Source organism: Pan troglodytes, chromosome X (assembly GCF_028858775.2).
Source record: "Pan troglodytes isolate AG18354 chromosome X, NHGRI_mPanTro3-v2.0_pri, whole genome shotgun sequence".
NCBI lineage: Eukaryota > Metazoa > Chordata > Mammalia > Primates > Hominidae > Pan > Pan troglodytes.
The window spans coordinates 91,292,156-91,364,244 of record NC_072421.2 but is presented as its reverse complement, the minus strand read 5'-3'; the positions used below and the strand labels follow the sequence as shown (position 1 = coordinate 91,364,244).

The 72,089-nt window shown below is 36.0% G+C and overlaps 2 protein-coding genes across 7 annotated transcripts; one reads left to right on the top strand and one right to left on the bottom strand.

The window, feature by feature from the left end:
• Positions 1 to 27,707: 27,707 nt before the first annotated feature.
• FAM133A (family with sequence similarity 133 member A) lies at positions 27,708 to 67,136 on the bottom strand. Of its 6 annotated transcripts, none has more exons than XM_016943931.3 (4): positions 67,062 to 67,136; positions 66,093 to 66,164; positions 42,416 to 42,504; positions 27,708 to 30,656 (listed from the first exon to the last, which is right to left on the bottom strand). In XM_016943931.3, the coding sequence occupies exon 4, from the start codon at positions 30,551 to 30,553 to the stop codon at positions 29,807 to 29,809; it is 747 nt and encodes a 248-aa protein (XP_016799420.1). In that variant the 5' UTR covers positions 30,554 to 30,656; positions 42,416 to 42,504; positions 66,093 to 66,164; positions 67,062 to 67,136; the 3' UTR covers positions 27,708 to 29,806. The 6 variants fall into 6 exon arrangements, with proteins under 6 accessions (XP_016799420.1, XP_016799418.1, XP_016799419.1 ...); XM_016943929.3 differs by lacking the exon at positions 67,062 to 67,136 and adding an exon at positions 66,572 to 66,886; XM_016943930.3 differs by lacking the exon at positions 67,062 to 67,136 and adding an exon at positions 66,592 to 66,676.
• Positions 67,137 to 67,541: 405 nt separating this feature from the next.
• Positions 67,542 to 69,916, top strand: NAP1L3 (nucleosome assembly protein 1 like 3). The gene has a single exon (XM_001136245.5). The coding sequence runs from the start codon at positions 67,542 to 67,544 to the stop codon at positions 69,060 to 69,062; it is 1,521 nt and encodes a 506-aa protein (XP_001136245.1). The 3' UTR covers positions 69,063 to 69,916.
• Positions 69,917 to 72,089: the final 2,173 nt, after the last annotated feature.

The window sequence follows — 72,089 nt, the reverse complement described above, 5'->3', positions numbered from 1 at the left end:
AGTGTCAGTTCCATGCATGAGGGAACTTATGTAATCAGTGGCCAGGAAGAATAATTATGAATACTAAGCCTCAGACAATTGCAACTAGCAACTAGTTTTAACAAATACCTTTCATAACTTGTTTTTAACACACTTTTTTGATTAGGCCTTGCCACTCATGCTTGTAATCCCAGCACTTTGGGAAGTCAAGGCAGGAGGATTGCTTGAGATCAGGAGTTTGAGACCAGCCTGGGCAACATGATGAGAACCCTGTCTCTAAAAACCAAAAACCAAAACAAAGAAACCCACAATTTTTTTTTTTATTGTTAACATAGCTATGTAAGAAACAGAACTGACAACCTCCACAGACATCTGAGCTGGCAGTGAGAACTGCCTGGAGAGCTGGATGAAACAGAACTCCTACAGAAAGACCAGAGTGTTTGGTACCAGAAAGGCTGTAGTTGAGCACGGTCATGGGTTCCCATCCCCTAGGAAGATTGAGCCTTTGTTAGCTGCTGGAACTGGACAGAACAGGGCCATCTTGCCCATGGGATGAGGCCAGTCTGATCTGAACACTCCCTCATTTGCCAGCCTTTCCCAGGGTTTCTCCCTGGACATACCTGCTTGCAGCATGGCCTCAGATCCCTAGCCAAAACATTCACCAGTGCCCACTATTATAGCTCTTTCACAGGCAGACTCTGCCTACCCACCTTTGCAGACAGATCCCCCACTACTGCATGCATGGGGGCCCACCACTGCCCCACCATAGCACTTTTGATGGCCACCCAAATCAGAGGATTATTGCCCATGAACTGAGAACACTTCCATCGCTCCAGTGCAGCAGGTGCTTAAACTCAAGAGGTCAGGGAACAAAGCTGCAGGCCTGGTCCTAGCCCCCAGGGTGAGAGTATGCAGCACAAGAGTGCTGAGCTGAGCCTTGGCCTGCTGAAAGCATACAGAAACAAAGCCAATCCACTAAACCCAACTTATACCACAGTTAAACCCTCAAGGGCATCAAAGGATATGAAAGAAAAAAGCACCATCCTAAAGAGAGCAACTCCAAAGATTAAAGAAACATGAGCCCACACAGATGAGATACAACCAGCACAAGAACTCTGGCAACTGTAAAAGCCAAACTGTCTTCTTACTTCTAAATGACCCCACTAGCTCTTGAGCAATGATTTCTAGCCAAACTGAAATGGCTGAAATTACAAATGTAGAATTCAGAAACTGAATGACAAGGAAGCTCACAGAGATATAGGAGAAGGTTGAAACCCAATCCAGGGAAAAAAGTAAAATGGTCAAAGAGTTGAAGGATGACATAACCATTTTGAGAAAGAACAAAACTGAACTTCTGGAAATGAAAAATTCACTACAGGCATTTCAGAATGCAACTGGAAGCATTAATAACAAAATAGACCAAGCTGAGTGAAAAATTTCAGAGCTTGAAGACTGCTCCTTCAAATCAATGCAGACAGATAAAAATAAAAAGAATAATTTAAAAAATGAAAAAATCTCTACAAAATATGGGATTATATAAAGGGTACAAACTTACAATTCATTGGCATTTCTGAAAAAGATGGAGAGACAGCAGGCAACTTGGAAAACATATCTGATGATATTGTCCATGAAGATTTCCTGAACCTTGCTAGAGAGGTATATATGCAAATTCAGAAAATTCAGAGCACTTCTGTGACATACTATAAGGGATGGCTATCCCCAAGGCACATAGTCATCAGATTCTCCAAAGTCAGTGCAAAAGAAAACAGCAACAACAAAATTAAAGCCAGCTAGAGAAGAGGGGTAGGTCAAGTACAAAGGGAACCTCATCAGGCTAACAGTGGACCTTTCAGCAGAAACCTTACAACCCTGAAGAGATTGAGGACCTATATTAAACATCCTTAAAGAAATTCCAAGCAAGAATTTCATGTCGAGCCAAACTAAGTTTCATAAATAAAGGAGAAATATGATCCCTTTCAGACAAGCAAATGCTAAGGGAATTTTTTACCATTAGACCTGCCTTACAAGAGGTCCTTAAGGGAGTGCTAAACAGGGAAATGAAAGACTGCTACCTGCCACCACAAAAACACACTTAAGTACATAGCCCACTGGCACTATAAAGCAACTATGCAATCAAGTCCAAGTCTACAAAACAACCAGCTAACAATATAATGACGGGATCAAATTCCCACATATTAAACTTGAATGTAAATGGACTAAATAACCACTTAAAAGACACAAAATGACAAGTTGGATAAAGAAGCAAGACCCAACTGTATTCTGTTTTCAAGAGGCCAATCTCACATGCAATGACACCCATAGACTTAAGGTAAAGAGAAGGAGAAAGATCTATGAAGCAAAGAAAAAAAAAAAACAAAAAGATCAGGGGTTGCTACTCTTATTTCAGACAAAACAGACTTTACACCAACAATAATTATGAACAAAGAAGGGCATTACATAATGATAAAGAGTTAAACAAGAAGACTTAACTATGCTAAATATATATGCACCCAACAAAAGAGCACCCAGATTTACAAAACAAGTTCTTAGAGATCTCCAAAGAGACTTAGATAACCACACAGTAATACTGGGAGACTTCAACACCCTACTGACAGTGTTAGATCATTGAGAGAGAAAACTAACAAAGATATTCATGACAGACCTAACAAGCATCTACAGAATACCCCACCCATCAACAGAATCTATATTCTTCTAATCTGTGCACAGCACATACTCTAAGATTGACCACAGGCTCAGCCATAAAGCAATTCTTAACAAATTCCAAAAATAACAAAATCATGCCAACCACACTCTCAGACAACAGTGCAATAAAAATAAAAATAAAAATCAATACCAAGATCTCTCAAAACCATACAATCACATGGAAATTAAACAACCTCCTTCTGAAGGGTTTTTGGATAAAGTATAAAATTAAGGCAGAAATGTTAAAAAATCTTTGTAACTAATAAAAACAAAGATACTACACACCAGAATCTCTGGAACACAGCTAAAGCAATTTTAAGAGGAAATTTAACAGTGCTAAATGCCTATATAGAGAAGTTAGAAAAAGTTCAAATTATAATAACGACATAACAGCTCATTTAGAAAAATAGAAATAAAAGAACAAAGCAACCCAAAAGCTAGTACAAGAAAAGAAATAACCAAAATCGGAGCTAAATTGAATAAAATTGAGATGTGAAAAACTATACAGAAGATGAGTGAAACCAAATCTTATTTTTTGAAAGAATAAATAATATTGATAGACTACTAGCTGGACTAATAAAGATCAAAAGAGAAGATCCAATAAACAGAATCAAAAATGACAAATGTGGCATTACCACTGATCTCACAGAAATACAAAAACAAAAACAAAACAAAACTCTCAGACTATTATGAACAACTCTATGCACAGAAACTAAGAAACTTGCAAGAAATAGGCAAATTCCTGGAAAAACACAACCTCCCAAAATTGAATCAGGAAGAAATTGAAATCCTGAACAGACCAATAACAACTTCTAAAATTGAATCAGTGATAAAAAACCTTACCAACCAGAAAAGGCTCTGGAACAGATGAATTCACAGCCAAATTATAGCAGACATATAATGAAGAGCTGATACCAATCCTACAGAAATTATTTCAAAAACTTAGAAGGAAGGATTCCTCTGTAATTCCTTCTATGAGTCCAGCATCATTTTGACACCAAAACCTAGCAGAGATACAATGAAAACAGCAAATGTCAGACCCATATCCCTAATGAACATAGACACTTAACTTTTTAACAAAATACTAGCAAATCAATCCAGCAGCACACCAAATAGTGCACCATGATCAAGTAGTCTTATTCCTGGGTTGCAAGGTTGATTCAATATATGCAAATCAATAAACATGAGTCATCACTTAAGCAGAACCAAAAACAAAAACCATATCGTTATCTCAATAGATTCAGAAAAGGCTTTCAATAAAATTTAACATCCCTTCATTTAAAAAGCCCACAACAAATTAGGCATTGAAGGAATATAACTCACAATATTCAGAGCCATCTGTGACAAACCCACAGCCAAAATCATGCTGAATGAGCAAAAACTGAAAGCATTCCTATTGAGAACTGAAACAAGACAAGGATGACCTCTCTCAGCACTTCTATTCAACATAGTACTGGAAGTCCCAGCCAAAGCAATCAGTCAAGAGAAAGAAATAAAAGCCATCCAAATAGGAAGAGAGAAATTCAAACTATATTTCTTTGCAGATGATATTATTCTATACCTAGAAAACCTGATAGTTTCTTCCCAAAGACCCCTAGAACTGATAAACAACTTCAGCAAAATTTCAAGATACAAAATCAATGCACAAAAACAGCAGCATTTCTAGAAACCAATAATATCTAAGCTAAGAGCCAAGTCAAGAATGCAATTACATTCACAATAGCCACAAAAAGAATAAAATGCCTAGGAATACAGCTAACCAGGTAGGTGAAATATCTCTATAATGAGAATAACAAAACACTGCTGAACGAAATCAGAGATGACACAAACAAGTAGAAAAATATTTCATGCTCATTGGTAGGAAGAATCAATATTGTTTAAATGGCCATTCTGTCCAAGAAATTTACACATTCAATGCTATTCCTATCAAATTACCAATGCCATTTTTCTCCAAATTACAAAAAAAAACCTATTTTAAAATTCATATGAAACCTAAAGATAGCCCAAATGGCCAAAGTAATCCTAAGCAAAAAGAATAAAGCCAGAAGCATCATACTGACTTCAAACTGTACTACAAGGCTGCAATAACAAAAACAGCATGGCACTGGTATGAAAACAGACATATAGATCAATTATACAGGTTAGAGAACTCATAAATAAAGCCATACACCTACAACCATGTAATCTTTGACAAAGTCGATAATAACAAGCATTGGGAAAGGACTTACTATTCAATAAAAGGTGCTGAGATAACTGGATAACTGGCTAGTCATATGCAGAAAATTGAAACTTGATCCCTTCCTTTCACCATACACAAAAATCAACTAAAGGTAGATTAAAGACCTAAATGTAATACCTAAAACTATAAAATCCCTAGAAGAAAACTTAGGAAATACTATTCTGGACATAGGGTTTGTCAAAGATTTAATGATGAAATCTCCAAAAGCAATTGTAATAAAACAAAAAATAGATAAGTGGTTCCTACTTAAACTAAAGAGCTTCCGCATAGCAAAAGAAACTATCAACAGAGTAAACAGACAACCCACAGAATGGGAGAAAATATAAACTATGCATTAGGCAAAATCCTAATATCCAGAATCTGTAAGAAACTTAAATCAACAACCAAAAAACAAATGACTGCATTAAAAATGGACGAAGGACATTAACAGACACCTCTCAAAAGAAGGCATATACACCTGGCGAACAAGCATATGAAAAAATGCTCAACATAGCTAATCATTAGAGAAATGCAAATCAAAACCACAATTAGTTGGCTGGGTGTTGTGGCTTGCACCTACAATCCCAGCACTCTGGCAGGCCAAGTCAGAAGTATCGCTTGAGACCAGGAGTTCAAGACCAGCCTGTGCAACATAGTGAGACGCCTATCTCTACAAATTAAAAAAAAAGCCAGGGTGGTACACGCTTGTAGTCCCAGCTACTCCAGAGGCTGAGGTGGGAGGGTCGCTTGAGCCTGGGCAGTTAAGGCTGCAGTGAACTGAGATTGCACCACTGTACTGCAGCCTGGGCAACAGAACAAGACCCCATTTCAACAAAAAACTACAATGAGATACCATCTCATACCAGTCAGAAAGGCTATTAGTCAAGTCAAAAAATGACAGATGTTGGTGAGGTTAGAGAAAAAAGGGAACACTTATACACTGCCAGTGGGAATGTAAATCATTTCAGCCACTGTGGAAAGCAATTTGGACATTTCTCAAAGAACTTGAAGCAGAACTACCGTTCAACTCGGCAATTCCATTGGTGTGTTGTGTATATACTCAAAAGAATATAAATTGCTCTACCAAAAAGACGCATGCCTTAGTATATTCATCACAGTATTATTCACAATAGCAAAGACATGAAATTAACCTAGATGCCCATCAACGGTGGACTGGTTAAAGAAAATATGGTTTTTGTACACCATTGACTACTATACAGCAGTTAAACAGAAGAAAAATCATGTTCTTTCCAACAACATGGATGGAGCTAGAGGCAAATATTTTAAATAAATTAACACAGGAACAGAAAATCAAATACTGCATGGTCTCATATAACTGGGTGCTAAACATTGATTACACAAAGAAGAGAACACTAGACACTGGGGCCTACTTGAGGGTGGAGGGTAGGAGGGTCAAAAACCTACCTATTGGGTACTATGCTTACTACCTTGGTGACAAAAAAATCTGTATACCAAACCCCAACCACATGTAATTTATCCATTTAACAAACCTGCACATGTACCCCCAATCCTACAATAAAAGCTGAGAAAAGACCAAAAAAATAAAAAAAAAACTGATTACCTCTTTCACATGATTTCATTCTAAAGCAGAATTTACTTTTGATATGAACATTGTTAAGAAAGCTTGCTTATGTGTATCTCAGCACTCCAGGTGGTTACCTTTTAAAGAATAAGATATAATATGGATTTCAACATTCCAAATACTTGCATTTCCAATTATCAGTCATAAAAAATAAGGGAACAGTTGGTACGCTAAGCAGAACATTTATTTCTGCTTAGGGCAATGATTTGTTACACGTGTATGGCATAATGAGCAAATGAATAAATATTTCAGTGACAGGTTATATAAAACAAACATAACAAACAGATCAAAAGGCACAAGTGTGTGCAGGTATGTGTGTGTGTTGGGGGTATATGAATATTGACAAGGGTAAGAAAATATGAAAATCTAAAGAAAGATCCAGAGGTTCATGATAAGAGGAATTGTTCTAAAGAGAATCCTATCAGATGAGGAGACTCAAGAAACAGATATTGGGTTGGATACTCTTTTGTAGTTCCCTATTATTATCAAGATAAAAGGTGACATTTCAACAACTGGCTGTGGGAGAAAAAAAAATGTTCAGAATGCCCCCTCTTACCTTGCCCAGGTGCAGACGTGGGTTATTCCTACATATGGAATGTTAAATCCAGAAACTATTCACAATAAATTGGGAAGGTAAGTAAACACATGGAATCAATTATCCAAAGAACGTATGATTTTAGAGAACATCTTGTAGCTGTTTACTACTTTCACAAATTGAGAAACTGAGGCTTAGGTAGATTAAATAATTTTGAAATAACAAGAGATGCATAACTGTGATGCCACCAATTATGACTCAAGGATTGATACTCAGCCCACTTTACATTATGGCTTCTTGGAAAATACAGAAATGTTTCTCAGTGGTGTACTTAATAAATTGCACTTGTTTATCCATGTTTATTTGTAATAAAAAAGCACTGAAGCAGTGGACTGTACACCACGCAATGGAGAAACTATAATTGAGAGGTGACTCAAAGAAAGAATGAAACTAAGGCACAAAACAGAAAAACTGAGGCATAGAGATCCACACCGAGGCTAGAGAAAGACGGCATCTCAACATAGCATACCGGACTAGCCCCCATTCTCCCCTTAGCAGGGCTCCAGGAGTCTATCTTTGTTGATGATGCTGAGGAACCATTTTAGGAAGGCTCCTGTTTTTGTCTTTTCAACATATTAAAGATCTGCCCAAAATATCCTAGTTTTTACAGTGAAAATCATGTCATCATGTCATTAGAGCCTATTCCTTTGTACACAATGAAGACCATTATTACCACCTCATAGGGGAGCAGAAAAAAAACTAATTGACTTAACTTCCATCTATTTTTTATTTTTTTGAGATAGGGTCTCGCTCTGTTGCCAGGCTGTAGTGCAGTGGCACAATCACGGCTCACTGCAGCCTCGACCTCCTGGGCTCAAGTGATCCTCCTACCTCAGCCTCCTGAGGAGCTGGGACCACAGGCACATGCCACAACGCCCAGCCAACTTTTGTATTTTTTTTTTTTTTTTATAGAGACGGGATTTTGCTATGTTGCCCAGACTGGTCTCAGACTCCTGGGCTCAAGTGATCTGCCTGCCTCAGCTTCCCAAAGTGCTAGAATTATAGGCATGAGCCACTTCTCCCAGCCTAACTTCCATCTTAAAGATAGAGAGGAAATGTGCTTTCCCTTCGTTTTGAATATGTAAAATGTGAAGTATTTTATCCAGCTGCTAATTATCTCAGAATACTTTAAAAGGTTGTCACAAACCCCTATTTTTTAAATGACAATCAATTCATAAAATAGTATATTAAAATTATAAAAAAACTGATCAAGTCTCAAATAGTTTAAGAAATTTTATTCCTTTCCCATTGGCTTATATTGGTTAATATATCTATATAGATATCACTCAACACAGAGATCTTCCCTGACTACCCTGTCTATAAAAGCACCCCATGATTTTCTGTTTTATTATCCTACTTTTTTTCTTCATGGCACTTTCCATACCTGATATTATATTTTTGTTTGTCTATTTCCCTCGATATAGTATAAACCCCATGAGGGCTTGTACCTTACTTTTGTTTATCATGTATCCCCAACACCCAGAAGAGTATCTGGTATATCTCTATATCAGCAGCAGCAGCAGCACCCTGGAAATTTCTAAAAATGCAAATTAGCAGGCCCCATCCCAGACCAACTGACTCAGAATGCAGTGAGTGAAGACCAACAATCTATATTTTAACATGCCTTCCAGGACATTCTGATCCATGCCTTTGAAAAACACTAATAGAAAAATGAAAGAATTAATGTATTTAGGTCTGATTGCTTTCAAAGGGCAGACATTTGCATAATGACTTTCCTTTTTTTCTTTAATTCATAGTTAATTAAATTGGAATACCACTCACATTCACCTACAAAAAAAGGCTACATATTAATATTTGGAGGTGTGGTCATGGCCTATCTGGACTATCTGGATAAGATAAGATTTGACATATCTTAGAATAATGGGGGAAGTTACCAATTTATTATCTTCACTCATATAAATCCCCCCTATCGCCTCCCTGCCCCAATATAATGTGAATAATTTAGTATTATGTTGGAGGAGGACTGGAGTTGGGGGGTTACTCACAACTGCTGATAACATTTATTCTTTAAACAAATATTTAGTGGGTATCTACTGTGTACTGTTCTAGGACTGTTCTAGGAGCCTGTGATATATCGATGAGCAAAACAAAACAAAACAAAATTCCTACTATCTATAAAGTATACTTTCTAGCGAATCCTGATGAAAACTTACATCTTTCTCTCCCTGTCTCTTTCTTTCTCTCTCTTTCAGACTTGAACTAGACTTTGACTCATAACCTATAGCATTGAAGGTGCTATGAAATTAAAAAAAATATTTTAGCATTATGTTTCACAGAGTCTATATCTTTTTAAAAATTACCTCCAAAGCCCCCCAAAATCATGACTAAAATGGAGAATAGGCCCTGCTACCTTTACATTGTCTCCTAATACTAGACTTATAGGCTTCTTCAAGAGCCTGTGCCCTAAAGACACACAATTACACTTCACATCCCACTTGTTATTGTTGATGGCTGCAGTAATAATAACTAGCATAGTGCTTCCTATGTGGCAAATACTATTCTGAGTTTTTCACACATAAAAACTCATTTAATTCTTACAATAACCCAATGAGGCAGGTACTACTATTTTAATCTTCATATTCTACAAATCAGGAAAGTGAGGCACAGAGAGGTTACATAACTTGCCCAAGTGTTTACAGATGGTTCAGAATCAGGCTTCAAATTGATACCATTCATCTCTAGAAACTGTGCTGTTAACCAATGCACTAGTGATTCTTTGTTATGTAAAGGAACATAATTACCTAAGAACTCAATATGAGAGAAATCTTCCTAAAGCACTTGTAACAAACAGTGGCAATTTATGCTTGCAATATTGATTAGACTGACTAATTACTTCTGTGAACTGCTAACCAAATAACTAATACTGTCTCCTTTAAACCATTGACTCTGTTATTAACGACAATAACAGCCTTGGAAGAGTTCCTCACATGTTCATTCAGTTTATCATTGTTTTGTTTCCATCTTTTTCTTTATTTCATATTTCTTTTCTCATACACACACACACACACGTGTGTAAATTTCTTTTGGTATGTGTGCTCTCTTCCTTTTTAGATCTCATTCTCTCCCCAACATTCATTGTCAAACTCATACAAATAACCTTTTGAAAATGCTGAAATAAGGCTGTTTCTATAGCAGCAGTTTTCAAATATCTTGAATTTTTCTCTAATTGGTACAGGCTTTTAAGGTCATTCAGAAAACTAAATTAGCTATTCCTGAATATGCTGGTATTTCAAGAGCTGCATTGTTCTCTCTTTCTGATGAAATTCTGTTAACAAATATCAGTTACAGGAGGACAGAGTCAATGAACTTTTAGAAAATCCATTCTTTAAGAAAGGACTATAGCCCAGGTTTACACAATCTCAGAATTTAATGAGCTTTGATTTTTTACTTAAAAGGTTATAAGTTCTTGAATGATGTTGAAGTAACAACATTCTATATTTTTGCCTTGTATATCACATTGCCAAGCACATAAAAGCACTCAATAAACACTTTTAAAAATTAATATAAGGACTTCAAGTCCCAAGCAAGATAGAGTAAGTCAACTATAGCCTATTTCTTCCACTGATTACAACTAAAACCTCTGGACAAAGTATAAAAATAAACTATCAGAAGGTATGTTAACAGGAGAAAAAATGCCTATTTTTCTCTGTTTAAACATATTTAAAATATTGTAAAAGAATGGCCCCCCAAATGTTTATGAACTAATCCTGGGAACCTGTGAATATTCTTTATTATATTACAAAAGAGACGGTAGAGATGTAATTAAGGTTATTGCTGGAGTCAGATAGAGTCAGAAGAATAAGAAGTCAGAGAGATTCAAAGAATGAGAGGAACCTGACATGCCATTGCTAGAGGAGGCCACATGGAAAGCATGGGTAGGAATGTGAGCAACCTCTAAAAGCAAAGACTGGCCCCAGCTGATGATATTCAGCAAGGAAAGAGGAACCTCAGTGCTCCAGATGAAAAAAATATATATGGCCAATAACCTGAATAAGCTTGGAAGTCGATTTTTTCCACAGATCTTCCAGTAATAAACAAATACAGCTCTGCTGATACCTTAATTTAGGCTTTGTGAGGCCCTGAGCAAAAGACCCCAGTGAGTCATGTTGTGATTGGCTTCTGATTCATAGAATCGAGCTAATAAATGGCTGTTGTTTTATGCTGTTAAACTTCTAGCAACTTGTTATGGCAGCAATAGAAAAACAATGAATATTTTGGTACCAGAAGTGGGGCATTTATATGACAAATATCAAAAAACGTGGAAGTGAGTTTGGAATGGGTTAGTGAATAAAGGTTGGAAGACTTTGAGGAGCATGACATAAAAAGACTAAATTGACTTTAACACTCTGTCAGTAGAAATACTGATGCTGCTTGTCAGGGTTCAGAAGGAAGAGAAGATAACTTGAGAGAAATTGTAAATCACTAGCGAAAGCCTAAATCACTTGAACAGACTATTAATAGAGATCTAGACTTGGATGATAGTACTGGTTAAGGCTCAGAGAGAAGTGAGGAACATATTTCTGTAAACTGAAGGAAAGGAGACCCATGTTATGCACTGTCAGACAGTTTGGTGAAATTGCATCCTGCAGTTATATGAAAAGCAGAACTTGTAAATGAAAGTCCTGATCATTTACCTCACATCTCCAAGCAAAATTTTAAAGTGCATTCTGTTTTCTTCTCACTGCTTATAGTAAAAATAAAGAGAAGAAAGAGAACTTAAGGAAAGAACTGTGAAATTTAAAAAAAAAATACCCAGGAATTAATGATTTGGAAATTTTCCAACCTATTCAGATGCCAAAAAGTCAGAGTATTCAGTCACACAAAATGCATTAAAGGTGTGGCCCACAGATCCCCTTAAACAAATCAGGGACCCTCTAGGTATCTTAAGGGAATCATGCCTTAGACATCCCAGCAGAAGCCAAGCGTAGAGAATCATCCAAAAAGATCTGTAGACCTAACTTCTGTCTAATGAATACTTGTGACATCAAGATGAGATCCACAAACTTCTTGAGTATCGTATATAATCAGAACACTGTCAGCTTAGATTGAAAAGGACAGAGAAAGTAAGTAATTAAAGAAGGCTGGAGAACCTGTGAAATGCTGCTGACAGTAAGCAGGCTGATAAAGTTATTTTGCTGCAAATACATGCTTCCTCCCATGAAAAAGGGAGAATGACTTAGAGGACAGAGCCAAGAGCATACAGGACAGAGCTTAGAGCACCGAGGGCAAGGCTGAGAACCACAGAAAATTATTTCCATTTCCAGGTATTGAACTATAAGGGAGTTTGAATGACTAATTTCAAAACTGTTTTAGATTATTGATTATTGTTTACTATCCATCTTCCCTTTTTGGAAATAAAATGTCTACACTGTAACTGCTATCCTATATCTGTGCCACAAGTGTATTTTGGGAGCAGTTCACTTGTTTCTTTAGCTTCACAGGCCCGCAGATGGAGAGGAATTATGCCCTAAAATTTGTATCTAATGAATTATAGCCACAGTCTCATCCACAACTGATTTAGATTAATAGATTTAGGTTTTTTGAGCTGATGAGATTTACATGCTATTTTTGGACTTTGTTTTGACATTGTAATGGAATGAGATCTTTGAGGAACTTAGAATGAAGTGAGTATTTTCTTTTTTATTTGGAACGGACATGAATCTTTTGTGGCCAGAGGGTGGATTGTGGTAGATAGAATACTCACCAAGATGTTCAAAATCCAAATCTTAGGAACCTGTTAATGTGTCACATGGCATGGCAAAAAGGAATTGGCAGATGTAATTAAGGTGACCAACATTAAAATAATAAAGAGATTATTCTTGCTTCTCCATGTGGACCTAATGTAATTCCATCAACCCTTAAAAGCAGAGAACTTGTTCCAGCTGAGGTCACAGAGATGTAGTATCAGGGACTGTGAGAAAGATTCAAAGCATAACCAGGACTCTATCCACTGTAGTGGGAGGGGAACACATGGAAAGCATGAGAAGTAATGCATGTGCACTTGCACTCCAGGAGCAAAGACCTGCCTTAGCTAACAGGCAACGAGGAAACAAGGACCACGGGCCTACAGCTACAATTGGATGTCCATATGCAAATATATAAATAAATGAACAAGCTATAATCTATATAGTTTGGCAGCAAAATACAATAAGTATCACAAGAAATGTAAGTGGCCTAGCTTCATCCATCAAATCATATAACACCTCAGACTGAATTAGAAATAAAATTCAATTATATGTTGCTTATAAGACACATGTTTTTAGTAAAAAATTTAAAAAGAAAGGCTGAAATCTGTAAATCAAAAGTCCTTAGAAACTACTAGAAACAAAGAAAAAATGAGGAAAACAATAGTGGCATGATATGTTTAACTAATGTCAATCTACCACAGATAACACTAAACAAAAATTAAATAGCAAAGGAATAAAAATTTAATTATTAACATAGAATTAGATGTGCTTTAAATTCTATAACTCACTAATTGAAATTATACTCATTTTCAAATGTCTTTTTATAAAATAACAGACAATATATCAAGCTGCCCAAAAAGGTGAGAATATCCAATTAAGTTAGTAATATAAAAAAGAGTAAATGTTTAGAAACAAAAATGGTGCACCCTAAGTAATAACTCGAAGACAAATTGAAAATATCTGATTACCTAAAAATAATATTTAGAAAATAATAATAGCGATATAGCATTTACTATACACAAAGCATTGTTTAAAAAAGATCTTTACATAAACACTTTTCTTCCTCTCAATGAGCCTATGGGATTTATGTGTGTATAACTATTATAATAATTATTATTTTACAGTGGAGATACACAGTCAAGGAAGTATTCAGAGGTAAATTAATTAACTTTAAAGCCTTTTTTAAATAGCCAAGTTAAGGCAACTAGTAACTATCCAGATAGAACCAACAAGTTGAGACCTACAAAAAATTTTATAGGATCATAATAGGCTCAGTTGGAGCATCTTGAGTTAAAAACCCCAGAGAACATGAAAATGGAGTTATCCAGCAAGAGTTTGAATATATAGTCTGAAGCTCAGGAGAAATAGATCATGGCTTGAGTTGTAAAGCTGGGGAACATCACCCACAAGTTAATAGCTGAAACAATTTACCTCTCTTTGTGTTATCAATTTGTTTTTACAAATTTCTATTACAATGACAGTCCGAGCTCATTCAGGTTAAAAATGGCATCATATTCATAAATAGATACGATTTCTCAGGTAGAGAACAAAGAATGAGAAGGGACAAAGGCAAGACTCTTTGAAGATACATTTGAAGGTGAATAAAAATGGAAATTGAAGGGCTTCATGCCTGAAGGTGTAGTTGACAAGATATCTAGAAGAGAATGGGAAGGTAATGAAGGCTGGAGGGGCCTGCCAGCCTGGGAGAATTGGGAGGGATCACAGGTTAAAGATATAGAAAGTAGAAGAGTGGGAAAGTAGAGAGTGGAAGTGGAAAGATACAAGAAAGAGTCATTTCTGAATTCAAGAATTCAATGCTTGCATTTTCCCAGATGTTTACAATGTCTAGGGTGGGCCCATGAGAGGGAATTACAGAAGTGTTGAGGGTAATTTTTGGTGGAGTATAAGATAGATATCAGAACTGAAAAACCACATTGTTAGATGAGTCATCACCATGATCTTGAATTTGCTAAGAACAAATTTTCTCAGGATTACAGGAGAATAAATGAATGGGAAAACTGTGAATGAAGTTCCAAATCCCTTTCTGGAGATGGGGAGAACCCACGATTTAGTTAGAAACCTGAATCTAGGAAGAAGGTTGGGAAAATGTGGCATCTTCAAATGAGACATTAGAAAACAGAAATGGTAGAAAAAATTTCAGCTTCTCTTATCCATAAGTCATATGCCCCCATGTCTTTGCTTGGAATGCATATACCCCACACATCTCTCTCTTCACTAAGTCAGCTGATATCTATTATTTAAGAGTCCACGAAGGTATCACCACCTCCAGAAAGACACTGTTGACTTCCTCAGTTTGGGTTATGTGTCCCTCCCCTGTGCCTATCACTATAAATTCACTAATAATAATTTTTATAATGATGCATTTGCATGTCTATTAGGATTATATCATAATAACCACTCTAACCCTAATTCCTAGCAGTGTCACACACATAGTAGGCCCCCTATATATATGTGTTGAATGAGTGTTCTCTCTAGTTAAGTTCAATTTTATCAAGATTTTACTTCCCTTACTCTCATGTAAAAACCCCAATATGTAACATACAATACCATTAATTTCCATTTTGTTTCACAAACCACTTCTTATATAGAAGTCAGTCTTCAAGTTTTGTCCTAAAACTTCGTTCAAAATGAAGAATCACAGACCTATACTTAGAAAGTTTGATTCAGAAAGTCTAGCATGCAGCTCAGAGCTCAGAAATCTATTTTTAACAATCACTCCATGTGATTGTGATACATGTAGTCTGAGCATCATATTTTGAAAAACATTTCCTTAAGTTAAATGCTTGAAATAAAGTTAGGTTAGTGATTTATAAAGAATGTAATGAAAGACATATTTGGTATGACTGTTTTAGCATTTTTCATCTCTGCCATGGATTTTTGTCACAATTAACTGTGATTAAGTCATGTCAAAGTTAGTTTTATAAGAATGATTTGTAAGTATCTCTAAATAAAATTGGAGATGCTGATAGCAGTGTCTTGCGCAAAAGGAAAATATAGCTATATCCATAATTCAAAACAAAAGTCCAATATGACAGGATTTTGATTTCTTCCACAGCTTTATCCAAGAATCAAGAGTGGAAGCAGTTAATTTTCTAATCAGCAAAATATCAGAAATTTTTTTCAGTCGCTCATAAACACTTATAACTATTTGATTAAATAAAATAAAGAAAGAAGTTTTCATGATTGCAGTTCCATCTTGTTATTATGTGATATGTTAAATATATAAGAAGGTAGAGAGAATGATACCACATACCTACTCTTGTACCTACCACTTAGTTTAAGAAATAAAACATTACAAATACAGTTATACTCTGGTATACCACTGTCCAATCAACTTTCCCTCCTCATGCCCAAAAGTAACCAATATCCTGAATTTGGTAGTTATCATTCCTAAGGATAACTTTCTACTTTTATCAGACATGCATTTATCAATGAGCAAAATATGAAATTGTTTATATTATTTTTTGCATGCCTGTACTACAATTTATTTTTCCTTTCTCATGTTAATGTTGCCATTCTTACCTCAATGTAGAATTTTTATGCTTTTCAGTTTTAACCTCTTAGCTCCAAGATATTAAAATGTTATCTAATATCTAATTTGTATGGTTTCCTTTGACAAACTTTAGTGGCTCAAGTTTGTCCCATTCTCTACCGCTACCATCAAATTTTCTTAGCTCGTTCTAAATACTAATTTATATAATCATTTTTACAATTAAAATGAGCATTCAAAATAGGCATGCAAATAATTTTTCTATACTTAAAAGTTGAGATTATTCTAAATCTTTGTTTATGAATACTTTTAAATATACATGGGATAGAGAGAGCATCTGTTTTGGCATATAGACATGGTGACCTCAAACTAGAAGGAGGTACACAGGTGTAATCTTACCATGTGCTCAGAAGGGGAACCATTACTATCTATTGAATAATATTAATGATTACCACGCCAAGGGAAATATATTAGGTAACTAGTAGGTTGAACACTTTATATAGTTGACAGTCAAGTTGTGAACTGATAATGTGTCAAGTCAGATTCAGGACATAGGCAACAAGATGAATAAGATTTGAGAGCAGACTGAAGAGAAGACCTATTAGGGCTCAAGTTTCCACAGGAATAGACTGATCACCAATGGATGGGTTCCTCCTGTTCTCAATATCTATGTGCCCCACCAGCTCTACTCTACCCTTTGATTTCTGCCCTGGGATACTAACAGTTATGGGTTACATCAATAGGCTCCTGTGCTCTCTAGCTTCCCCTTGGGTTTAGTGAAATGAGAATCCTCGAAAGAGACAGGAGAGAGAGGGAGCACTGTGAGCCCAGCATATTTATTCTCTTGGCATTCTCCCAGTGAGGTCAGTACAGGTTTCTTGTGTCCATTCAACTCTCTTGCCTGTAAAGGCAGCCTCTCTGCATAAAACACTTTCATTAGTAGGACCAGGACTGGTTACCTCACAAATTGGAATTATTCCTCTTTGTAAGTTACCATCTTTCATTGTCTTTGGGCCCATAAGAGAGTGTGGAGGGCATGTTTGGGAGTGAATTATAAGAATGTTTGAGCAAGGCAGGTGAAATTTAAGACTCAATGAACTAAATGCATTGACATGAGTATATTCACCTAGGATACAGTAGTTGATGTGGCAGCTCAAGAACCTTGGATTAGCTAATAACAATCTGCTAGATTGGATAATTAAATTCTGGGTTCAATAGTGGACTACAGTTAATGAGGTTAAAATGCTAGTACTTTCCTGGCATACACTGGAGCAACTATTATCGAAAATTAGTCCCTAGACCATCATCAACAGCCTAACCTGGGAACTTGTTATCATTCTAAATTATTAGTTCCGGGGTAGTCGGAAATGTTTAATCAGAAACACTGGCGGCAGCACCCAGTAATATGTGTTTTAACAAACCCTACAGGTGATTCTGATTCACACTGATGTTTGAGAACCACTGCACTAGAGGAAAAAGGCCAAAGACCCAGGGAAATGGAAACACTGGTGCATCAATTATGTAAAATCTTAACTCTGTAGTGGCCGAACTCTGTAAACCAGCGAAGAATATGAAATGTGATGGACTTGGGTTCCCTAATATCAATGGAAATAATGGGATCCTGGTGTGGTAGAGATGAAGTAGCAGCATTTAACTATCAAGTTCTGTGAAATTTCTCAAAAACCCAGGGATTGTAATGATAATCAGAGTGTTTTGACCTAAAACAAACTGTGGCAATGGCCACCTGATCACAGGGTCCTTAGAAATTCAGTAGATTGGTATCCTACTAAGTTGCTAGTTGATAATAAAGGTGGAAAAATTCTAAAACAATTAGAATCCTAATTTTTACACCACAGTGTGAATTTATTCACCACAGTGTGAATCCATGGCTTCTTCTCCAATTCCTCAGGGTCAGTCAGGTCAAAGACCTCCAACTGAGGGCAAACTGTGAACTTTTGAGGAGGGATCTTGCAATATGGTCACAGACTTATACCATAAACGTTTCCTCAGCTCTTCTCCAGTGAACCCTGCAGCCATTAGTCTGAGTAACTGCACTAGGGGATGAAAGATAGCCTTAGCTTCTGGGGATTAATAGTTACTTACCTGGAATTTGGGTTGATGCCTAGATACTTGAAAATGCCACTGTATTCCACTGGTAGAAGTATGGGCTTAGTAAAATCAGATGATAGATGGAGTCTTGGCTTTATTTTACAATATATTCATTTGAAATGTAGGATCATTCCGTGGTTATTTCACTGGCTGCAAAGTATATAGTGGGAATAGGCATATAAAGTAACTTACAAGATCTCCACAATGCTTCCTTTTCTCATGGGGTAAGGACTATTATGGTAGAAAATGTGAAGGGGGAGATCCTTCAAAGATAACAAACCAAAAACCCTGAAGGAATTTGCAGGTTAGTGCTGCTATCAGAATTTCGAGATGCAGAGGAAATGATTCCTATAACATTTCCATTTATTATGCTTGTTTGGCTGGTGCAAAAGCCAGATGGATGATGGAAAATGACAGTAAATTATTGCAAATAACCAGGATGTGATGCCAATTACAGGCATGATTTCAGATGTGGAATCTTTACTGAAGCAAAGCAACACAGCTCCTGGATTCAAGTACGCAACTACTGACCTGTAGAATGTTTTCCCTTAACCTTCCAATCCGTAATGACTATCAGAAACAGTGTATATTTCCATAGCATGGACAATAATACATTATTTACTGTATCACCTCAGGACTGAAAGCTCTCTTGCTCTAGGTCCAAATGTAGTCCAAAGAGATTTTGATCATCTTGATATCCCACAGACTATCACTTTGGCCCGTTAGAGTGATGTTAATTGGATTAAATTATGTTAATTGGACCTACTGAGTCAGAAATAGCAACAAGCACTATAGATCAGTTCTTACCAAATTTCATTAGCAAAGGATATCTTTTAAAATTTTCAATTAAAAATTATTAATTATTTTTAATTTCATCAAAGATTGACACTTTTTTCTACTTTTATTTTGGGCTCAAGGATTACATGACATGTGCAGGTTTGTTACATGGGTAAATTAAATAACACTAAGGCCTGGTGTACAAATGATCCCATCACCAAGGTAGTGGGCATAGTACCTGATAAGTAGCCTTCCAATCTACGACCCCCTGCCACCCTCACCCTTCAAGCAGTCCCCAGTGTCTATTCTTTTCAACTTTGTGTCCATGTGTATTCAGTGTTTAGCTCCCACTTATAAGTAAGAATCTGTGGTATTTGGTTTGTAAAATATAATAAACATAAAGTACTAGAAAAATATCTATGTACTTGGATATTGCAAGTATGTCATTATTTCTGTATGATTGTTTTAAAATGTCAATTTTCTTATTTATCTTATCGTAGACTAATGACAAACAGTTCCTGAACCGACATGAATCCATTACTTTCAATAATACTGCCATAGATGCCTTAGTAAGACATGTGAATGCCAGAGAGTGGAAGATACATTACACAGAAGTTCAAGACCTGCCACATTAGGGAAGAGTCCAGTGGTCTAGGGTATATTGGGAAAATTTATTCAAAATGAGACACAAGTTGTTTTACCTTTTACCACCCACCACACACACACACACACACACACACACACACACACACACGAGACATAATGCTTGGCAGACCTCTTTGGATTTGGAAGGCAACATATAATATACTTGGCATGCTGCTATGACAGCCTATTTGGTGATCTGTAGAGCTTCTAATTTTAAGTGAGTGCTCGAAAAGAATGGGGTCTCCCTGAGTTCCAGGCTGCAGTGCAACATGCTTGACTATTAAGGCTTTATGAGCCAAAGGTCCTGAAGGTATGCAAAGTTTTGTGGGAGAAAGAGATGTTGCATGCAGCCTCTGGAAACTCCAATTGGAGAAAAATAGCACAGAATTCCTGGGTTTAAGAGAAAAGTCTTACCCTACTTCCATTAGAAAAGCAGCTCCTGCTTTATGAATGGGCCCTAGAAGAGATTGTATTGCTCATCATTAACTGGTGATATCTGATTCAGATAACCATGAATTTGGATGTGCACAGAAACTTTTCATTATAAAATAGAAGTGGTGTATACCTGGCCTAAATATATTTGAAAGGCAACATAAAAATTATGAGCAGATGATCCAGCAATCACACTTCTTGGTATTTAACCAAATTAGTTGAAAACTGATAGCCACACAAAACTTTGCCTACAGATATTTATAGTAGCTTTATTCATAATTACCAAAACTCGGAAGCAACCAAAATGCCCTTCATTAGGTTAATAGACAAACAAACTATGGTACATCCAGACAATGGAATATTATTCTGTGCTCTAAAGAAATGAGCTATCAAGTTGTGAAAAGACATGAAGGAACCTTAAATATCCATATTACTAGGTGAAAGAAGCCAACCTAAAAAGGCTACATTACTGTACGATTACAAAAACATGATATCTGGAAAAGGCAAAATTGTGAAAACAATAAAATTTCAGTTGTTGTCAGTGGTTACAGAGGGGCAAGGGATGATTAGATGGAACACAGAGAATTTTTAGGGCAATGCAACCATTCTGTATGATATTATAATGGTGGATACATGCCATTATACATTTGTCAAAATCAGTAGAATGTACAACACCAAGAGTGAACCCTAATGTAAACTATGGATTTTGGGTGATGATGGTTTGTCAATGAAGACTCATCCATCGTTTTTTTTTTTTTTTTTAGTTATTTAGCATTGTCTTCTTATTTTCTTTTTTTATTTTATTTTATTATTATTATACTTTAAGTTTTAGGGTACATGTGCACAACGTGCAGGTTAGTTACATATGTATACATGTGCCATGCTGGTGTGCTGCACCCATTAACTCGTCATTTAGCATTAGGTATATCTACTAATGCTATCCCTCCCCCTCCCCCAACCCCACAACAGTCCCCAGAGTGTGATGTTCCCCCCTTCCTGTGCCCATGTGTTCTCATTGTTCAATTCCCACCTATGAGTGAGAACATGCGGTGTTTGGTTTTTTGTCCTTGAGATAGTTTACTGAGAATGATGATTTCCCATTTCATCCATGTCCCTACAAAGGACATGAACTCATCATTTTTTATGGCTGCATAGTATTCCATGGTGTATATGTGCCACATTTTCTTAATCCAGTCTATCATTGTTGGACATTTGGGTTGGTTCCAGAAGACTCATCAATTGTAACAAATGTACCACTCTGCTATGGAATATTGGTAGTGAGGGAGATTGTGTATGTATGGGAAAAAAGGTATATGAGAACTCTCTATGCTTTCTGGTTAACTTTTCTGTGAACCTAAAATTACTCTAAAAATAGTCTATTAAAATTATGGACAATTATCTCAGGCTTTTATGCTACTTGATTATATTATTTTATCACTTGCCCTCAACCACACCTATTACCCCATGAGGAGTTCCTCATGAGTAGTTAACGAGGAGGAGAAAATGTGGGCTTGATTTACCTACGGATATGCATGCTATGCCAATATGACCAAGAAGAAATGGTTGTGAAAATCAGTGGTGAAAGGAAACCCTTCCAGTTAGCAGACTATTTGGCAGTATATGTGGTTTTACACATCAGTGGAAGGAAAGATAGCTAGACATATAGATCTAGCTCAATTAATGAGCAAAGGCTAACAGGCTGGTTAGGAATTTGGAAAAATCATAATTGGGAAATCAGTAAAAAGAAGTCATGGGAATGGGGGAAGGTACTTGGATGGAACTCTTAGAATGGTTCCTCTTACAATAGTGTAAACACATTCATAGCCCATGCAAATGCCAGCCAGGGGGTATCCATAGCAGAGGAGGCTCTCAATAATCAGCTGGGCAAGATAACCTGTTATTTCAATGAGTCAACCTTTCCCCAGTTACGTTGATGCTTATTCAGTGGGTTAACATACAATGCGTACATGGTGGCAGAGATAGAGACTACGTGTGGACTCAGCAATATGGTCTTTCCATTGCCAGAGCTAACTTGGCTACCACCTCTTCTGACTGCCCAACCTGCTAATAGCAAAGGCCAACGTTGAACTCCTAATATGGTATAATTTTCCATGCGTTCGCATGTGGCAGATTTATTATATTGGACCCCTACCCTTATTAAGGAGAAAATTTTGTCTTTGATGCGATAGGTCAGCACAATTGTTCTTGGACTTATAGAATGCCTTTATCCATTGCTGTGGCATCCCACACAATATTATCTCTAACCATAGGACACATTTATAGTAATAAGTTCACACCCACAGAATTAACTGGACTTATATGGCCTACTAAAGATTAATTTGTTATTTGAAATAGAAAAAAAAAAACCTGGAAGGTTAGGATGCTGTGGTAAACGATACAATATGTGGCTTAAACCACGTGGCCAATAAGTGGTGCAATTTCTTTCATAACAAAGAATTAAAGGGTAGGTGGGAGTGGCTCTTCTTAATAGTACAGTTCATAATTTCCTTGAACATTTTTTTCCCATTTTCACAGTCTTGGTCTTGGTATATTTGGAAATCCTAGTGTACAAGGGAAGAATACTTCCACCAGAAAAAAAGAAAAAACAGATCATGGGTTTGATGAGTAGGAAGCTGAGACTACCCCAGTGGCCTTTTCTTGAGCTCCTGATGCCACTAAATCAACAGGCACAGAAGGGAGTCACTGCATCGGACTAGGTAATTGGTTGTAATTTTAGGGGAAAATTGGGTTGTCACTACACAATGGCACCAAGAGGATTATGTTTAGAATCCAAGTACTTCACTGGGGTGCCTCTTGTTATTTACTCCCTTGTCCAGTTTGTCCTCGTCAACTGAAAACTGCAACAACCCAATAAAGGCAGGACCACAAGGACTCAGATCCATCAGGAATAAAAGTTTGTTACACGTGAGTAGGTAAAGAACCCCATCCATCCAGGTGCTGGCAGCAGGTAAGGGGAACATGGAATGGAGAGGAAAGGTAGCTGTGGAAACCGATTTAGCCTCATGAACAGTTATAGAAGAGAAAGATGTAGCACTATGTTTTATGTTCCTTTTCCTCTCACCTTCCGATACCCCATCACTATTTTAATGAATAATGTCAGTGGTGGCTAATATTTTACTTGCAGTGTGATCAAACTGACATCACCTTGAGATGATATGAAACTTGTGTGACTTCATGAAACTTCTTGGATGGAGACATAAAATGTTCACTCAGTCAAAGGACAAGAATGAATGCTGACGTGCAAAAAGGGTGTGCAGTGCTGGGTATATATTTCATTTGCCCCTCCAGCTCCACTGTCTATCCTTCTTTCACCTTCCCTGTGCCTGAGGAGGCTGACCTGTATAGATAACATCAGTGAGATCCCATGACTTCTGATTTCCAGTTGGGTTCAGTTAATGGGGAAGCAGGACAAAAGATCAGAAGAAAAGAAGTGAACTCAGAGTATTTATTTGTTTAATGACAGCTCAGGTTGATTTGACTATGCTCAGCTCAAAGTGACCTTCTATACACAACTCTCTTTCTTAGTTTTAGTCTCTTTGGGCCTAAAAGTAGTGATAGCTCATTGTTACTAGTCCCAAGGTTACTGTACTCACTAGCCCTGTGGTTCTTCTATACTCTGCCAACACCTTTGTAAATAGCCCTTTTGTAAATAAACCCTTTTCAAATTATCTGGAGTGTGCCATCTGTTAAATGATTGGATCTCTGATTGATGCAATCCTCCAGGGAATGCTCTTGGTACAGCCTACTATCAGTGGCTGGGCAGGTATATGACATATATTTCCAAGCAATTTTTTAAAGGGTTAATCTATACATGTGCATATATGGTTATATATTGGGGATAATCACATCTTGCCCTGCTAATTGATTGCAATGACTTCTAGAATATGATAGATAAAGATCTATGTGGTATTGCAAAAGATCATTGGACTTATGGAAATTATATATATAGGATTCTTGGTTAGGTCCAGAAATACATGTCCATCAAGCAGGAGTAGTAACTGCTTAATGACCATAGTATGTCTTTTGAAAAGTCTCCATTTTTTTTGTTGATATTTATCTCTATTTTATCTTATTTTTATGTACTGGAACATTATTAAGATCATTTTGAGTTATACTAGCTCATGGATTTCATCCACTGCTTTCCCCCTGTTCATTTGTAACAGATGTAATAGGGCTTTAGCTGTGGTTCTTTACTTCGTATTATGTTTGTTGTACTGGTGAAATATTTATGTCAGTAAAGAGACTACAATAGAGAAAATATATTCTTGTGTATTATATCTGAATAGTGTCTAGATAAATTAATCCTGTGAAGGTTTGAGTAGCAGGTAAATGGGACACACCTTAAAAACAAATTTAGGTAAAGTAATTGAATGAAGATGGGAAGGTGGGTGGATGGATTGAAAATGAGATACCATATAGATAAATAAGTAATAAAGCTATGTGGGGGCACTAAAGAAAAGCAGATTACAACGTCTTCTTTGAAGGGAGATAATCTGTATCTTTGATCTTTGTAAACAGCTTCTGAGAAAAGACATTTCAAAACACTAGAGTTCTTGATTAAATCATTCAGAGTAGTAGCTTATTAGAAGGAAAACAAGCATATCCATGCTTTCCTTAAAACAATTTCAACTTGCCAAGTTTCTGAACACAAATCATGCTCGTGCTGGGTTAATGTTATCCGCATCTATCATAAAAATTGGCGCAATTTCTCTATTAATTCATATTCAAACATTTTTACATCCAAGAAGTATAAACGCTCAATAGCCTTCTGTATAATCAGTATTTTTCAATCAGTGCAAATCGGATTAATGATGTCTGGCATATTTAAATAGGGAAGATTTTTTTCTCCTGGTTCTAGCAGAAATTCTATGGACTGCACTAGATTTTCTTTCTTTTTATCTTGATGTAAATGCTGTTAATACATGATAAAGAATGAATGAACATTGAAAATATTATACAAAGTGAAAGAAGTGTCACAAAAACCATAATTATATAATTCAATTTATATGAAATGTCCACAACAGGGAAATATACAGAGTCAGAAAGTATGTCAGTTGTTGCTTAAGGCTTGAGAGGATGGGTGGGGTGAGTAGGGAAGATAAAAGTGACAAAGTTTCTTTTTGAGATGATTTACATGTTCTAACATTGTGGTTATATGGAATTCTTGGTTAGGTCCAGAAATATATGTCCATAAAGCAGGAGCAGTGACTGTTTAATCGCCATAGTATGTCTTTTATAAAGTCTGATTATGTTTCCATGTATTTGTAAATACGCTAAAAACCATTGAATTGCATACTTTAAAGAAGTGAATTTTATGGTATATGAATTATATCTCAATTCAGCTGTTGTAAAACGTAAGGCAAGGAGCTTACACACAACATCTAGTATACTACATTCATTCAGTTTCCTTTCTCCCAAATCTTGTTCAACTAATTCAATTTAATGAAAATTAGGAGACACCCATCATATGCAAAACACCATGTATTATCATTGTTAAGAGATAAAAGATGAAGCAGGCGCTACTTTTAAAAAAGTTAAAATGCAGCATAGGAGGTGGCGATATCATAATAATGTAATCATCATTATGTCATATGTGATAATGATGATAATTGGAGGTGGAGGATGAAAAAAACACATTTATTGAGCATTTACTATGTGCCAGGAATGTTTAAATACTTTAAATGTTATTTTATCTTATTTTCATAACAATCCTAGATATAGGTACTGATGTAGTTTAGATGTCTGTCCCCTCCAAATCTCATACTGAAAAGTGATTCCCAATATTGGAGGTAGGGCCTAGTGGGAGGTGATTGGGTCATGGGGGTGGATCCTTCATGAATGGTTTAGTAACGTCTCCTAGGTGACAAGTGAGTTCTCACTCAGTTAGTTCACAAGAGATCTGGTTGTTTAAAAGTCTGGGACCTCTCCCCCTGCCCTTGTTGCCTGTCTCACTATGTAAGGTTCCTACTCCTGCTTCACCGTCAACCATGAGTGTGAGCTTCCTGAGGCCTTCACCAGAAGCTGAGCAGATGCTGGTGCCATGCTGTACAGCCTGTAGAACCGTGAGCCAATTAAACCTCTTTTCTTTACAAATTACCCAGGCTCCGGTATTTCTTTATAGCAACGCAAAAATGGTTTAATACAGATACCATTTTCTCTGATTTTGTATATGAAGAAATTGTGTCATAGAGGTGGTGAAATAACTTATTTTGGGTCACATGTCAAGAAATGGCAGAATGAAAATTTCAACCTAGTGCTGAGCTGAGAGCTGAGGCTCATAACACGAAGAGTCCATGAGTCTACAAAATACATAATATAAAGCAAATTAAACTTAAGTGGCATGAAGAGTCAAGAAAAAGTGCTGGAGCCTATGATCAAAGAACATACCTTGTTTGCAGCTCAGGCAGGAATGAGAAAGTCAGTTCAACTTTAAATTACATAGGTGATTTTGAATGATTGTCTATATTTTCATGAGACATGACATAGTTACAAACCTACATCTTAGATTAAATATGTCTTTTTTGTAAAATAAATAGGGCCAAACAGAAATGACTACAGAAATGTCACAATGTCAAATGAAACTTTTCTTCAAAATAAATTTATAATTATCAAGAGAGTTGTCACAAGATAAAAAACAAGAACTCTAAATTTTCTTGTTTCCTTATCTCCAATCTAAATCTTCACCTGAAGCCTGAGATCTTTCAAATTCCTTTTGTTATCAAAATTAAATTGTGAGTCTAGAGAGTATCAATTTTTCCCATCTCCCATCTTCTTTCTTGTTTACTTTCTCACTGCTGCCCTTTCCATAGCCAAAGTGAGTTGAATGTTATAGCTAAAGCTATACTCCTTACTAAGCACATAGGCAGATCACTAATAACAACTTTAGTGCTTTTCAAATAGGGACAAAATTATGTTGCTTTTAATTTAGAAGCTACATATTAATGTTCAACTAAATCTATTTAGTGTATTATCCTCCATATTTCTATAGCACTTTTCTCTGCTGTAAGTTCTATAATTAATATAAAAAATAGCACTCCTCTTCTTCATCAAGTGCTCATGAGTACTTTTAAAATTTCCTTCTCAAAAACTTTACTGGAACTTTTTTACTACAATCAACAGAATAATGTAGTTTTATTTCCTAGGCAGCATTTCTGATAAGCATGAAATATGGTAGACCACTCTCTCCCTCAATCATTACATAAAAACCAGTGCAAATACAATGAGTATTTCCTTCTGCTATGGCATAATGACCACTTCTGAGTCAATCTGTAGACTACAGAAGAATGTGATAGAAGAAGGTGAGTTATTTTATGTAAATAATGAAATAGGTGTTCTAGAGTTCTATGTTATTGGTCAGATTAGGTTAGGTGATTCCGCAGTAATAAAAAGACCCCAAATCACAGTGGTTTAACACATAACAGTTTATTTCTTACACTTAAAAAGTTTACTGCAAGTCCATCAGCACTCCAGTCAGGTCCCTTCTAAACAGCGACCTAAGGACCCAGGTTGCATCCGTCTTGTAAGTATGCCATTTGGAACATCTTGCTTTCAGGTCACCATGACAGGCAAAAGAAAACTGGAGGGTCATGCAGAACTTTTTACAGTCCAACATGGAAATAGAAAATCACTTCTGTTTACAATCCCTCTGCTTGAAGTAGTCAAATGGCATTGCCTAACTACAAGAGGTTTGGAAGTGAACAGCAGCAGATAGATACATGATGAGCTGTAAATGCTTTTGCCATATTCTACAAATAATATAAGCTTATAAAAAGCATTTTAATGAACAATTCTGAAAAACTCTATATGGATACAAAATATCCCATAAATGTAATAGTTTTTATCAGCATAAACATATATTTTTAGGAAAAAGCTAAAGTTATGAAGCTCCAAGGTAATCTAACATGGCATCACTATAATGTTCCAAGAACTTTAATGAGAGATTCCAGTATTTCCAATGCAAAAAATTTGGCAGCCAATATGTTTATGTAGATGTTTTTTATCTTTATAATTTTACTTGTGATTGAAGGTAGCCGAGATAAAATCTGCTATTGAAAAACAATAGCTATTGAGCTTTTCATCATGCCAAAATACTTTGTACCTATGACATTACAATTAGCACATCCTCCATCACAGGTGGTTTTTGAGACACAAATTTATAATTTACGTTACTCTGATATATAAAAATGTAAAGTAAAAATATTTTTTCACTTATTTTTACACTAGTGGTAAAAGTGAATCAGCAACAAATACAAGGCACCAAATTGTAGGAAAATATGGACACAGGAAGATGAATGATGTCATTATCATCTACATTTAACTTCTATATAAATTCAATATTAATGCTTAAGACAACAATTTTTTCAACAACAATCTTACTAAGATTTTGGCAGTAGTTTCATGTAACATACGGCGTACTAGAGGTCTGGCACTCAACTTGCGTACAGTAACCAGCTTCAATATGAAGGCATTACATATTTTTTTAAAAAAACCTTTTCACATGCTAAGTATTTTGGCAAGGGTGCAATTAAACACAGTAATGAAATTAATATAGCAAGGTTAAGAAACTAAAAACTTGAAACTTATATCCTAAGCATAAATCATATCTTAAAAAAGGATCATCAGTTATATAGAATATGGTCAGATAATTAAAACTTAACAGTATAAAACATGCAAAAAAATTTCAGAATATTTCTTAATCAAACAACATCAGGGTCTGTTTAGAATGGTTCCCATACAAAATGGGTATAAAGTTATTTCAAATCATGTAATATTGTAATACTAAATATTATTCAGTACTGTATAGTAAACAGTGCTGAAGAAGAGGTAAATTTCATAGATATGGGGGCTTACTTATGCTGTAAACTCCTGTCCTTCTTGTTCACTTGAAGCAGCATACAACACCCCAGAATTTCATAAAGTAAGAAAAGGACGGCTGCTGCTCTGGCAAAAATAGGATGTGTAAGAGTCAAAGGCACACTATTCAGCTAGCCACAGTGATTAGCAAACACTTGCCCTTCCCACCCCACATGCTCTTTCCCCATGTAAACAAAGATTCATTAAAGAAAAAAGGAAAATGAACTAAACTTATTTACAAAAGCAAGGAATTTGAGACATCAATATTAAGTCCTTGCATCAAAAATACCAACTACAATTGTCTGGAAATTACATTTATGTTTCATTGATGGTGATATTTCAAAGATGTATTCGAATTAGATACATTTAACCTTAGATACACTTTTTTTGGTCAAAGTTATTCATTATCTAACACATTGTACTTTAATTTCAAACATTTTATTCACTGGTATGACAACAGAATTTTAGCTCTCAGAGGAATTAACCATTAGAAGGAAGGACAAGCAAACAAACAAAAATGTATATTGAAGTTGCCAGCAGCCACTATGCCCCTTTCTGGCACAGTGGGATTTGATAGGCAACTCAAAGTCCAGAAATAATTCTACTAACACAGGGGAACTCGGCAAACTCATTCTTGCTTTTTTTCTTGATGTTACCTTGACTTGTGACTAGATCCAGACTTCTTTTTCTTCTTCTTACTATGTTTCTTGTGCTGTTTCTTCTTCTTCTTCTTTACTTTTTCCTTTGCTTGTTCTCGCTCTTCACACCTTCTCTTCTTTTTTGCTTGCACATCCTCTTCATAATCTGATTCAGATGAGGACTCAGATGATAAAGGTTTATCATCAGGGTAACTTTTCTTTCTTTTTTTGCTGAGGCTTCTTACATCCTTTTCTTTCTCTGTTTCATCCTTTGACTTCTTTTTCTTTTTTACAGACTCCTTGCTCTCTGATTCTGATTCATGCGTAGAGCTTTGGGATGATTTGTATGAACGGTTCTTCTTTTTCTTTCTCCTTTTTCCTTGTTTCTTTTCCTCATCCTCAGAATCTGAAGAACTGCTTGAAGAATCAGAGCTTGATGAAGAAGATGAAGACCGATAAGATTTCTTCTTTTTCTTTCTCTTTCTTTCTCTTTTTTTAGATGAGCTCTCATTTCCACTTAATAATTTCTCTCTGCTTTTTTCAAGTTCTTTCTTCCAATTTTCATTCATTTTTTCTTCAAATTCAGCTAATGCTTTTGAGCCTGTTTTTTTATTTTCTAATTGTTTCTTTACTTCTTCCCAGGTGGGTCTTGGTCGATTTAGATAATCTTGGATTGTTGGGCCCACAGATTGAGTTGGGCCTCTCCATCTGGCCATTGCTATAGGATTCATATAGGCTACCCGATTATCCCGCTTCCCCATGGTGCCTGATGTTTCCAAGGGCAGACTCTCAGTTGCCAAGGAGAACAAAGATAGATACTCGCCTTAAATTCTTTATCTAGTGAAATATCAAGCAAGCTCCATTCTGTAAGAGAAGCAGATGGAATGATTACAAATCACCTTTAATATAAAGACAAACAAACATATAAGCTTAATTGTTCACTGCCTATCACACAGTACAGTAGAAATTTCCAAAATCTTATACCATGGGAACAAACAATATACACATTTTAAAATTTTACATATTACAGACACTGTGGTATAAACATAATATAAACTAAAAGTGTTTTATATAACTCATGTAAGATTCTGACAGATACCTAAAATATTTAATAGCCATTTTCTCTTACATTGTATGATACTTAACTTTTTCCTTTCTTTCATTCCTGCTTTATATAGTATATAGAGAGAAATTTGTAAAACTAAAATCTGTACCAGACAGACCTTCGCCAACTCAAGAAAGTGCAACACAATCCTCTCCATTCCTTTTGACAGAAGCCCAGGAGTCATAACTGAGAAATCCTTCTCCCTCAACTGTCAAATCCAATACATTACTAAATCCTGATATTTAAACCTCCACAATAGGCCTCATATCCATTCACTTGTCTCCAAATATACTGTCATCAACTTAGCCCAGGCCACTATCATCTCTCGCTTGGGCTATTAATCTCTAGTACCTAGTAAGTGTTTATTCTCTGTCAAGGACTGCTTAGTGTTTGCAATGGATTATCTCATTCAATCTCAAGGCCAGACCTATGAAGTCGATCCTATCATTGTCTCTATTTCACAGATAGATAAACTGAGGCTTAGAGAATTCGAGTAAAACTCAAAATTTGAACATGAAGTAACATGGCTAATAAATGGCATATCCAGGATTTAAACAAAGGCAGCCTGATTCCAAGCTGCACAAATAAGGCAACACCAAATTGTCTCCTTACATCAACCTCTTAATAGGTAGCATTTTTCCAACCTTACTCCCTTTTATTCTAGTCCCACACTGTAAACAGAGGGATCTTAAAAATCTCCAGTGGCTTTACATTTTAATGAAAAACACATCCAATCTCCTATAAGGTCCTATATGATCTGCCCTACTTCTGTCTCTTACTTTTGTTTTGTTTCACTCACCTTTTCTCTCAATTCTTTTCATTTGGTTCCTGGAACATGCCAAATTATAGGCTTAGCCAGCATGGCCAATTCCACCTCATCCTTCAGGTTTCAGCTTAAATGTCAATTCCTCAGAAAGTCAACCATTAGGTTAAACTATGTAAAACTATTTTATGGGACACAAACAGTTTAAAGATCAACAACTTTTTATGGCTCAACCTTACACTAAAGTGGTTTGCCTCTCTGTCTACCCCTCATCCTCATTTTTCTGTATGATAGTTCATCGTTTATTTTATTTGTAGCATTTATGAAATTGGTAATTATTTTATTTGTGATTATTGCGTTATACATGTGTATCCACTGCTAAATGTAAGACCAAGAAGGGTAAAGGTCATGTGTGGCCTATCTTATTCACCATGGTGTTCCCATTACCTGACATAGAATCTGATCCATATTAAGCACTCAATAAATATTTTCTCAATAATAAACAAATAAATAAATGCATGGATGGATGGATGGGTAACTCTGAGAGAAAGGAGGATTCAGAGGGAGTGTCCTGGAGATGGTGATATCTGTATAGGGTCTTAAGGAATGAACAGGCATTTACCCAGAAAATGAGGAAATTAAGGACAATCTTGGCAGAGGAAACATGAGAAAAGAGCAGCAGGTATTTAGAGCTGATGGAACCTAAAGATCAAGAGGGCAGGGGGAAGGAGGTAAGTTTGCAGAGATAAAAAGAAGCCTAAATATGGAGGCCCTCTTAGGTCATCTGAAAATCTTGAATTTTGTCCTATAGTTGATACAAGAGCCAATAAAGTCTTTTATATAGAAGAGAAAGACGATCAGACATATAATAGATTTCTCTATCAATCTCCATCTTAAATCTGATCCTTTAAGTCAACCTAACATACCTACCCATCATAAGCTCAATGCTATAGACATTTCAGTGACTCTTGGTGATAGTTTCCAACATCTTATTTTCTGTGTTCTTGATCTTATTCTCCTTCCTCTTTAGTTATAGGCAGCCCTTTTAGGTCTTTCTGTAATTTTCATTCTTACTCTTACCCTAACCACGTCTCAAATATCATCGTGTCTCTGATTTGACCATTCAAAACTCTTAAATACTTCAGTTCATATTCAACTTGCAGCTTCTTTCTGTTACTTGACACTTACAATAGAATAATCCATTCTAATTTCAGTCCCTTGAGACCTAGTCCTGACATCAGCTACAAAGATAGGCAAAGGCCAGTTAACAAAGGCTTTGGGTGGTATGCTAAGGTGGCTGGAATCTCTCCTGTGGGATTTACAGTGAAGCTAATGGGGAGACACTATTTTAAGCAGAAAAATGATATGGTCATATTTAAGTGTTTAAGGACAATTATTTGCCCAGTGAAAGACGGATTGAAGTCAGGTTAAGACAGAAGGCAATGGGACCACTTAAAAATTCATGTAGACAAGAAATGAAAGAGTCTGAACTCAAACAGCAACACTGTGAATGAAAAGAATGAGAAATATATGAGACATGTAGAGAAGATTCTATTGAAATTAGTGACAAATTGGATACAAAGGATGAAAAAGAGAAAGAAATCTGGGGTAAGGCTCTGGCTCGACACATGAGACCAAAGGCAATGACAATGACTAGGTAATAGAGAAAATGGCACAGACTTCGAGAAAAGGTTCTAGTTTCCATTTTGGACTCCTGAAGTTTGAAGTGCCTATGAGATTTATGAACAATTATCCATGTAAGAAAGAGGATGTATGGGAATTGGCACTTTGGAAAGTGATCTGAGTTAGAGATACTGAACTGGCAGTTGCTGAGTGATAGCTAGGGTCATGAGAGAAAACTAAATTATTTTGCAGGGAAATTTCAAGTGAAAAAAAGTTTGAGACTGGATCCAACTGAACACCAACATGCAAGGGGTTGGCAGTGAATGAAAAACCTACAAAGTATGCATTAAGAAATTAGCCAGAGTAGTAAGAGCTGGACCAGTATCAGAAAAGAAAGAGTCAAGAAACACAGGGTGAATAAAGTTTCAAGGTGAGCATAAGAATCCTTATGACTCTGTAATGTTTAAATTTTCTACAAAAACAAGTATTATCCTTACCTTTGAAAAATTCATAAAAATAGAAAAGATTTGTTACAGACAACAGTATTAAATGCAGAAGATCAGTCAAGTTCAGATCTGAAAATGTCCATTATACTTAGCTATCAAGAAGTCATTAGTAACCTTTGCTAATGCAATCTCAGCTAAGTGGTGAAGGCACAAGCCAGGTGACAGTGGGTTAAAAGACTGAATTGAAAGTGAGAATGTAGAGACCTAGAGTACATAGTCACAGTCGATACGGAAAGTAAAGAGATAAGAAGGCAACCATGAAAGATGCAGAGTTAAAATTCTTTTATGTTTTTTTTTTACATGAAAGAAACTTGAGCATATTCATAGGGCATCTAGAAGGATAAAGTACAAAGAAAACATGTTTCAAAAACATAGGTAAGAGAAGAAATAACTAATGTGGCAATATCACAGAGAAAACAGAAAGGAATGAAATTAAATTCAGAGATAGAAAGAATTTCTTCCCCCAAGAGCAGAGGCAAAGAATAAAGACAGGGAATGGATGCAGGATTTTTTGTAGGGTGGTAGGAGGTAAAAGGGAGAAAGATGAAGTATTTCTCACATAATAGCCTTCATTTTCATTCAGTGGTAAGTGCCAAGGTCGTCTGCTAAGATTAAGACAGGAGTTTTGAGACCAGTAATTAAAATTTGGAGTAACAACAGAGAATGGGAGAGGGTGTTGTCACCATGTAAGTGTTGCTGGAGTTCTTCTGAACTGAAGAATCTGTATGATCCTTTCCTAAAAGATAAATCAAATTGAGAAAAGAGAAAAAGTAACACCAACAAAGTCTCTTGCTCAAATACTCTGTTTTAAAAGCACTGTGGCTTACCTTCTCTGTTTCTATTATAGAACAAAGAGTAACTTGATTTTCTGTACATCTACTTATTTTCATGAAATATGCTAAAATCCTGTAAAGGTTAGATATAAATTGTGACAATCATGCTAGTAATCTGGATATTATAATAATATTTGTTCACTGATTCTTACAATTCCCTTTTGATAATCTATTATGTGCCAAGATACTATGCAATGGATATTACAGTTTAGTAAAGGTAATAGTTATTACACAAATATGAAACAAATGAGTATATAATCATAATCATGACTGGGGAGATGAAGGAAAAGTGCAGGATGCTATGAAAGAAACAGAGACCTAATTCAGAAGGGAAGGTCAAGTCTGAGATACTGACATATCATCTGAGACACTGACATATCATCTGAGACCTGTGGTATAAACCAGAGCTAGCCAGAAAAAGCAGTTAAACAGGATGGGAGTAATAAAAGAGCCAAAATTGTTTGAATGCCCCAATCAGAAGGAATATCAGATGCTAAGGCCTTGAGGTACAAAGGAAAAGCTGAATACAGTACAAAATATTCATATTACTTTTATAAACTAGTAATCATCTCAATTTCTCCTTTTTGAAAGTGATTATACCATCTGTTATGAAACATACTTAGGTAAATGTCAATATAAATGTAAGATCACTGAAAAGATATTTAAATGTTTCACAATGTAGTTTCTACCACAAATATCACTAAAACTAGTTATTTTAAAGGCTACCTCTAAATCGTTTAAAGATTACAAATGATTCCAATGAATTTTCACTGAGATGTATAATTGTAGATAAATTCTCACAGATACATAAATTTGAGTTGAAACATCTTTTTCAAAGTAGCTGGAAATTCCTCTAAGCCTTAATCTGAAGCATTCAACTCTTCTGCAAATATCTGGACATTTGGATGAGGCTCCTATTTAAAAAAAAACCTTAATGCTCTTTGTTCACACTAGCTTATGTAAATTACCATGCTGCTGAAACAAATGTATCTTAGAAAGTTTCTTAAAGGATTTAAGATAGGAATGGGCCTGTCAAATTATAAAATGACAATAATCTTCACATATAACAATATCTTTAATTACCACAATATGTTTGGCCATTTCACATTGGATGATAATATAGAAAATAACAATAGTGCAATCTAAGTCACAGGACAAATGAAAAATAAAGAGGTTTTTTTGGAAAATTTAATCATATATATTAATTTCCAGGAAATACATAGCTCCAGCAAGGGTGTGTAATATAATATCCTTTTTTTCCTAAATAAAAGCCAAGCATGAACACATCCTATTCTAGTTGTCAACATGACTGTTCTGAAGCAGAAATTATCACTCTTATCCTGACTGGAATCAACATGGTAGAAAACTGTGCAGTGTGGAAACAGCTCTTCTCATGTATATTCCCTCCAGCATAGTTCTGTCATGGAGCATTTGTCATTCTAAGGAAAATGTGAGAATTTAAAATATCTCTTCCTCTTTCTTCCCTCTACAGAACTGTCAAGTGACAAACAGTCAATCTCTGCCATCTTAAGGATGATATCTGAAAGCTTATAGAAGCAACAAAATATTGTAGATGCAAGTGATAAGATAGAAAAGAATGACGTGACAGGGTAGAAGCTCCAAGTATAAATGTTTGTCAAATGTTTGTTTTAAAGAAATGAGCACTTCACCCTCTCATTTACCTTAATATAGTAAGACATTCTGAATTTTGTATTCAGAAAAACAAATCATCACTATTGTTTAGCTTTTATGCCAATCAAGTGATATGTATTTTTAAACACGCTTTTTATTTAAAATATTTTAGATTTACAGAAAATTTGCAAATACTGTACAGAGAATTCCTGTATCCCCTGCATCTAGTTTCTCTTACCGTTAATATCTTACATTGATATGGAACATCTACCACAACTAATGAACCAGTACTGACACACTATTGTTAACTAATGTCCATTCTTTATTCAAAGTTCCTTAGTTTTCAGCTAAGTCCTTTTACTGTCCCAGGAATCCATCTAAGATGCCACATTACAAGTAGGCATCATGTCTCCTAGGCTCCTCTGAACTGTGGCACAGGAATTTGTTTTTGATGACCGTGACTGTCTTGAGGAGTAATCATCAGTTATTTATTTTATAGAAGGTTTATTTTATATTTATTTTATTTTTGAGACAGGATCTCACTCTGTTGCCCAGGCTGGAGTGCAGTGGCATCATTTCGGCTCACTGCAACCTCTGCCTCCTGGGCTCAAGCGATTCTGTTGCCTCAGCCTCCTGAGTAGCTGAGACTATAGGCATGTGCAACCACATCTGGCTAATTTTTGTATTTTTTCGTAGAGACAGGGTTTCGCCATGTCACCACGGCTGATCACGAACTCCTGGACTCAAGTGATCCACCTGCCTTGGCCTTCCAAAATGCTGGGATTACAGGCGTGAGCCACAGTGCCTAGCCTAGAATGCTTTTCAATTTGGGTTTGTCTAGTGTTGTTGTTGTTGTTGTTGTTGTTTTTTTTATCATAGCTATAATTAGATTGTAAGTTTTTGGGAGAAATAACACAAAGGCAAAGTACCATTCTCATCACATCATATCAAGGGTATGTACTACTAACTTATCGCTAAGGTTACTAACCTTGATCACCTGACCAAAGTAGTATTTATCAGTTTTCTCCACTCTAAGATTATTCTCCTCCCATTTCCGTACTGTACTCTTTGGGAAAAAAGTCACTACGTGCAGCCCACACTTAAAGAACGGGAAGTTACATTCCAACTTCTTGATGGTGGTATGCCTACATAAATTTTCTGGAACTCATCTGTACAGGAGATTTTTCCATTTATCCCCATGTATTAAGTCATTTATTTATACCAGTATGGATTCATGAGTATTAATTTTATACTTTGGGTAATATTCCAACACAATTTTATTTTGCTGATTAAACTATTCCAGCTTTGGCCACTGAAAGCTCTTTTAGTTAGCTCCTGTGTCCCTCTGACATTAACTCCCTCATTTTGATTCTTAAGTACTCCCTTACTTGCTGGCTCTTACAAGATGTTCCAGTACCATTTTGTATAACCCCTGCATTAGCCCTAGAATCAGCTATTTCTACAGAGCCCGGGTTCCTTTTACTGCAGAACGATAATAGGAAACAAGACCTTGGCACTGGGTGTGCTTATCGCTATTGGGATATTGTTTCTTCCAGGCCTTCTCAATGGACAGAGCTACAAAATATGTAAAATGTTTTTAATTCATTCGATCACATATTAAGTTTAAATTAAGCACTTTGCACGTGACAGGAATTATTTAAAGATGATATATAGAATACTGTGTTTACTATAATGGACATCTAGGTGATATGACTGAGTCATCATCGACAAAGTCCATTTATTTCTCAAGTAGTAGGAATGGATCTGTCCTGCATATACTTCTGAAATTCTTTGAAAGTCTAAGAGTATAGTCTAATAAAAAGCGTAAAGGCCCTCAGAGAAACTAAATTCGCAAGCTTTGACCCTTTAGCACTTTACCCTAGCCAAGAAGCCATGAACTAAATAACAATAGTTTCTATAGTTCCAGTGTCAATGCTTTAGGAAATCCTCTGTAGAAAACCACTATATACATAAATACCAACTTCAAATACGCATTTTCCAAGAAGGTACTTGTTTTGAAAATGCATTTGATATGTTTTGGATACTCACTAGCAACTTTCTTGATTCTTTCTTGACAACAGATTTTGCTCTAGAGCCCTATGTTCAGATGTAGTGGGACATGACTACATATGAAGTAACCAAAATGTCCTAGAGCCCTGAAAATTCCAGCCCCTCTATTTTCACGGGTCACCTTACATGAAACAAATCTAATTAAATACTAGTTTATTTCCATCTGTGTGATATGACTACTTATATAAAAATACACCCCAAACAAATAAGGTTTTCCCTATGTTCTCTGCCCATTGTCCTAGTTCCTATTTAACAAATGTCTTGTAAGTTTTGTAGAAATCCTTGACAAGGTTCCTCAAATTACAAATCTTATTAAGCCAGTGTTGTTCAGCACTGAACACCTAAAATCAATTTTATTTGGATTTGACCAGTATGCAAATGAAAAATTATTTCAAACTTTCAGGTTGAGATCAAACTGGACTTCCCATTTATTTCTTATAATTTCATCTACATTTTAGCTTTAAACTAAAGCAATATATTTTACAGTAGAGGACCATAATATGCACTTTGAGGCAATGCACTGTGCATACAAACCGATTTGCAATCTAAAATATGTCAACATTTCCCTAGCATCTAGTTGTGCCAAGATACACATGTCATCTCGTCTAACAACTTATCAAAGATAAGGCCTTAAGCATAGGAAGCAAAATACCAGGGGAGTTCTTTACTATTTTTCCCAGTGAACATAATTCAAAACATATCTATTTGTGCATGGCTTTAAATAGCATTACTTGGTTTTACATGTATCAGTGCCTTCTGCAAACTGCCACTCCCACATAAATTTTTTAATGTATTTCTGAAAACAGAACAGAGAATTTGATGCAAATATACTGGCTGAGAAACAGCCAAAAGTACTATGTTATTTATTGAAGCTGGATACACTTATATGAGTTTTAGATTTTCTCACATTAGAAATGTCTATGTATATGTACATTTCCTTAAAATCCAAAGGCCAGAGTATATTTGTTAACGTAACTAAATTATAGATGACTACTGAAAATAATAGCACATAAAGGTCAGAAGCATCAAAAACTGTGCAAATTTATATTATAATTATCATACTGGAATCAAAAAGGACTATATTTCCATAACTGGCATGATTTGAAAAAACATGTGGAGGGATCACTCAGTATTCATCGTCAGAGGGAGAAAATTTAAAATGGAAAAATGTCTTAAGCTGAGATTGAAACTGGATGGCAAAAATATATAACCTGAATGTAGGTGATTCATTCATTCACTCAACAAATTTTTATTGAGATCCTACTGTGAACCACACACTGGTATTAGAGAAGGCTTTATGGGGCTTACATTTTAGAGAAGAAAAATAATTAGCAAATTTGGTTTTTATTCCAAATATATCAGAATGAGTCTAACCAGGACTTTAATAGAAAATATTGGGAGTGGCGGTTGGGGGATGGATAGAGGAAAAAGTTAAATGACATAATGAAAAAACAGGCAGATAAATCTAGAATGTGGAAGATTCCATAAAACAGCTGATTTCCTCTAAAAATCAATCTCATGGACTAAAAGAAAAATTATTTTAGGAAAAAACTTTAAAGAGACATAACCTTGATTTAATCCTAGTTCAGTTAAAAAAAAAACATGTATCAGAGGCTTCTTTCTAGAAATGTTCTCAAATTAGATTAAGATGATGGCTGTACAACTTTTGTAAATTTGCAGTAAATCATCAAACTGTACACCTAAAATAAATAATTCTCATGGTATAAAAACTCCAATAAAACTGCTAAAAACTGGGGGGAGGCTCTAAGATACCTAATACTGATTAGGCATTAGATGATAGGAAAATACTTTAAGTAGCTTAAATATGGTAATACTGAGATTACAGAGAATGCCCTTATTTTTAGGCAATATATGCTGCAGTATGTGCATATGAAGCGTCATGAGGTCTGTAACTTACTTTCAAATTATGCAGCAAAACAGAGAAAGCAAATAGAACAAAATGATAAAAGTTCTTGACTCTAGATTGTGGGTATATAGGTGTTAGTCTTCAGGTTTTCCAAGTGCTTAAAAATTTCATAAGAAAAAGTTGGAAAATATATTATTATTATTATTTTTTTTTTTACCTTACTATTATTTATTTATTTATTTATTTTTTTATTGATCATTCTTGGGTGTTTCTCGCAGAGGGGGATTTGGCAGGGTCATAGGACAATAGTGGAGGGAAGGTCAGCAGATAAACAAGTGAACAAAGGTCTCTGGTTTTCCTAGGCAGAGGACCCTGCGGCCTTCCGCAGTGTTTGTGTCCCTGGGTACTTGAGATTAGGGAGTGGTGATGACTCTTAAGGAGCATGCTGCCTTCAAGCATCTGTTTAACAAAGCACATCTTGCACCGCCCTTAATCCATTTAACCCTGAGTGGACACAGCACATGTGTCAGAGAGCACAGGGTTGGGGGTAAGGTCACAGATCAACAGGATAAGAATTTTTCTTAGTACAGAACAAAATGAAAAGTCTCCCATGTCTACCTCTTTCTACACAGACACGGCAACCATCCGATTTCTCAATCTTTTCCCCACCTTTCCCCCTTTCTATTCCACAAAACCGCCATTGTCATCATGGCCCATTCTCAATGAGCTGTTGGGTACACCTCCCGGACGGGGTGACCCTCCCGCCTGGCAACTGCCCCGTCTGAGAAGTGAGGAGCCCCTCCGCCCGGCAGCCACCCCGTCCGGGAAGTGAGGAGTGTCTCCGCCCGGCAGCCACCCCGTCCGGGAGGTGAGGGGCGCCTCTGCCCGGCCGCCCCTACTGGGAAGTGAGGAGCCCCTCTGCCCGGCCAGCGGCCCCGTCCGGGAGGGAGGCGGGGGGATCAGCCCCCCACCCGGCCAGCCGCCCCGTCCAGGAGGGAGGTGGGGGGGTCAGCCCCCCGCCCGGCCAGCCACCCTGCCCGGGAGGTGAGGGGCGCCTCTGCCCGGCCGCCCCTACTGGGAAGTGAGGAGCCCCTCTGCCCGGCCACCACCCCGTCCGGGAGGAAAATATATTATTTTTAAGAGATTAAAAGAAAGCCGCTGGAGGATATTAGGTAGGGAATGACAATCTGTTGTTACTGATCATATTAACAAACAAATTGGACCTGCTTACTATATGATTTGATCAGTTAGACAGAAATATCTCAATGCTGTGAATACTGAATAAATTTAGTATTTATGAGAAAAAATAATTGATGATGAAGCTGCAGATAGACTTGGCCTAATGTCATGTGTGTGGCAGTATGAATAGTGGTAATGCAATTCACCTTTCCTTTCTGATTTCTATCTGTCCCATCTTTTACCTTTCAGTTTTGGCTAGTTTACTTTTGTTATGCCAAACACACGAAGTCAAGAATCCCTAAGGTACATGGCATAATAACCAAAGACCTTAACTAAATCTATGAACTCCAACCTAAATAATTTAGCCACTGATTAACTCTTCCTCTTTATCTTCTGCCAAATTCATTCTCCCCTCTGTCTGTACTTCAAGCTCAGTAGCTTCTTTCTTTCAGTATCCCTGATATGCCATATTCCCTCTGCCCAAGACCTTTTCAAGTAGTATTCCCTCCCTAAGTGCAACCTTAGTATCATTTACATAGGGAAGCCTTTCTTGATGTCCTTGAAAAAGTTAGGTGTGGTAATCATACTCTAATTATTTGTGTAATCATTTGTTTAATACCATTTCCCCCCACTAGATCGTGGATTCTATAAGGAAAGGATTCATGTCTTGAGAGTTCACCACTGAAGCTCTCAAAAAAATAAGCAAATATACATGCTATTATTTATCTCATTTACAAACCAAAAGAAACCACCTGTATTAACCTCATTTCCTCTAAAATCTATTGCTCCATTTCTCTGCTTACTGTTTTAGCAAAACTGGAAATAGCTACTTATACAAAGTTTTCAACTCCTTTCCTCTCAGTCTCTCTTGAACTCATAACAATGGAACTTTCACTTCAAACACTCCATGGGAACTTTTCCTCTCTAGGTTATGAATGACCTCCATGTCACTAAATCTCATGATCAATGATTATTCTTCATTTTAACCTCATGGATCAGCATAATTTGACAGAGTGGATCACTCCCTCTTCCTTGAAACACTTACCTCAGTTGGCTTGCAGGATAACACACACTCTAGGTTTTCCTCTCACCTTTTCCAGCTGCTTCTTTCCAGGTTCCTTTTCAGGTTCTCCACTTTTACCACAGATAAATGAGAAATAAGATAATGTTTGTCAAAGTTATTGCACTAACATGGCAGTAAGTTTTAGGTTACAGAACTAAAACTTAGAGTAACAAAAAATGTAAGAAAATTTGAGGAGGTATGTGACCACAAGAAAATACTGTTTTATCAGGCAAATTAATCACCCTTTATAGAAAGTTACGATTAGCACTTTCTTAACATTATTGTTATTTATTCAATTGTAAACAACTATCTACTATAAATAACTATAGATTGCTCCCTGCTCTCCCACTTTTTCTACCTATAATTGTTTACCTAACGTATTTCTTCCTCACTGCCTATTGAAACCACTCTACCCTCAATCTAATCATTGTTCTAAAACCCAATTTCTTTAAACAAAATTCTTCCCCATCACCTACACTTCTATTTTATATTTCAATAGTGCTTTAAACCTAATAAAGTAAATTAATGAAAGAGCGACTGGGGTAATATTTATAAAATAATTTTCCCCACCCTAAGTAATCTAAGAAATAAATTCATTTTTAATGTTCCTCAGTGTCCCTGAACTTTGATTGCCAACAAAAACTGATGAATATAGAACTCTGACAGTAAAAACAGCTATTCCTAAAAAACAGGAACTCAAAGTATGGTCCCATGACCATGGGCATCTTCAAGATCCTTTCAGGGAGTCTCCAAGGTTCTCCTTTTCCTAACTATGTATTTGTGTAAGGTCTGATTTTCTTCATATACTTCAACTAAAATATCATATCACAACAGACTGAATGTAGAAACAGATAAGAAAATTATTAAGCTAGGCATTAAGGAGATTTTAAAAAATATGCAATAGTATATCTTGTTTTCACTAAATGTTTTTAATTTGGAAAATACAGTTATATTTTATAAAGTGTTACCTGGTTAACAGGTAATGGGTTTATTCTTGGTATTTTCAAACGGGTTAAATATTGTAAACATTTCTCAGTTTTACTTTTAATACCACAAATATCAATAGCTACTATATATCAGATATTATTTACCACATAAATAAATGCTTTTTAAGGTTCTTGGTAATTTGTAACAGTGCAAAGGAATCCTGAGATTAAAAAGTTGGAGAAACTTTGCTCTGAAAAAGTGTTTCTCAAATAATACCCACTGACCACCTGTCTTATTTTTATTAAAAACATATTTTATTTTTAATATATTAACCTGCCTATGATATATTATATATATATATATAACTTGCCTATATTTGTTAAAAATACAGATTTTTGATTTTGCAGAATGCCTACTAAATCATAATTTTGGGGGAACTTGTCATGAGTTTACATTTTCAACATGGTCTCCGGTTGATTCTTATACACATTAAAATTAGAAAAATCAAGGGAAGGGGTATATAGACTTTGAAGTCTGATTAATTCAAACTCTAGTTCGGACACTTCCTGGTTGTAACCCTAGCCTACCCTACCTTTTTTTTTTTTTCTTTTTGAGACGGAGTCTCACTCTATCGCCCAGGCTGGAGTGCAGTGGCGCGATCTCGGCTCACTGCCAGCTCCGCTTCCCGGGTTCACGCCATTCTGCTGCCTCAGCCTCCCGAGTAGCTGGGACTACAGGCACCCGCCACCATGCCCGGCTAATTTTTTGTATTTTTAGTAGAGACGGGGTGTCACTGTGTTAGCCAGGATGGTCTCGATCTCCTGACCTCGAGATCCCCCCGCCTCGGCCTCCCAAATTGCTGGGATTACAGGCGTGAGCCACTGCGCCCGGCCGCCTATACTACTCTTAAGCAATTTCCAGCTCTTAGTTTCCCCTCCCCCTATGTCCCGAATCCTATTCTAACTGCATATACTCAATTAAATAATTGCTCATTTCTTGAAGAAGCTCCAAGATTTTGTATCAGAGAAGTTTTAGAGGCAGTAATCCGGGTCTGAGAGAAAGAACACTGGAAAGGAAACTTGCACTTCCATAAGAGACGCGTTGTTTTTACTTAAATTGTTTTGAGGTGGCTATGAGAAGATGATGGCGATTTTGATGGGATTCTGTCTCCCAAGCTACTCCTTGGCATCGACACTTACCTGTTTGCTTCTGCTATTGAACAGAGAGGGCCCCCTCAGAGGATTTTATTTTCTGTTCTTCACCTCCAAGCATACGGCGGGTGAAGGTGGCAGCCATTTTGTCTTGCCCTGGCCCCAACCCAAATCAGTTATTTTTATCGAGCTGCCTGGTAACTCCTCAACGCTCGTTGTAGTTTGAATACACAGCTCTGACCAATCACAGGCTTAGAACTGGTTAGACTGTTACCAATTCAGTCAGTTAACAGAAACCTAACAGAAACCCATGAAATTTTGCCCAGCAGTGAACTATCCTTTTAAGAAAGTTTTCCTCTGTATAAAAGTGCTGCTCATAGTTCATTAACCCTCAGGATGAGAATTATACAGAGTGATGTTTAAAAATGCAGATTCCTGGCCAGGCGCAGTGGCTCACGCCTGTAATCCCAGCACTTTGGGAGGCTAAGGTGGGTGGATCACAAGGTCAGGAGATCGAGACCATCCTGGCTAACATGGTGAAACCCCGTCTCTACTAAAAATACAATAAAAAATTAGCCAGGCGTGGTGGCGGGCGCCTATAGTCCCAGCTACTCGGGAGGCTGAGGCAGGAGAATGGCATGAACCCGGGAGGCGGAGCTTGCAGTGAGCAGAGATCGCGCCACTGCACTCCAGCCTGGGCGAAAGAGCGAGACTCTGTCTCAAAAAAAAAAAAAGCAGATTCCTGTGTTTCATCCCAGACCAAGTGTGTCAGAATCTCTGGGAATAAGACCTAGGAATTTAAAAAATGTCTTCAGGGGCCTGGCATGGTGGCTCACGCCTGTAATCCCAGCACTTTGGGAGGCCTAGGCGGGCAGATCACCTGAGGCCAGGAGTTCGAGACCAGCCTGGCCAACGTGGTGAAACCCATCTCTACTAAAACTACAAAAATTAGCCAGGCGTGGTGGCACGCGCCTGTAATCCCAGCTACTCGGGAAGCTGAGGCAGGAGAATCGCTTGAATCCAGGAGGCGGAGGTTGCAGTGAGCCGAGATTGCGCCATTGAACTCCTGCCTGGGCGACAAGAGTGAGACTCCATCTCAGAAAAAAAAAAAACAAAAACAAAATGTCTTCAGGTTATTATGATAGAAACTAAAGTCTGAAAACCATTGCCATAGGAAAAATTTCACATAAAAACAATACAGAGAATAGGAAAAATATGCATATTCTCTATCATCACCTAGTTCTTTTACCAACTGCAAACAGATGGATGTTGTCACCAACATGCCCTTCTATATAGACATATTTATTTCCTTCCAATTAGACACTATTATTCTGCAGTGTCCCAGTAGCACCAAGAGTAGTGAGGCTAATTCTCCCTGTCTAAAGTCATAAGATATTTAAGTATAAATTAGAATGCCCATGCAATAGCTTATACTGGGAAATATTATAAACACAGGAATGTTTAGTTTGATAACCAGCATATTACATCTCTATTAAAGGATATACATACTTTTGTATGTATATCATACATTAAAATCATAATCAGAGTTTTCCTTGGTGAGCCTGGAATCATTAAAAAGAGAGTCAGTAGATTTTTTTAATGATCACTGCCTCAAGGTTTAATTTGATGTACTTACCCATCTCCATCATTGAGATAGGGACTAGAATATTCCAATCTACTAATCTGGACACCCTCTTTCCCAGACAGTGCTGGAAACCTGCAACTAGCTCTCTGATTTTCCCTAATAGAGCTGTTTTCTTTCTGATAATTCATTCTCCTGTTAAATGATTAGATTTTACTTTTTCAATTTATAATCACGGTCTATTTGTGTCTCCTTCAGACTCAACCAAAACTCTGGGTGTTTCCAAACTGAATTATCTACTCACCAGTCATCTCTTGGGTTAATTTTGCAGGTGTTTTATCTTACTGGGGATTTAAATTTTTCCTAATTTCACCTTGAATTTCTGACCCCTTTGTATTGATTTCACACGATACATCGAATTTTAAAAGTACAAGCAATCAACTTTTAAAGAGATCTCAAGAATGTTTAGTATAAAGTCTATTAATTGTAAAAATCCCATGGCAGAAGTTTTTCATTGTGTTATATTAACTGGAGAATATTTTCAAAGTGGTTTACTGCAAAAAAAAAGATATTCCATATGAAAATATTATAAACAAGCATGTAATATCATCTTTCTCAAAAGATGCTCAGTAATACTGACATTTTTCATCTGCATTTTGCATTTCTACCTCTGCTTCTCTTGATCTTACTCTCACTTTCTAAACATACAAGATGATCCCTGTGCTGCCAACCAAATGTTATTTTTTCTCTGTGCTCACTTGTTCTTTCCCTTTAAAAAAAATATACCTTGGGTTTTGTAAAAGGTCTAAAATACAGGTGCTTTATTGTACTGGATAATAACATTTTAATTTTAACAAATATTATATTCATAATCTATTATCTAGGTAATTCTTTATTCAACCTTTTACACTGTGGAAATAGTTCAAAAGAGCAATTTGAAAGAAGCAAATGCTAACCTTGTTGTTACTTCAAAGTTAAAACTTTCTTATAAAACTTCTATAAGAAACATTAGTTACAAAAAGCAAAAGCAATAAAATTAGTACTAAAATGCATGGATGAATGCTACCTTTAGAAGGGGTTTGGACTTCAAAAAGGGTTCTAATGTTGCATCTTAACTTGTAATGGTTATGAAACCATAGGCTGATCTTTTAGTCTTTATTAGGATAGTCTTCACATTGGTAAAATGAAAAATGCTGTCTCTACCTTGTGGGTTTTTGTGAAAATCAAATATAGTACTAATAGGGGCACACTTCAAAAAGGCAAATGTGTCATACTGATGTAATTTCATATTGTTAGAATTATTATTATTAAGAATTATCATGCTGTCACAAGGATATAAAGGGAGGACCATGTGGCTCTATTTAACAAAAATTCCAAAGCAAATTTTGAAATTAAAGAATATATATCTCAGTGACATTACACTCTCTCTCTCTCTCTCAAGCTTTTAGGAAGCTCCTATACATAATACAGATGGCTATACAAATATTGTACACTGGGTTTGCCCAGCTTGCATACATATTATTTATTCTTTTCTCTGTCCAGTCCATCTTCCATACTGCCAACTCTAGTTACCTACTTTAAAATAAAACCCTGACTTTTTAAAATGTCATTAGTTTGTCAGAAAGACCCTGGCTTCCACTTGCTTCTCCAAACTCATCTCCCCTTAACTTTCTTCCTCTTATTCTCTTTTCTTTTTGACTCATCACTATAACTCCTATGCTACAGCCCTAGAAAATACCTTACAGTTCCTCAAATATTTCTGGGTCTTTTCTAACTCTTTGAGTTTAAACAATCATATTGTTTCCTTTGGCTGGAAACCTTTCCTTTAATCCCTGACTTTTCTGATCCTCTTAGTAGGAATTAATTTCCTTCTACCCTGTATTTCCATGACATGTTGTTCACTCATTCATTCAAACAATATTTATGGAGTGTCTATTATGTTCCAAACACTGTGCTAGGAAATGCTGACAACATGGAAGTAAACAATACAATTATGGTTCCTAACTTCATAGATTTTATGGATGTTCATATTAAATAAATCACAAGTAACTACATAATTAAAAATATGACAGTGCCATAAAGGTTCAATAGCAGCACATAACTACTACCTAGTCTACAGGATCCTTAGGGAAGCAATGATGATTTATTCACCCATTATTTCCTGTGGTATTGAATATATAAGAAGTGCTGGAATATATCTGTTTGTTTATTTAAATTACATAGCCAATCTCAGTAACTGTTTCATCACCATGCTAAACATAGTCTATTCAATGCAAAAAAAGGAAACTATTCAGTAACCTAAATGTTTTGTCTTTATAAGACAAGTGGTAGTTTAACATGTTTTTTGACTGAATTGGCATCTCAATACATACTATGTTACTGAGCATTTGGAGCTAGAAGCACTTGGAACATAAATTCTCATAAAAATACACAGATGACAGAACTTCCAGTTATGACCAGATGAGAAGATCAGGAAATCCTTTCCCACAGAAGAATTACAGGTTGAGTATACCTAATGTGAACATCAGAAATCCAAAGTGCTTCAAAATCCAAAAGATTCTGAGTGGCAACACGACATTCACAGGAAATATTCATTGGAGCATTTTGGATTTTGAATTTTTGATTAGGGCTATAGAATCGGTAAGTATAATGCAAATACTTCAAAATCCAAAAAATCCAAAATCTGAAACATTTCTGGTCCCAAGTCTTTTGGATAAGGAATATTCAACCTGTATAAGCCTGGACAAAATTAACAAAAGCAACCATTTTGGTACTCTGGAAATTAACCAAAAACATACCTCCATCTAAGAAGCATTTATGCTTGAAAAATCTCTGACTTTTGGATAAGAATAGTAGGTAACTGTGGCCTACAGCTGCTCCCATAACTCCCCACCCTTAGCTCATTTAGCTCAGAGGTTCTATCAGGACTCATACACCGAAAAACAAAACATTACTGAAAGAAATTAAAAAATATCTAACAAAATGAAGAGACATTTCATACTCTTGGGTTGGAAGGATCAACACTGTCAACATGGCAATTCTCCCTAGTTTGAATAATAGATTAAATCCAACCCCTATAAAAATACCAGCTGGCTTCTTCACAGAAATTGACAAGTTGATCTAAAACTGACACATTGATTGGAAGATTCGTATAAGAGTACAAGGGATCCAGAATAGCTGAAACAATCTTGAAAACGTAGAGTAAAATTGGATGACTCATACTTTCTGATTTCAAAACTTACTATAAAGCCACAGTTAAGACAATGTGGTGTTGACATATAATATAAATAAGTGGAGCAGAATTGACAGTTTAAAAACAAATGCATACATTTATGGTCAATTGATTTTCTACAAAAGGACAAAGACATTTCAGTGGTGAAAAGGATAATCTTTTCAACAAATGGACATTTGTGTATCCATCTTTTCTGAAAAGAAAGAAATTAGACACTTCACACCATATATAAAAAGTTAACTCAAAATAGATCACAGACCTAAATGTAAGATCTAAAGGTAAGAGCTAAAATTATAAAATTCTAGAAGAGAATATAGGAGAACATTTTGATGAGTTGGGGTTGGGCAAAGAGTTCTTAGGTAAAATATTGAAAGCATGTTTCAAAGAAGAAAAAAATTATAAATTGGACTTCATCAACTTGTGTTACTCAAAAGTCATCATTAAAAGAACATAAGAGAAAATATTGCAAATCATACATCTGATCATATCCAGAATATTTGAAAAACTCTTACAAGTCAATAATTTTTAAGACCAAAAAATTAAAAATTGGCAAATAACTTGAATAAATATTTCTTCAAAGAAAATATATTAGGGAAATGCAAATCAGAAGTCCAACAAGAAACTACTACACATACACTAGAATGGCCATAATAAAAAAGGCAAATTATACCAAGTGTTGATGAGGACGCACAGAAAGTGGCCCACAGTGCATTTGCTGATGGTAATGTCATATAGTACAGCCACATTGGAAAATATTTTGGTAGTTTCTTAACAAATTAATCACAAATATACCATACAACACAGCAATTCTACTCCTAGAAATATATCCATGAGAAACAAAAACATTTGTCTACACAAATACATGTATGTAAACATGTATAATAGCATTACACATAATAACAAAAATAACTGGAAACAGTCCAAATATCCATCACCTAGTAAATGGATGAATAAAATGTGATACAGTCATACAATGGAATAGTATTCATCAATTAAAAAGAAAAATTATTGATCCATGCTATAACATGGACGGACCTCAGAAACATAAGTGAAAGAAGCCAGGCACAATGAGGAATATACTGTATGATTCTATTTAGATAAAATGTACAGAAAAGGCAAATTTATATAGACAGAAAACAGAAGAGTGTTTGCTTAAACCTGGTTGTAAAAACAAGGATTGACTGCTAACAGGCCCTAGATAACTTTCTGGGGAGACAGGAAAATTCTAACAGTTATGGTGATGGTCCCACAACTCTCTATAAATTTGCTAAAATTATTGAATTATACACATATAATGAGTGAAATTTATGGTATGTAATTATATTTCAATAAAGGTTTTTAAAAAACACACAGGGATGCAGTAAATAAAAACAATTTAGTGGATTTTCTTAAGTCCTTACTTAGCTTTTTTAGGCTCACCGTATGCACCCATTTTCATAATTTCTACTTCTATACTAACACTCTTTACACCCAAGTCTATATCTCCAGCCCTGACTTCTAAGCCTTTTTTTTTTTTTCCAGTTTTCATCTCATATAGTTGGTTACCTCTTATACTACTCCTGGCAAAAGTTAACTCCTCCACCTCTTGCTTTCCTTCTCAATTTTCCCATACCTATTAGTGGCACCTATATTTTCCTATGTTTCTCACAACTTCAGTGTTGTTTTCAGTCTCCTTATCTTAATCCCACATTAAATTAGAAACCTAGTAAAACTGATTTTCTCCAAAGCATCTCTTAAATGTGCCCTTTCCATTGTCTCATCAAATAAGTCTTGCTCGTTTGATATCCTTATGCATAGGTGCTAAAGCAATCTACCTCACGTTCTATCTTCATATCACTATAGTCCTTGAAAACTTGTAGTGTCTTTAAATTTACATATGCATTTTTTCAACCAAAAATATCTGCTGAAAAAAAAACACAAATAAAAAATAACCATGGAGTATACTACTTATATGTAAACATACCTTGTTGATTATACTTCCAGATATTTTAATGCATATTTATACCCTTTATTTAAAAAAACAAGTTTATATACATAATATTTTGTAACCTGTTTGCATGACTAAATACTATATCATGATCATCTTTCTAAGTCAATAAATACTTATCACTATTGATAGCGGATTAGTATTCCTTTGGATAGGTGAACTTTATTTTATTTAATCAACTATTACTTTTACCAAAAATTTTTTAAATTAATTAAAAAATGATTGCTGTGGCCAGGTGCAGTGGCTCATGCCTGTAATCCCAGCACTTTGGGAGGCCGAGGTGGGAGGATCACCTGAGGTCAGGAGTTTGAGACAAGACTGGCCAACATGGTGAAACCTCGTCTCTACTAAAAATACAAAAATTAGCCGGGCATGGTGGCAGATGCCTGTAATCCCAGCTACTCGGGAGGCTGAGGCAGGAGAATTGCTTGAACCTGGGAGGCGGAGGTTGCAGTGAGCCGAGATCACGCCATCGCACTCCAGCCGCGGAGACTTTGTCTCATAAAAAAAAAAAAAAAAAGATTGCTGTTACCTATTATATTAAATCTAAATTTATAACCCTTGTATTCTCCAATACCATCTCTATATGTTCCAACATAATCCCTTTATGCCAGACAAAGCAATCTGCTTGTACCACATATATATATAGTTAAGTCATGCTTTTACATTTTCTTATATCCTTAGCACTGATATTTAAAATTTTTAGAGTATTTATTTTACTTATTTATATAATTGTTCTGGGGGTGTCTCATACTTGTATTTTTTCTCTCCTAAATTAGATTGTGAGCTACTCCTAAAGCAATTTTCAAGTTTGTTTTTTCTATCCCCACAAAGCAATCAATATAGTGCTACATATACAGTAGGTAATTAAATTAGTATTGATTTAAATTAATGACTCACATTCTTGCATTCATTCATCATAAGTTCATTTGGCAAAAATGATTTTGAGAAAGTGAAATGAAATGAAAAACATTTATTATAAGTTAATGAACATCTACTACATACATAACACTGGGTTCTCAAGAAAACAAATAAATAAATGATACATGATCTCTCCTCTCAAGGGGTTTATAATCTATATGGGGAAAGTAAGGCACATAAATAGTTAGACAAACATACAAGACTACTATTCAAAAAAGATACTAACAAGCAATACATGATTAAAAGAAAATGAGGAAACAGAAAATCAGTGATTTGGGGACCAGTGAAAGGAGAGCTAAGTCTTAGAAAAGATAAGTTGAATATTAAAACATGAGAGATTTGGAGAAAAGGCAATCCTTACACACTACTGATGGGAATGTAAATTAGTATAGTCATTTTGAAAAAACAGTTTGGTGGTGCCTTAAAAAACTAAAAATTGAACTACCATATGATCCAGCAATCCCACTGCCTGGTGTATATCCCTCCGCCAAAAAAAAAAAAAGAAAGAAAAATCAGTATATCAAAGATGTATCTATATTCCCATGTTTATTGAAGCAATTTTCATAATAGCCATGATATAGAATCAACCTAAATGTCCATCAACAGATGAATGGACAAAGAAAATGTGATATACAAGCATAATGGAATGCTATTCAGCCATAAAAAGAGTGAAATCCTGTCATTTGCAGCAACATGGATGAATCTGAAGAAGATTATGTTAAGTTAAATAATCCAGAGACAGAAAGATTCCACATGGTCTCACTAATATGTAGAATTTAAAAAGTTGTTCTTATGGAAGTAGAAAGTAGATTAGTGGTTACCAGAGGATGAGGAAGGTAGTGAGTTAGTCGGGGGATGGGAAGAGATTGGTCATTGCTACAAAGTTACAGTTAGGAAGAATAGATTCTGGTGTTCTATTGCATAGTAAGATGACTAGAGTTATCGACAATGCATTGTATATTTCAAAATCGCTAGAAGAAAGGTTACTGAATGTTCATCACAAAGAAATGATGTTTAAGGTGATGCATATGTCAATTGCCCTAGTTGATCATTATATAATATATATACATGTACCAAAACACCATGTTGTAACCCGTAAATATGTATAACCATTATGTGTCAATCACACATCTTTTTAAATTTTTAAAACATTTTAAATTTTATTTCAATAGTTTTTGGGGCACAGGTGGTCTTTGGTTACATGGATAAATTTTTTAGTGGTGATTTCTGAGATTTTAGTGCACTAATCACCTGAGCAGTGTACACTGTACCCAATATGTAGTTGTTTATCCCTCACCTCTTCCCACCCCTCCATCCGAGTCCCCAAAGTCCATTATCTCATTCTTATGCCTTTGCATCTTCACACTTAGCTCCCACTTATAAGTGAGAACATACGATATTTCTTTTTCCATTCTTGAGTTACTTCACTTAGAAAAGTAGCCTCCAGCTCTATCCAAGTTGCAGCAAAGGCCATTTTATTCCATTTTATGGCTGTTGTATACATACCACATTTTCTTTATCCACTCAGTGGTTGATAGGCATTTAGGTTGGTTCCACATTTTTGCAATTGTGAATTACATTGCTATTAAACATGCATGTGCAGTCATACATCCTTTTACAAAGTAACAGGTCAAAAGCATTGCAGGCAGTGGGAATGAGCTGAGTGAGAAAAGCAGATAGGAAAATTCAGGGCTCATGCAGAGGAAAATTAAGTTTGGAAAAGTAGGCTGAGGCCAGACAGTGAATGGCCATGAATGTCTGATAAATGAGTCTAGACTTGTTAAAATAGCCCTTTACTAAGCACTATTATGTGACTGGTGGGTCACATGCCTAGTGGGCATCTTTTGTACATTAGATATTGGAAATCCATTTCCTCTGTCTCATGGCACTCTTGTTTTCTTTTGAGAGTAGTCAAGTGAGACTATGACCAGCAGCCTCATCCTCCTATAGCCAAGTGGCAAGTAATTGAATTAAAAATGACTGACGTTCCAGTTTATCTCAGCCTCAACATCATGATTAGACTATTCTGGCTATGGGGCCATGTTGTATTCCCTGTTTCCGTGGTCTGCGGGGCTACTTCAGTTTCTGCCTGTTTCCACACCTGACTCACTAGCCTCCCATTGATTCTGTGAGACCCTGATATTTTTCCAATGAATTAAATATTACATAAGTTAGCCAGAGTCTATTTCTGTTGCTTGTAACTAAAAAGTCCTAATTGACATAGCTATGTATTATTTTCCACATTTCACTGAAAAGAAGACTTTGTATTTGTGAAATTTAGTAAATTCCCAAGGCCACACAGCTAGCAAGTGGTAAATGTGGGTATGTTTGACTCTGGAATCTAAGTTGTATAAAATTACCTACTAGAGGCTATGTGTCAGGCCAAGGTTTAAACTCTAATTTAAATCTTCAAAACTGATGTTCTTATCCCTATGTCATTCTGGCTTTAAATGAGAAGTGACTGCAGATTTTAGAGAAGGGTATGATATAAAGAAAATTACATTTTAAAAGGGTTATTATTTTTTTTTTTTTTGAGATGGAGTCTCACTCTGTCACCCTGGCTGGAGTGCAGTGGCGCCATCTAGGCTCACTGCAGCCTCCGCCTCCCAGGTTCAAGTGATTCTCTGCCTCAGTCTCCCGAATAACTGGGATTACAGGTGCCTGCCACCACGCCCAGCTAATTTTTGTATTTTCAGTAGAGACCAAGTTTCACCATGTTGGCCAGGCTGGTCTTGAACCCCTGACCTCAAGTGATCTGTCCGCCTTGGCCTCCCAAAGTGCTGGGATTACAGGCATGAGCTAGCATTCCTGGCAAAAGGGTTAATTTCAGAGTATGTAGGCTGGAAGGGAAGCAAGAGAGCTTGAGGTTGGAAGATAAATGAAGAAGGTGAGGTGAATAATCCATGTGGGAAATGACAGAAGTCTAAACAGTGAAATGATGGTTGGAACGTAAGACAGTGTAGAAGGGAACAATTATTAGAATATTCTATCAGTTTTCATGGCTATCTCTCTGAAATTTGCATCCTATTAATTTTTCTTTTTACTATTTTATAATAACTTTGGTCCAATGACTTCAAATTTCAGTCCAGTAAGCATAAGTCTTACTGAATTAAACAGAATCTCTTGGTAAGCATATTATAAACTTATAAGCATGCATAGATCATTTGCAGCTAAATTAGGTACACATCATTTGCAGAAAAAGTGCAATCTGCCTAGTGATTTTATGATCGAGCAATATTTTATAGGTTGAAATTTCTTCAAATCATCACAAAACTACAGGAAAAAAGGAGATCATAAAATTAAGATAGACATTTGTAGAAATTGGCTCAAGTTTTTTCCTACAAGAGTAAAAATAAACTTTTCAGAAGAATGGTTAGCCAACTCACGATCTTCATTTTTCAGGTAAGAAAAGTCTCTAGAAGCAAGAGTCATTTTTCTCCATTAAAAACAGCTGTACGAGTCAATAAGAAAAAGAATAGAAGTTTTGAAATAAGAAGAAACAATTAAAAGTAATTTCACAGAACTTAGACTGTGAACATAATGGAGAGGAGGACAGTACTGCCTCTGATAAATTTATTGTCATCCCAAGAAAATACCATGCTTTTTGGAAAGAACAACGATGCATAAAAGCTTCAAATACCAATCAGAATAAAGCATAAGCTCTTTAAAAATTGTACAATTTACATGGCACCCATATATGATAATACCTCAGAGCAGCCAGTATGAGTGCTGTTCAAGTGAAAGATAGTTCCTCTTTTGCAAAAGTAGTAATTGAAACACTATTTCAGCTTTCTATATAAACTTTGACCAAATAATGACCCAATTTAAACAAACAATGTTATTCATTATTGTGTTAAATGTTTTTTAATTATAAAAATAATATATGCTTGTTTTAAAAATTCAAAACGTGATTCAGAATAGAAAATACAAAGTTAAAGCTTTTCCTTCAATCTAATTTCACTGGTTTGGTGTATATATTGTCAGACATTTTTCTATGTGAATGAAAACAAACACACATGCACAGAACATATATGCATCTATACTTTTTTTATATAGATGGGAGCAAATAATAGATATTGTCTCACAACTTGCTTTTTTCATTTGAAACTCTATTATGGACATCTTTTTTACATATTGAGAACCAGCTCTTCTGTTCTAAGTTACCAAGGCAGATATGCCCTTAAGCTCTGGTTTCTGGCATTTTCCCAACCATCTAAATGTTTCAATAACTGATTTTTGTATTAAAAAAAATTGACTTCTGGCATAAAAAGAGGCACGTAGTTCAATAGAACAAAACAGAATATCAAAACATTAATCCACATATCTACAGCCAACTGATTTTTGACAAAGGTTCCAAGAACACTCATTGGGAAAGGGCAGACTCTTCAATAAATAGTGCTGGGAAAATTGGATAACCATAGGCAGAAAACTGAAACTAGACTCCCCCACCTCTCTGCCTATACAACAATAAACTCAAAATGGATCAGACTTACATGTAAGACACAAGACTATAAATCTATTAGAAGAAAACATAGAGTAAATGCTTCAGGACACTGGTTTGGGAAAAGGCTTTATGAATAAGACCTCAAAAACACAGGCAACAAAAGCAAAAGTAAACAAATGGGACTATATCAAACTAAACAGCTTATGCACAGCAAAGGAAACAATCAACAATGTGAAAAGTCTACCTAGAGAATGGGAGAAAATATTTGCAAAGTATTCATACAACAGGGAATTAATATCAAGAATATACAAAGAACTCAAAACAGCCAAAAAAAAACCCATTTCAAAAATTGGCGAATTATCTGAATAGACATTTCAAAAGAAGACATGCAAATGGCCAACAAATATATGAAAACATGTTCAACATCACTAATCATCAGGGATATGCAAATCAAAACCACAAAGAGATATCATTTCACCCCAGTTAGGATGGCTATTATAAAAAAGATAAAAATTAACAAATGCAGGTGATGATGCATAGAAAAGGGAACTCTTATACACTTTAAGTAGTGAACTAGTACAGCCACTATGGAGAACAGTATGGAGGTTCCTCAAAAAACAAGCATGCATAATTTTTATGATTATAATAGAAATATGATTTGACTTTCCAAAGAAAAGCATCTTTCAAACAATAAAGAAATTGGAGGGAAGTTGTTTTCCATAATTTATGAGACAGGAAAAGGCAATGTGGCAAGTTTGATTATGCTTAATTCAAGCAACAGATTCTGATAAGAATAAAAGTAACTGGGTTATTAGGGTAGCCATTTTATGAGATAGAGTACTGTTTATTAAAATAAGCTCTGGTAATCTGATCTATATTTTCCTTTAAATGCTTATTACATGTAAAGCAATTTTGCAATACTTATCTAAAATACTGTCCTTTAGAAAGAAAATACTAATGAAATGAAAGGGTTAAATAAACAGACATTTTAATTTAATATTAAATGTGGATCATCATTAGATTTCAAAATTTTTCTTCTGAAGACTCTGTGTGTCCTCCTAACTATTAATAGTTTGTGAGGTGTTACTATTTAGAAGTTGGTTGGTAAAACACCAATTCTTTAAAACCTGAAAATTTAGTAAACTAATGTAATTTGTTGCATGACAATTACACATTAGTAAATCAGGCACAATTAAGAGACAACTGTTAAATAAAATTAGAGTGCAACTAAAGGCTAAAAATGAATTTTATTTGAACAGCAAGTAAAAATGGTACTGCTGGCTGAACGCGGTGGCTCACTCCTGTAATCCCAGCACTTTGGGAGGCCGAGGCAGGTGGATCACTTGAAGTCAGGAGTTCGAGGCCAACTGACCAACATGGTTAAACCCCGTCTCTATCAAAAATACAAAAATTAGCTGGGCATGGTGGTGAACGCCTGTAATCCCAGCTATTTGGGAGGCTGAGGCAGGAGAATGGCTTGAACCCGGGAGATGGAGGTTGCAGTGAGCCGAGATCACACCATTGCACTCCAGCATGGGCAACAAGAGCAAAACTTTGTCTCAAAAAAAGAAAAAATGGTACTGCTGTAAGGAAGCCAGTTCATTTGTTTAAGAAGTTAATTAGTACAGTACTAAATGTATTCTTGTGCAGAGCAATACTCTGAGCAAGGACAGAGGATTATAAATAAGAAAACATCTTGGTCCTTTTCCTAGGTAAATTTAAAATATACATAGGAAAAGAACATGTGTGTGTACACACAATAAATGACCTATGTGGTTCTGTTATAATGTTTATCATAAAGCTCACAAAAATGTAATACACTCCAAGCAAATAAGCTCTGAAGGAAAGAAAGAGTTAAAGAACTATGTTCCACTGGGTAACTATTCCTGGAGAAGATAAGTTTAGTAAAAACTGTTTGGACATGCACTATGTTATCAGAATTTTACATGTATTATGTCATTTCAAGCTCACCATTGCTCTGTGAGATGGGTACTATTATTATCCCCATTCTACAGATGAGGAAATTGAGGCATAGAGAGTTAAGAAATGTGCCCAAGGTCACTGGAGGGTAAAGGACACAGCTTGTACTTATACACTGGTTTGATTCAAGACAGTGAAGTATCACTAAAAATTTGGGATTAGGGCAAGGATATAAGTGTTTTCAGAAAGACCTTTCAAAGAACTATGTATAGCATATCTGAGAGGCTAAGGGGCAGTTTGGGGGCTGCTACAAGCAGATTGGTCAGATAGTCTAATCATTTATGTAATTCTCTTGTCATGTCATATTTAATCTTTCTTACAAAGAAGGCTAAACACATTCTCATGATGTAGATAATGAAACAGTTTTAATTAAGGTATCCAGTTACCTCTAAACAAACAAAAAAATGCTTATTCTTTTAGATAGACAAATGCTGCTTATAAGAGAAGACAGACAAAAGTGGTCAATATTATAATTTTAAAATTTTGTTTACACCTGTTTTAAGACAGTTGCTAAATCAAAGTAATGAATCTAGAGAATGTAGGCCTCTATTTCTTCTTTCTCTGACAAGCAGATTTTTTAACCAAAAGCAACAATTAGTTCATTGACATCTTGTTTGTTTACTCACTTCTTAGAGAACTGTGAAGTGTTAGCTATCATCACCTTGAAAGTATCAATACTAGATTTGCTGAAGCATTAGTCTATACTACTTACTAAACATATACTTTCATAGAAACATCTGCCAGAATGGAGAACAACTAATTTTTTTCTGAGAGGAGGTACCTAATGAAATTAATTAAATATATTTGGATAGTCTGGAAAAAAATCAGCAGAAAATGTCACTTTGGGCTTCCTCCATTTTGTCCAAATAAATTGCAAAATGGGGAAATAGCCATTGCAAAGATAGATAGATAGATAGATAGAATATATCTAAGATATCATATAAGATATATACATATATATCATATGCACATAAGATATGTCTATATATATTGTAAACATTGTCCATTTTTCAAAGTCTTTGGATTTTTCCTTCCTTTATAGTAAAATTAAATAAAATACTTTCAAACTTGCAATAAAAAGGCTTGCTTTATTTGAACTGTAGGATGGAAATTCTTCAGATGAGTACTACAGGCAAAAACTTCTTGATTACCCTTGTAAAAGTATTCTTCCGTGATGTGGTTTTACATTTTTGAAAAATGTACGCTGTTTGTACATTCAAAACTAGCATTAGCAACAAAAGCAAAAATAGACAAAAGGCATCACATCAAACTAAAAAGTTTTTGCACAATAAAGGAAGTAAATGAGTAAAGAGGCAACGTATGGAATGGCAGAATATATTTGCAAACCAAACATATGATAAGGAGTTAAATATTCAAAATATATAAGGAACTCAAACAACTCAGTAATTTTAAAAAACATAATTTTTTAAAAATGAGTAAAAGATCTGAAGAGATGTTTTTCAAAAGGCATACAAATCGCCAATAGGTATATGAAAAAATACTTGACATCACTAATCATCAGGTAAATGCAAATTAAAACCATAATGAGATATCATCTCATGCCTGTTAGGACAGCTATTATCAAAAAGACGAAAGGTAAGTGTTGGTGAGGATGTGGAGAAAAGTTAACCCTTGTAAACTGTTGCTGGTAATGTGGATTAGTATAGCCATTATGGAAAACAGTATGGACATTCCTCAAAACTACTGTAAGAATGGAACTACCATATGACCTAGTAATCCCAGTACTGAGGATATATCCAAAGGATATGAAATGAATACATTGAAGAGATATCTGTACTCCCATTTTCATTGCAGCATTAGGTACAATAGCCAAGATATGGAATAAACCTAAGTGTCCATCAGTTGATGAATGGATAAAGAAAATATGGTATGTATACACAGTAAAGTATTGATCAGACTTTAAAAAGGGAAATCTTGTCATTTGTGGCAACATAGACAAATCTGGAGAACAATATGCTAAGTGAAATAAGCCAGGCACAGACAAATACCATGTGATCTCACTTACATGTGGAGCATAAAAATGTCACATTCATAGAAACAAAGAGTAAAATGGGTGGTTACTAGACAATTGGGAGTTGGGGGTTTGAGGAGATACTGTCAAAAGAAACAACATGGCCTGGTGCAGTGGCTCATGCCTGTAATCCCAGCAATTTGGGAGACCAACGTGGGCGGATCACGAGATCAGGAGATGGAGACCATCCTGGCTAATATGGTGAAACCCTGTCTCTACTAAAAAAAAAAAAAAAAAAAAAAAAAAAAAAAAAAAATTTGCCAGGAGTGGTGGTACACACCTGAAGCCCCAGCTACACGGGAGACTGAGGCAGGAGAATCACTTGAACCTGAGAGGTGGAGGTTGCAGTGAGCCGAGATCACAAACTGCACTCCAGCCTGGGCAACAAAGCGAGACTCCGTCTCAAAAAAAAAAAAAGACACATTTCAGTTAGACAGGAATGAGGTAAGAGAGATTTTGAGTGTTCTCACCAGAAAAAAATAAGTATTTAAGGTAATATATATGTTAAAATGCTTGATTTAGTCATTCAACAATGTATACATATACCAAAACATCATGTTATATGGCAAAATATATGTAATTTTTACACGACAATTAAAATTTCTTTAAAAAATAGCGCTATGTTAAATATCCAAATTGGGAAACAATTTTCCTTATCTTATGTTGCATTAAACTTCCCTTTTAAACTCCATGCAGTTAAGGGTATATTGCTAGAAACGCAATTCAGAAATGTTTCCTTAAAAAATAAAAATCTATAACAACATACCATATTCTGTTAATTTGAGTATATCCGTATTATGGGAATAAGTATAAAATGAAATATTTTTGTTTGAAAACCACTGCTATGGTTTGAAATGTTATAAAACAACCAATGTTTTATTTATTACTATTAATAATAGTAACATCATAACAACCAATGTTTTATTACTATTCTTTTTTTAACTATAATTTATTAACAGCTTAAAGATACTTTCTATTCAATATTTCCATTTTTGCAAGCAGGTCTCTCTTTATCAGGAGTGAGAAAAACAAGGGCATTATTTGTGCTCCTGAATAATGCTAACTACCATTCTTGTGGCTGGGCTATGGACATCTACACACTGGCAACTCCACAAAATAGAAGAACATTTATGTTTCTTTTTGTTATTTCTTTTCTAGGTTTTTACTGCTGTTATCTGACCCTTTATCTCACATAGTTGGGAGCTGAAGTGAAAGGTCAAGGATGAAGATCCAGCTCCTGTGACTGTCTCCATTGTAATGAAATTCTGTTATCACACAATTTTGTTCTCATTCTTTCCCAAATGCATCTAACAAATGGATAACTACCGATTGTGTCATTAAAATCAGTACACAAAGGAACAGATTAGAGCTTCCAACATAGACCCACACATACAAGGACAGCTAATTTTGACCAATGTGCAAAGGCAAATCAGTGGTGAAAAGACAGTCTATTCAACAAATAGTGCTGGAACAACTGCATATCTATATCAAAAGAAATAAACCTTCAATCCATACCTTGTACTTTTTGCAAAAATGTATCAGACCTAAATGCAAAACCTAAAAGTATAAAACTTAAAAAAAATGGAAGAAAATAATTGTGACTTTGGGTTAAGCAAAGATTTCTAAGAGATGACACACAAAGTATGCTCCATAGAAGAAAAACAAGATAAACTGGACTTCATCAAAATTGCAAACTTCTTATCCCAATTACCCTGATTTGACCATTACACATTGTATTCATGTATTGAAATCACATGTGCCCCCAAAATATGATGTATCAATATAAAAATTACTAACGTTTCCTCTTTAAAAACAGTAAAAGGCACCCTTAAGAGAATGCAAAGAAAATACACAGTCTGAGAGAAAATATTTGCCGAAGCTATAACTGATAAAGAACTTGCATCCAGAGTATATAAAGAACTATCAAAACTTAATGATAAAACAACAATCCTTTTTTTTAAATGGACAAAATACAAATGGTCACTTCACCAAAAAAGATATGTGGATGGCAAATCAGCACATGAAAAGGTATTCAACATCATTAGTCATCAAAGAAATATAAATTAAGATCACAATGAAATACTACTGAATACTTATTAGAATGGCTAACTTTTAAAACACTGCCCATATCAAATGTGAGCACTATTGGTGGAAATGCAAAACAACCACTTTGGAAAACAGGTAATTTCTTAAAAAGTGAAACATATGCCTACCATGTGATCCAGTCATTCCACTCCTATGTATTTTTCTAAAAGAAATTAAAACATATGTCCATACAAAACTTATATACCAATGATCATAGCAGCCTTATTTGTAGTAGCCCAGAACTCAAAACAACAAAAATGCCCATCAACAAATTGTAGTATTGCCAAGTAATGAATAATTACTCAGCAGTAAACAGGAAAAATAAACTCCTGATACACACAACAACATGGGTAAATTTCAAAATACGTCTGCAAAGACAGGCAAAAAGAGGAACATACTACATTATTCCACTTATATAAAATTTTAGAAAATGCAAATTCATCTATAGGAACAGAAAACAGATCAGTGAATATCTAGGGACAAGAGGAGGGATTCAAAGGCATATGAGGAAACTTTCAGGGATGACACAATTTTCATTATTTTGTCTGTGGTGATACTTTCACAGATACACACATTTATTGTGTGCCTATTATCCATCAATAAAATGGTTTTTAAAAAAGAATTAACTTGTGTATTCAGATACAACTTGTCCAAGAAGAACAGGAGGAAGTCATTCAAAAATAAATGAACTTGCAATGCTTTGCTTCTTAGATACCTACAAAAAAAGATAATGCTGCTACACTTGTCATTATATACCTTGTGTGTTTGTGTGGTAGGAGTGGATGGTGGAAGGGATTGTGTGTATGTTCATATTAAGGGAGGTATCAACAGATGTTAATATACTATGTTCAGTCTGAGTATACTATCAGATTCTGTGTTATGTATCATCTCATGTAGAAGCATGAACATTTAGCCCCCCCCAAAAAATCATCTGTTAATTGAACAAAAAACATATCACTATGCAAATAATTTATATCTAATCTTATTAAGAAAAACAAGCATATGATATGATAAAACTAATACTTATATTTCACAGTAGAACAAATAGGATATAATGCATCAATTAAATTGATTATGAAGAAAAAGCTTATTTTCTTTTAGATACCTACTACATAAAATTAAATAAACTAATTGACCAAAAAAAAGGCTACAAAAATAAGTGTGTTACAAGATACTTATGTATACACAACTAAAGTAGAGAATTGTGATTAGAAAAAGTCATCTACTTTCAACCATTTTCATTGCCTATATCTGGAAAAAATAATTCCAAATTGAAAATAACAATTGTTGATTAGTACATTATTTTTGTATGATGTTTTTGTAAGCGTTTTTCTATTTTTCATCTCCATGTTCCATTCCAAACTTTTCCAGGATCAGTGTGAGTGGTTAAGTAGTAATCTGTAATCCTTGAAAAGCATCCAAAAAACCCCGCAAGTATCCAAAAAAAAAAAACCAACCAATTTTAATATGAAAGTAACTGAAAGTAATTTAGTCACATTTGCCCAATATCATGCGTTATTTCCTGAAGAAATCATAGTTGTCTTAAGTAAGTCAAGGCCAAAATCATTTTACCTTTAGGATTTCACCACTGATTAATTTCTTGCTTAATTCAGTGGAAAAAAAATATGAATGGACAATTCTCAAAAAAAACATAAATATATGAAAAGACAATCTTACCACTAATCTAAGAAATACGAATACATAATATTGATAAATTAATTTGGAGATGTTGATTACAAATGTAAGTAGTGATTACTTCTCAGTGGTATTTTGAGTTACTTTTAATTTCTTCTTTGTATTTCAATGTATTGTCTGACTTTATCAATGAACACATATCATCTTCACAAAATGTAAAGTTATCTTAAAACCGACTCATTAGTTGTTTGCAGAAAACGTCTGACCAATGGATCAGAAAAGAATTTAGAGACAGACCCAAGCAATTTATTTAATGTGATCAAAATAGCATTTCAAGTAAGCAGGAGATAGAAAGATTACCAAATAAATGGTACCAGAAGAATTAGCTAGCTAATAAAAATAAATATTTTAAAAATCTGGATCCCTAACTCGTGACTGACTCTAAAATACTAATTCCTAATGCTACAAAGTTTAAAACATAAGAGCATACATTTTTTTAAATCTCCATAATTTAAAATAAAAATAGTAAGTTTCAGAACAATATTTATGGTATAACACCAATGATGTAAATCATTGTTTCTATAACATATGTTTTGATTAAAATTATTCAACGAAAGGATATGCACTTAGTAAATTTCATTCACCATTATACTACAATCCTCTACCACATTTGCCCGGCATATGACAGGCACAAAAATATATTAGTTGAATAACAAAAAAATGAACTTTATGCACTGTTGGAACTGTAAATTGTGATAATAATTCTGCAGAGAGTTTGGCAATATGTATACAATAATAATTTCATAATATGAAATGATCATCCCCAAGCCATCCATTTCTAGGAATTTATCTTATGACCAATTTTCACAAGTGCATAGAAATACATGCTTTAGGTATCCAGGGACACTTTGATTATAGCAGGAAAATAGTACGTATTTAAGGGGAGAGATGGTATAGAAATGGCCACCCTATAACAGGAATCTGGTCAAATAAATTAAGGCAATTATTTCCATGGAATATGCACTTACTTAAAAATAAGATGTCGATCATTTGCCATGAAAATATAGCCACTAGTAATTGATAAATTAAATGAAAAGATTACAAAACATAATATGGTGTCACATAGATAAAGCAGTATACATAAATAGGCAGGTATGTATATGCACAAGGAAATTTCTGGAAGGAAGTGCATCAAAATGCTAGTAATTCTTATCATTTGGTGGTTAAGATTGTGTGTTTTTACTACTGTTGGAATTTTCTATATTGTTTTATCTTTGTAATGTTCACAGACTTTGACAATTAGAGATAAACAATAAAAGTAAATGCATTTATGAAACAGAAAAGCGTTTCCTAACTTTTAAAAAACGTGATTACATGACAAAGCACAAATTCTATAAAGATTAATCTAATACATTCCCTCATTTGAAATGAATAATTTATCATATTTCATATTTTAATTTACCACTTGTATTCTATGACCAGGTTTAGATAGTTAATGCAGTTAAATATGTAATTGTCTACATTAGTATGCCAAATTACCTCTGTGGATTTTCCTGTTTCCATAGAATTATCAAGATAATTCTCTAAAATAAATCTTTAAATGACTGTATCCTGTAAACTTTTATTCAGATGGAGATGAGTAATTTTTGTCATTCTTTAAAATGTGCTAAATATGATCCTTACCTTTCAATGAAAAGTAAATACTCGTCTTTTTTATTGTACCAAGGGAGTTGTTCTGTAGCAGAAAAAAAAATCCTGTAAATAAAAATAACAAATACCCGTTTTTAAACTTCATTTTGCAAAAGTTTATTCACATATTACTGGACTTGTAAATCATACTATAGTATGGCTAGAATTTTACAACATTAGAAGGAAATTGGTGGCAGATGACATCGCATACACTGACAGAAGATGCACATTCATTAGCACAAATTCCCCCTCCCATCCCACTGTTCTTGGAATTGAAACCTGCTGCACAAAAGTATAACGCAAATCATTTGCTTTTAAAACAATACTACCTAACATTTAATACCTCTTTGTTTTATCTACAAGGTTGTTACAAGCATTGAGAAGGGCTACGTGGCAAGTTAGCAGCAAGGTTGGGGTATATAATATGCCAGCCTAAAAAGAGAAATATAATAAAAATGGTGTAACTGACTCACGGCAACATGGGTTCGCAAACCTTGTAGATGGATATAAACCAGGCTTGCCAAACATCACAGACAGCACTTATTAAATCAGCTTCGTGGAATGCAATACGCCTGCTGTCTAGTCCCTCCCTCCTCTGCCAATAACCGACTCTCCCCTTTTTTATCCAGTGTAAAAATGCATGCTCATAGAATATTTAGAGAAAATCGTTTTGTTTTTAAATCGTCCATAGTCACACTACCCAATGACGCCATTTGGACCATTTTCATTCAATTTTTTTTTTTTTTTTTTTTTTTTACAGCTTTTTGTCAAGAGACCCGTGACAAACTAAACGGGAATTCAGGGTGGGCGGATGGGAGAAGGAAGACACGCCTCTTTTGCCCTTGTTAGGAACTATGGCTGGTATTTTTACCTCATGTCTACGCTTTTTTTTTCTTTTTTAATTATAAAACTATAAATATAGACTTTTTGGGGGGCAGGGGGACACCTTCCAGGGGGTCGCACCTCAGCCAGCGAGCGACGTCTGGGAAGGTGGGCGGAGCCAGGAGTAGTGGCGTTTGGCCGTTCGTTGGGCGTACGGTTTGTCAATTAAGGTGGACCAGCAAATGAGGAGCGAACTAAAGGCACACTGGGAACGAAATTAACGGGAGGTCTGACTGCAAGGGGAGGGGGCTCGCGATCTAAAACGAGAAGAGATCTCGGGGTCTCATACTGCGCCATTCGGCTGCGGTACATCTCGGCACTCTGTAGCTGCAGCCGGGAGAGGCCTTGCCGCCACCGCTGTCGCCCAGGCCTCCACTGCCGCTGCCACCTCAGCGCCGGCCTCTGCATCCCCAGCTCCAGCTCCGCTCTGCGCCGCTGCTGCCATCGCCGCTGCCACCTCCGCAGCCCGGGCCTCCGCCGCCGCCACTCAAGCATCCGTGAGTCATTTTCTGCCCATCTCTGGTCGCGCGGTCTCCCTGGTATAGTTTGTAGGCTTGCAAGATGGCAGAAGCAGATTTTAAAATGGTCTCGGAACCTGTCGCCCGTGGGGTTGCCGAAGAGGAGATGGCTAGCTCGACTAGTGATTCTGGGGAAGAATCTGACAGCAGTAGCTCTAGCAGCAGCACTAGTGACAGCAGCAGCAGCAGCAGCACTAGTGGCAGCAGCAGCGGCAGCGGCAGCAGCAGCAGCAGCAGCGGCAGCACTAGCAGCCGCAGCCGCTTGTATAGAAAGAAGAGGGTACCTGAGCCTTCCGGAAGGGCGCGGCGGGCTCCGTTGGGAACAAATTTCGTGGATAGGCTGCCTCAGGCAGTTAGAAATCGTGTGCAAGCGCTTAGAAACATTCAAGATGAATGTGACAAGGTAGATACCCTGTTCTTAAAAGCAATTCATGATCTTGAAAGAAAATATGCTGAACTCAACAAGCCTCTGTATGATAGGCGGTTTCAAATCATCAATGCAGAATACGAGCCTACAGAAGAAGAATGTGAATGGAATTCAGAGGATGAGGAGTTCAGCAGTGATGAGGAGGTGCAGGATAACACCCCTAGTGAAATGCCTCCCTTAGAGGGTGAGGAAGAAGAAAACCCTAAAGAAAACCCAGAGGTGAAAGCTGAAGAGAAGGAAGTTCCTAAAGAAATTCCTGAGGTGAAGGATGAAGAAAAGGAAGTTCCTAAAGAAATTCCTGAGGTAAAGGCTGAAGAAAAAGCAGATTCTAAAGACTGTATGGAGGCAACCCCTGAAGTAAAAGAAGATCCTAAAGAAGTCCCCCAGGTAAAGGCAGATGATAAAGAACAGCCTAAAGCAACAGAGGCTAAGGCAAGGGCTGCAGTAAGAGAGGCTCATAAAAGAGTTCCTGAGGAAAGGCTTCAGGACAGTGTAGATCTTAAAAGAGCTAGGAAGGGAAAGCCTAAAAGAGAAGACCCTAAAGGCATTCCTGACTATTGGCTGATTGTTTTAAAGAATGTTGACAAGCTCGGGCCTATGATTCAGAAGTATGATGAGCCCATTCTGAAGTTCTTGTCGGATGTTAGCCTGAAGTTCTCAAAACCTGGCCAGCCTGTAAGTTACACCTTTGAATTTCATTTTCTACCCAACCCATACTTCAGAAATGAGGTGCTGGTGAAGACATATATAATAAAGTCAAAACCAGATCACAATGATCCCTTCTTTTCTTGGGGATGGGAAATTGAAGATTGCAAAGGCTGCAAGATAGACTGGAGAAGAGGAAAAGATGTTACTGTGACAACTACCCAGAGTCGCACAACTGCTACTGGAGAAATTGAAATCCAGCCAAGAGTGGTTCCTAATGCATCATTCTTCAACTTCTTTAGTCCTCCTGAGATTCCTATGATTGGGAAGCTGGAACCACGAGAAGATGCTATCCTGGATGAGGACTTTGAAATTGGGCAGATTTTACATGATAATGTCATCCTGAAATCAATCTATTACTATACTGGAGAAGTCAATGGTACCTACTATCAATTTGGCAAGCATTATGGAAACAAGAAATACAGAAAATAAGTCAATCTGAAAGATTTTTCAAGAATCTTAAAATCTCAAGAAGTGAAGCAGATTCATACAGCCTTGAAAAAAGTAAAACCCTGACCTGTAACCTGAACACTATTATTCCTTATAGTCATGTTTTTGTGGTTTCTTGGTAGTCTATATTTTAAAAATAGTCCTAAAAAGTGTCTAAGTGCCAGTTTATTCTATCTAGGCTGTTGTAGTATAATATTCTTCAAAATATGTAAGCTGTTGTCAATTATCTAAAGCATGTTAGTTTGGTGCTACACAGTGTTGATTTTTGTGATGTCCTTTGGTCATGTTTCTGTTAGACTGTAGCTGTGAAACTGTCAGAATTGTTGACTGAAACAAATATTTGCTTGAAAAAAAAAGTTCATGAAGTACCAATGCAAGTGTTTTATTTTTTTCTTTTTTCCAGCCCATAAGACTAAGGGTTTAAATCTGCTTGCACTAGCTGTGCCTTCATTAGTTTGCTATAGAAATCCAGTACTTATAGTAAATAAAACAGTGTATTTTGAAGTTTGACTGCTTGAAAAAGATTAGCATACATCTAATGTGAAAAGACCACATTTGATTCAACTGAGACCTTGTGTATGTGACATATAGTGGCCTATAAATTTAATCATAATGATGTTATTGTTTACCACTGAGGTGTTAATATAACATAGTATTTTTGAAAAAGTTTCTTCATCTTATATTGTGTAATTGTAAACTAAAGATACCGTGTTTTCTTTGTATTGTGTTCTACCTTCCCTTTCACTGAAAATGATCACTTCATTTGATACTGTTTTTCATGTTCTTGTATTGCAACCTAAAATAAATAAATATTAAAGTGTGTTATACTATAAAAATCTAGCCTTTTCTCCTGACTATAAAAGAGGGATGCTTATCATAGAAGAAAGTAGAGGATCACAAGGAAAAGGACAATTTAATAAAAAGATAACTATTATTAACATTCTGATGTATTTCCCACATCTTAGCTTTTCTGTTGGAGGACACTCATTCAAGATTTTGGAGAGCAATGGAACAAGGAAAAGGAACATGGCATGGAGGGAAAGGAAGGGAAAGGTAGAAGGGGATGGGGATGGGTAAGGGAGGAGGGAAAAAGGAGGGGTGGAGAAGAAAGAAGAGAGGTGAAAAAGGGAAAGGGAGGAAGGTGGGTAAGGGAGGAGGGAAAAAGGAGGGGTGGAGAAGAAAGAAGAGAGAGGTAAAAAAGGGAAAGGGAGGAAGGTGGGTAACAGAAGGAATGTGGGGGGGGGTGGCAAAGGGAACTGGAGAGAAGAGGGGAAGGAGAGCAGGAGTGCCTCACTCACAACACCAGTTATGTATAAGACAAGCTATGGACCCACCCTTCACCTTGACTTGGAAGGAGGTCACACTACCTTGACTCATTTTTTCTTACAGTGACACCAGGCTCTCATCTCTTCACCATGCAGCTGGTCACAAAGAGATCCTAAGATGGTTTGAGATAAGTGTGAGGAGGTTCTCTCACACTTAAACTCAGTTTACCAGGGAGCTTTGCACTGGACATAAAGGAAGAAGCACAGCATATAATAAAGTGGTACCTTATTTCACATTTGCCATTTCCCAGTCCACAAATGTTTTCCTTGAAAATCTCCTAGGAAACTGTAGCCGAAGTAAGAGAGGATTTTAGAATTTCTGACTCTCTAGGCCTAAAATGATCTATAATAGTCTTCCATACCCTACCATATATAGTTTAGCATCTCACTTTTATTCTGCTTAACAATAGTCACTCCCCAATTTCTATAATGTAAAAATATTAAAACCAATGTCATATTTAACCCACCACATGTGTTCAGATAGTTAGGTTTGCTTTATGATTTTTCACAACATCAGGAAGCAAATTATTGTTTTTAGCAATACCACAGTGTTTTTTGTTGTTTTTTTTTTTGTTTTTTTTAGACAGTTTCACTTTTATTGCCCAGGCTGGAGTGCAACCTCCGCCTCCTGGGTTCAAGTGATTCTCCTACCTCAGCCTCCCAAGTAGCTGGGATTACAGGCATGTGCCACCACACCCAGCTAATTTTGTATTTTTAGTAGAGACAGAGTTCCTCCACATTGGTCAGGCTGGTCTCGAACTCCCAACTTCAGGTGATCCGCCCACCTCGGCCTCCCAAAGTGCTGGGATTACAGGCATGAGCCACTGCGTCCGGCCCATAACATTGTTTTTACAGTGCCTATTTTATTTCTGAGATTTTTGCATCCACGAAGAATGGATATGGCAGATTTACTTATATGCCAAAACCAAAATGAAGAATGTAACAAATATAGTGTACCTGGCTCCTGATGCATAGGTGTCCAAATAGGATATATACTGTACTTGCCAGACATCACAAAGAGCAGAGCCCTTAAAACTTCTACATAGGATGCAATATCCTTTTTGCATCTTAGAACTCTTAGCAAAAGTATTTAGCACCTTCCCTTTCTGTGTTCTCCATATTAAAGGAATACATGTTATTATAGAATGTTTGCAAAATAGAAGCAGAAATGCAGAAGATGAAAATCACTCAGAAGCACACTATACTAAGATATGCTCTTTTGTGGATTGGTGTATTTTTTCCCAGTTTATCTCTTGGTAAGGTTTTATTACTGTTCTTTTTAACTTTAAAGTTAGATCTAGGGATGGGGCAGGCTTGCAGAGAGCCGAAGATTTATGCATCAGTAAAGTTGGGATACTGGAAATGCAATCAGCTGGTAGTGGATGCTTCAACCACCTCTGCATGTTAAGAAAGATGGGCAGAGCCAGAAAACTCATTGGAATGGCACATGTATTGGGCTTCATGTTTGCCCATCACACTTGCTCAGACAATGAATGATGTTAGAAGGAGAAGCCCGCTGGGAACTAAGCTAAAGGGAAGCTGAGATAGTGAGAAGTGTTCAATGGGTCATCTTCGGCACCTTCCTTATGGTTTGATGTTTCTTGTTGCTGTGACTCAAAGTCTAGGCCAGTTGCCCCCGGCCCAAGGAAAAGGTCACCTCCTCCTCCAGACTGCTCCTCCACCC

What these genes read in the sequence shown, in the direction of transcription:
- NAP1L3 (XM_001136245.5), top strand. Translation starts at nt 67,542, where the DNA reads ATGGCAGAAGCAGATTTTAAAATGGTCTCGGAACCTGTCGCCCGTGGG.
- FAM133A (XM_016943931.3), bottom strand. Translation starts at nt 30,553, where the DNA reads ATGGGGAAGCGGGATAATCGGGTAGCCTATATGAATCCTATAGCAATG.